Here is a 71,491-nt window from a genome sequence, read left to right as displayed (position 1 = left end):
AGCTCAATTTTAGGGACAAAAAACTAAATGTGTATGGGGACAAGAATTTGAGACAAAAAATATGGTACTAATGTAGTTGAAAAAAGCTACAGTAATTGCTTGTTTATCGCGGTTAATTGGTCCCGGCAAATTTCTTAATTATAAATTAAATATTTTCAAGATATAAAGTATAATTATAAAAAACATTCAAGTATAAAAAAACAGTGTTACCTTCTAAACATGTTTTTCAATATCTCAAGGGCCTTCGAGACTTGAAATAACACCCTTTAGTCAACTTTACACTCTTTTAATCCAGTTAAGTAATTTTGTCTAAGACTTAGCCAATCAGTCTCCTTGAGTGGCCAATACTAGGGTAGTATTGATATTTTTAGGTTCATTTAGCAATGTACATGCTTGAAAATTATTAATTTGGGGAAAAATAAAATAGTATATGCTTAAAAATAAATACAAATAAGCCGCAATATTTGAAACATGATGTAGCGAGTGACGAATATACTGTTATTTGCAGACATTGAAGTGTTCTGTCGCGCTCATTAGTGAACTTTGATACAGAAGAGTGCCAACCTTTGTTTTCATTTGTGTTTCAGTGGGCTTCAGCTGCTCTTCAATGGACTGGAGCTTTGTCAACATGGGCACTTGGGCCTGTTTCAAGACGGTGAGCTGCTTTTTAACCTGGTCTCGCTCCTTCTTCACATCCTCAAGCTCCTTGCGGGTGGTTTCATACTCCTACAAGCAGAAGGAACACTACAGTCATCAGGATTTTATTCTCTGATGGGCACCAAATTAATTTCCGCCACTTGCCACCCATGGTTTCTTTTTCTCAAGCAACTCAATCACATCCAGATGCCTCTTCTTTTCATAATAACGGTTTACATCGTGTTTATTTCGCTCGTTTCTCTGCTTTGACTTCTCCAAATAACTGTTCCTCTCCTTAATGACATTCTAAAAAAAAAAAAAAAGATGTCATTCATAACAGCAAAAATAACATGTTTACATGGTATTACAGTATATGGTTATGGATTATTTTGAACATTTTTTTTTTCATATTTAACAGCTCCATATTCACCTCTAGTTCTCGTTCTTTTGTGCGAAAGTTTTTAAGCTCACAGTGATACTCGTACATCTCCGGTGGACCCACAGACTTCTCAGTTGCTTCCAGCAACTCAATCTTAGACATTTTGGCAAATTCGCCAACTTTTTCCTTGTGAAGAAAAACCCCCAACACAATTTCAGGAGGACTTAAAAAAATATTGTCGCAAATGCTCAATGTGGCCATGACATAAGCTTACCTGTGGCAAGAACTGGCATAGGTTGCTGACTTGAATACGTAGAGCCTTGACCGCTTCTTCAACAGTTTTCTGGTTAGAATGTTTCCCATTCAGCGTCCACACGGATTGATTATTTTCCATGTTGATCTCTCGATTGATCACTACATTTCCATCACGCTTAAAACTGAATGAACAAGGCGTTAATGTGGTCACCAATACAACTGTTGTTACTAGGGCTGGGCAATATGACCTTTTTTAAATATCGCAATATTTTTAGGCTATCTCACGATACACGATATATATCTTGATATTTTGCCTTAACCTTGAATGAATACTTGATGCATATAATCACAGCAGTATGATGATTCTATGTGTCTACATTAAAACATTCTTGTTCATACTGCATTAATATATGCTCATTTTAAACTTTCATGCAGAGAGGGAAATCACAACTAAGTCATTTTAGCAAAACTGTATTTATTAAACAGTTATTAAGCAGTGGCAAGAACATTCATGTCATTTCAAAACACAACGTGCAAGATTGTCAGAGACATTTTTGAACAAGCTATGAGTGCACTTTAGTGCATGATGTCACTAAGATGACATATCAAAACAACACTAAATTAAAGTGTACTTTTTGTACAGAACGCCACTACAATGATTTGAAACAAATAAAGTGCACTTTTGTGCATGATGTCACACAAGATATTTCAATAACTGTCAAATAAAAAATGAGCTGCATAATAGGAAATCAAATCGCAATGTGGTGCGTTACTGCAGACGTTATCTCCTTATGTTGTTGACTATTTTTTTCATACGGTGTCAATGTGGAAATGGTTGCCTCTGCATTTTGTTGGTGTGGAACCGACAGGGGCGTCACTAGGCCTATTTTAGTGTGTGACGTATGTAAGAAGGTGCGCTTGCTGTCTGTGAGAAGGAGAAACAAGAAAGAGTGGGAAGACCTGTAGTGTAATGCCAGCAGCCAAAAGCAACTGCGTGAGAACGTATACTCGAATATCACGATAAAGTCATTTTCTATATCGCACAGAGACAAACCTGCGATATATCGAGTATATCGATATATCGCCCAGCCCTAGTTGTTACTCACAAATCATAATTAAACAATTGATTTGACACAGGATAACACTTGTAAACTGCTAAACACAACTTACAGTTCAATTTCAATAGATCCATTATTGCATCCATGTTTCACATAACCGCCAACCTACAGCAAAAAAGTCAACAGTGACCATGCAATAGGTCAATATTGATGGTGAAGCAGCAGCTGTGTCTTTTTACCTTTTCTCCTCTACTCAGGACAGAAGTCTTGCCTGCTAAGCCCAGACAGATGGCACACACAATGCTGGACTTTCCTGTTCCATTAGCCCCAACAATCATATTCAGGTTTGGTCCAGGACGAACTACAGCGTAGTCGTATGTCCTGTCAGAGGATAAAGTTATATATGAGACCATATTAATGCATGTGATGTTCTCAATGATGTTTCTTAGGAGCAAAATATACATATTGACTCACGAGCAACGATCGTATACATTTAAGATACATCTTCATCTATTGGCAATTAGATCCGATCCAATTTACATCCTGGTCACAATGCATCACGTCTTGTACATGCTGATAATGTCGCAATTTCAAGTGAGTTGAATGGTTAGTTAAACTATCAGTGTATTTGACAGCAGTGTGGTACATTTTGCAAATAGTGTTAGCTTGATCTAAATGCCCGTTTCTCTTGTACTACCAATAGAGTTGTTGATCGTTAGAGTTTAATTGCTGAAGTAAATGTTTTATAAGCCCATCCATGCTTGCCTTGTTGTTTTTACGTATGCGGGACTACCCACAATTTGTCGTGTGGACTAAAAATAATTAAGATTTTTGTTAAAATATACCAAAATTAAGTGTATTTGATACATTCCCCCAAAACCACAGCGATTTAAAGCTGCTCTACTAACGTGTTCGCATAGTCTGCGGTTCGATCAAAAACTGGTTACTCTTCCCATCTCTGGTGTTTTCATTCACACAGATAAAAAAAAAAAAAGGTCCTGTCAATCCCAGAGTCTAGACTATGCATTAGAGGGGACATTTTCTGTGGCTGCACCGAAATTATGGAACAATCCGCCTCCACACATTAGGTCTGCACAAATACTAGAATATTATAAAGCTCTGCTAAAAACACAGCTATTTTCACAAGCATTCTGCAAATAGCACTATGGTTTTACCTCAACAGTTTTAACAAAAAATTGCAGTCATCCTCCATCCATTTTTTACCGCTTATCCCTTTCGGGGACGCGGGGGGTGCTGGAGCCTATCTCAGCTACAATCAGGGTGCACCCTGGACAAGTCGCCACCTCATCACAGGGCAAACACAGATAGACAACATTCACACTCACATTCACACACTAGGGCCAAATTGGTGTTGCCAATCAACGTATCCCCAGGTGCATGTCTTTGGAGGTGGGAAGAAGCTGGAGTACCCGGAGGGAACCCACGCAGTCACAGGGAGAACATGCAAACTCCACATAGAAAGAGCCCAAGCCCGGGATTGAACTCAGGATCTTTGTATTGTGAGGCACATGCAATAACCCCTGTATCACCGTGCTGCTGTCATCCTGTTTATTGTGTTATTCACTGTTTTGTTGGTTTTATTGTCTTGTGTGCCAAGTGCAACACTTTGGTTGTTTAAATGCGCTGTAACAATTAAGTTTGACTTGACTTAAATAATATGTTCCGTTTTAGATGCGCTTGTGAGTTTTTTTTTTTTTATAATAATGGATTCTCTTTAAAAACCTCTGTGGATGTTGCAAAGCAGAAGTAAATTACACCTATTATCTTATCAGTAACAATTGAAACAGAGTTTGCTTTTCATTGTAGATATCAAGCATCGATGGAAACTACTGTTTTATTAAGTGCACAAATAGTAAGCAATTGTCTTATCACGCAATACAATTTACGTTTATGAAGTGCGCATGCGCATTTTAACTGCACCTCGTTCGCATAGTCACCAGAGGGCTAACATGTTTGTTACCGTGGATAAAGGCATTTTAACCAGCACAAGTCAATCTTTTGTGATATACCTGCCAGCAGAATAGTTGACTTCCCAAATTTCAATAAAAGTGACAGCACTTATCTTTCACTTTCAAGTTGAACCGTTTGTTAACAGCAACTTACAGGAAGTTTTTCATGGCGATGCGAAGTATCGCGCCCTCAACAAAACAGCCGTCTGGTCCCTCGTCACTTGTCTGGCTGCCTGAACAGACCAGACTTTGTGAGGTTTTCCGAGCATGGCTCAGTCTCTGTTTTGTCCTCATATCTGTCATTGTGTTGATGGCGGGAACCAGACGACCACAACACCCAGACCCTCATGCGCTTTCCTCCTTTCGTGCCAGCGCGCTCAGCTAGTCGCAGCTGAAAGGTGATTGGTCCGTGAGAGTCACGTGTATACACAAGGTGACGTCATTTGCAAGACTTGCGTATAGTATCGCGATACTTTGCCTCCTATACATTTTGTAGTATGCAATTTCATAAACTCTTCGAAATAATTAGTGACCTTTATTAAACCAGGAAATAGACCGGTTAGGATTTATAATAAAGGGGTCCCGGCCAGGATAGCAGCACAAATAAATTCAAACAATCACCCCCGTCTGTCTTCCTCTTCCATAAACTTTTTTTATTTTTATCTATTTATTTTTTATTTTATAAACCTTTATTTATAAATTGCAACATTTAAAAACAGTTGAGAAATAATAATCAAAATAAGTACAAAACAGCACCAGGGGGTTGTAAACTCAAAGTAACTAAAATTCCTCTCCCATAAACTGGACACAGGGAACTGCTCCTCTCATTCAATAACTTCATACCTTACAATTTTAACAGTGTTTTTCAACCACTGTGGCACTCCACTAGTGTCTGGTGTGCCGTGGGAAATTATGCAACTTCACCTAATTGGTCCAAAAAATATTTTTGTGCAAATCCATGATTATAATCTGCAAATAATGTGCTGTTACTTGGTGTCTTTGCTGTGTAGAGCTCGACAGGGTAACCATGTAATACTCCATATCAGTAGGTGGCAGCAGGTAGTTAATTACTTTGTAAAAGTCGGAATGTGTCGGGTGAGACATGGATGGTTTGTTGTGATCCCAATATGCAGACCACAGCGGAAGGCAGCGTGGAGGTAAAAACGTATGTAATGCTTAAACCAAAAATGAACAAAAGGAAAAGGCAATGAAGCATAGGGATGGCCATGCAAAACAAAAGTAAAACTGAACTGGCTACAAAGTAAACGGAAACAGAATGCTGGACGACAGCAAAAACTTACGGCGCCCACAAAGTACATCCGAACATGACATGAAGATCAACAATGTCCACACACAGAAGGGTCGCAACAACTGAAATTGCTAACACGAAGCAGGTGTGGGGAATAGCGCTAAAAAAACAAACATAAAACTGCTACAGGAAAACACCAACAAAATAGGAAGGGCCACCAAAATAACAGCGCAAGACAAAAACTAAAGCGCTACACAGGAAAACACCAACAATCACAAAATAAGGCACAACGACCTGGTGGAGTTTCATTTTTTTACGTTTTCTGCTGGTGGCGTTCCTCCAGGACCTTTTTATGAAAAATAACTTTCCTTGCCTCAAAAAAGATTGAAAAACACTGCCTTACAATCATGTTAAATCAACCTCACCTTACATGTGGCAGTGTTTGTAGTTGTTTCCTGTCACATTTATTTTAAATGTCTCTCTATACTAGATATTTTTTGCACGGTTATATTGTTACATTATATTGTAATCACATCGTGGAGAGAGGAAAAACGTCATTATAATGCTCTGTGTCTCTTGGAGACATGGTCCATCCATCCATCCATTTTCTACCGCTTGTCCCTTTTGGGGTCGCTGGAGCCTATCTAAGCTGCATTCGGGCGGTATACACCCTGGACAAGTCGGAAACAGGGCCAACACAGACAGACAACAGTCACACTCACACACTAGGGCCAATTTAGTGTTGCCAATCAACCTATCCCCAGGTGCAAGTCTTTGACGGTCGGAGGAAGCCGGAGTACTCGGAGGGAAAATGCAAACTCCACACAGAAAGATCCTGAACTGAACTCAGGACTACTCAGGAACTTTGTATTGTGAGGCAGATGCACTGACCCCTGTTGCACCGTGCTGCCTGGACACATGGTGAATACACAAAACTCTCAAGTTGTACCCAGGAATTGAATGACTATTTTTATGAGTGATTTCTTCCTTTACAATAACCTTATTTATTCAAACATTTTTAGACCGCTTACTTCCTCGTTTTAATTCACTTAAAAGTGCTGAATCACTTTGTTCTTCCTATTAGCATTCCAATCCGGGAGGCGGCGCTAGATAGATAGATAGATAGATAGATAGATAGATAGATAGATAGATAGATAGATAGATAGATAGATAGATAGATAGATAGATAGATAGATAGATAGATAGATAGATAGATAGATAGATGGATAGATAGATAGATAGATAGATAGATAGATGGATAGATAGATAGATAGATAGTACTTTATTGATTCCTTCAGGAGAGTTCCTTCAGGAAAATTAAAATTCCAGCAGCAGTGTACAGAGTTGAGATCAATTTAAATAAAAGTAAAAAGTAAATAATGGGGGTTTAAATGGAAACAAAATCGAGAAATATTACAATAAGAATAAAAACTAAAAAGCAACAATGGGAATAAAAATATAACGGTAAAATAAGAATATAACAAGACAAAGTAGGCAGTAGTGACCATGTTATGAAAACGTATTGCACTGTTATTGTTTTGCATCCCCTGTCATCCTAGTACCCCCCGCCCCAGTGAGGAGTTGTACAGTCTAATGGCGTGTGGGACAAAGGAGTTTTTGAGTCTATTAGTCCTGCACTTGGGATGAAGCCACATGATGATAAAACAACCGAAGATGAGGAGCGCACGCATTGTCGCAATGTTTGTCCGTAACTGAAATGGGTTTTTAAAATCAAACTCAAAAGAGATCCATGGTATATAAAACCTAACTAAAGTGCGACTTTAAATATGTGTGAAAAAATATCAAACTCTAAACTTTTAAAATCCAACTAAAGTGTGACTTTAAATATGTGTTTTCGCAGTTATGTCACTTACTTTAAAATCGTCAATTAATGTTGTAAGCACAATACCAATGGCACGCAATTTGCAAAATGCGCAACCGAACTTGAAATAGGCCACCCGGCCTGAATCCACACTTGGTAGTAGTTTAGTCAGTAGTTAGTCGTGGATGTACACTGTATAGTGATGAACCCAATAAACATTTGATTTGATTTGACATAAGGAATAAGCGGTAGAAACTGGATGGATGGATGGATTAAATTTGCGCGCCATTGGTATTGTGCTTACAACAAAGCGAATGGCTCTGCTCCCTGTTGAGTAGAAATGAACAATACACCTTCAATTGTTTGATATGTTGCAGGAATGGTTTAATCATAGGGTTCAACACTAAATGTCGGTGAAACATCACCCTGGGCTAGCTCATGGCAATATCCAATTGGGTATTTGTTGTAAGCACAATACCAATGGCGCGCAATTTGCAAAATGCGCAACCGCATTTTGCAAATTTAATGTCAAATCAAATCAAATGTTTATTGGATTCATCACTATACAGTGTACATCCACGACCGAACTACTCCCAAGTGTGGATTCAGGCCGGGTGGCCTATTTCAAGTTCCAGGTAACCCTACATTATTATATTTTATAAATAGTAAACCAAGTTGTGGTAGTAGTTTAGTCAGTAGTTCTGTCGTGGATGTACACTGTATAGTGATGAATCCAATAAACATTTGATTTGATTTGATTTGACATCAAATTTGCAAAATGCGGTTGCGCATTTTACAAATAGCGCGCCATTGGTATTGTGCTTACAACAAATACTCATTTGGATATTGCTATGAGCTAGCCCAGGGTGATGTTTCACCGACATTTAGCGTTGAACCCTATGATTAAACCATTCCTGCAACATATCAAACAATTGAAGGTGGTCTGTTCATTTCTACTCAATAGGGAGTAAAGCCCTTCACTTTGTTGTAAGCACAATACCAATGGTGCGCAATTTGCAAAATGTGCAACCGCACATTATTATATTTTATAAATAGCAAACCGAATTGTGGTAGTAGTTTAGTCAGTAGTTTAGTCGTGGGTGTACACTATATAGTGATGAATCCAATAAACATTTGATTCGATTTGACATCAAATTTGCAAAATGTGGTTGCGCATTTTGCAAATTGCGCGTCATTGGTATTGTGCTTACAACAATAACCAATTGAATATTGCCATGAGCGAGCCCAGGGTGATGTTTCACCGACATTTAGTGTTGAACCCTATGATTAAACCATTCCTGCAACATATCAAACAATTGAAGGTGTATTGTTCATTTCTACTCAACAGGGAGCAGAGCCCTTCACTTTGTTGTAAGCACAATACCAATGGCGCGCATTTTGCAAATTAAATTCAAATCAAATGTTTATTGGATTCATCACTATACAGTGTACATCTACCACTAAACTACTGACTAAACTACTACCAAGTGTGGATTCAGGCCGGGTGGCCTATTTTAAGTTCCAGGTAATCCTACATTATTACATTTTATAAATAGTAAAACAAGTTGTGGTAGTAGTTTAGTCAGTAGTTCAGTCGTGGATGTACACTGTATAGTAATGAATCCAATAAACATTTGATTTGATTTGACATGAAATTTGCAAAATGCAGTTGCGCATTTTGCAAATTGCGCGCCATTGGTATTGTGCTTACAACAAATACCCAATTGGATATGGCTGCTAGACTTTTGACAAGAACAAGAAAGTTTGATCACATTACGCCTGTACTGGCTCACCTGCACTGGCTTCCTGTGCACTTAAGATGTGACTTTAAGGTTTTACTACTTACGTATAAAATACTACACGGTCTAGCTCCATCTTATCTTGCCGATTGTATTGTACCATATGTCCCGGCAAGAAATCTGCGTTCAAAGGACTCCGGCTTATTAGTGATTCCCAAAGCCCAAAAAAAGTCTGCGGGCTATAGAGCATTTTCCGTTCGGGCTCCAGTACTCTGGAATGCCCTCCCGGTAACAGTTCGCGATGCCACCTCAGTAGAAGCATTTAAGTCTCACCTTAAAACTCATTTGTATACTCTAGCCTTTAAATAGACTCCCTTTTTAGACCAGTTGATCTGCCGTTTCTTTTCTTTTTCTTCTATGTCCCACTCTCCCGTGTGGAGGGGGTCCGGTCCGATCCGGTGGCCATGTACTGCTCGCCTGTGTATCGGCTGGGGACATCTCTGCGCTGCTGGTCCGCCTACGCTTGGGATGGTTTCCTGCTGGCTCCGCTGTGAACGGGACTCTCGCTGCTGTGTCTTGGATCCTCTTTGGACTGGACTCTCGCGACTGTGTTGTATCCATTGTGGATTGAACTTTCACAGTATCCTGTTAGATCCGCTCGACATCCATTGCTTTCCTCCTCTCTAAGGTTCTCATAGTCATCATTGTCACCGACGTCCCACTGGGTCATTATTGTCACCAATGTCCCACTGGGTGTGAGTTTTCCTTGCCCTTATGTGGGCCTACCGAGGATGTCGTGGTGGTTTGTGCAGCCCTTTGAGACACTAGTGATTTAGGGCTATATAAGTAAACATTGATTGATTGATTGATTGATATTGCTATGAGCTAGCCCAGGGTGATGTTTCACCGACATTTAGTGTTGAACCCTATGATTAAACCATTCCTGCAACATATCAAACAATTGAAGGTGTATTGTTCATTTCTACTCAACAGAGAGCAGAGCCCTTCACTTCGTTGTAAGCACAATACCAATGGCGCGCAATTTGCAAAACGCGCAACTGCATTTTGCAAATTTCATGTCAAATCAAATCAAATGTTTATTGGATTCATCACTATACAGTGTACATCCACCACTAAACTACTGACTAAACTACTACCGTGTGGATTCAGGCCGGGTGGCCTATTTCAAGTTCCAGGTAACCTTACATTATTATATTTTATAAATAGTAAACCAAGTTGTGTTAGTAGTTTAGTCAGCAGTTCTGTTGTGGATGTACACTGTATAGTGATGAATCCAATAAACATTTGATTTGATTTGACATTAAATTTGCAAAATGCGGTTGCGCATTTTGCAAATAGCGCGCCATTGGTATTGTGCTTACAACAGTTATACCCAATTGGATATTGCTATGAGCTAGCCCAGGGTGATGTTTCACCGACATTTAGTATTGAACCCTATGATTAAACCATTCCTGCAACATATCAAACAATTGAAGGTGTATTGTTGATTTCTACTCAACAGAGAGCAGAGCCCTTCACTTTGTTGTAAGCACAATACCAATGGCGCGCAATTTGCAAAATGTGCAACCGCATTTTGCAAATCTAATATCAAACCAAATCTAATGTTTATTGGATTCATCACTATACAGTGTACATCCACGACTAAACTACTACAAAGCGTCGATTCAGGCCGGGTGGCCTATTTCAAGTTCCGGGTAACCCTACATTATTATATTTTATAAATAGTAAACCAAGTTGTGGTAGTAGTTTAGTCAGTAATTCTGTCGTGGAAGTACACTGTATAGTGATGAATTCAATAAACATTTGATTTGATATTAAATTTGTTGCGCATTTTGCGAATTTCGCGCCATTGGTATTGTGCTTACAACAGCTTTAGCCAAGGACTAGCTTAGCTTCCCCCGGTATAGCCGCTCCTCTTTTGTTGCGGTCAGATCAGAATCGCTTCTTTACTCATTGTCCATTGTGATATTTGGAAATAATCCATACACACTCCGAACTAGTATATCTGATCGATTCATCACTTCTAACCACAACTTTACAGCGTGGAGGCCACGATGGTTTCATTCGTGCATTGCCGCACATTGCCACGGAGGCTAGCGAGCCTTTCTTATATCATTTCTGGTCACAGTCTAGCCGAAACTACGACCAGATCAAATAAGATCAGTGTGTAGGTTTTTTTTGGGGGGGTAAAAGAACACGCACTCCGCATTCACACAACACTCACTCGCGCTTTCCAATGCAGTCAAGAACACGCACACAACACTCGTACATCAGCCTTTCATTCTGTGGCCAACAGAGGCTTGCGGGTTGGAATATAAACTTCAAGCTGCGTTGCATTCTGGGAAAGCGCCACAAGCAGTTGGTAAAGGTCAGTAAAGTGCTGCCCTCTTGTGACAGAACAGTGTTATGCCATTACATCACGACTGGGTCTGTGACCATGGAGATATGTAAACAACAGTCCGGACTAGGCGCTTAATGGCTAAAATAACGGAGTCAGGTATGTCCGAATGCTTCCCACAATGCAAATAACCGAGACGGCGTGGCTCGGTTGGGAGAGTGGCCGTGCCAGCAACCTGAGGGTTCCTGGTTCGATCCCCACAGTCCATCAACCTCGTCATGACCGTTGTGTCCTTGAGCAAGACACATCTCTCTAGCTCCTGATGGGTCGTGGTTAGGGCCTTGCATGGCAGCTCCCGCCTTCAGTGTGTGAATGTGTAAATAATCGTAAATAATTCAATGTATATACTATGATGATTAACCTGTGTGATGACTGTATTATGCTGATAGTATGTATTTGTACGATGAATTGATTAACGTGGACCCCGACTTAAACAAGTTGAAAAACTTATTCGGGTGTTACCATATAGTGGTCAATTGTACGGAATATGTACTGAACTGTGCAATCTACTAATAAAAGTATCAATCAATCAATCAATCAATCAAGTGTGAATGGGTGAATGTGGAAATAGCGTCAAAGCACTTTGAGTACCTTGAAGGTAGAAAAGTGCTATATTTACCATTTAACCTGCTAAAACTTACGTAGGCAAACTTACATAGGCAAACTCAAAGCACAGGAAGGGATGCTGTATTTGGAGAAAATATGTTTATTGAGGGAGTGAAACCCCCCAAATTCTGCCTTTATTTTCCTTTCCTGACTTTAGGGGTTTCTTTGCCCAAGCTGAGAAGTTACAAAAGTTCGAAGGCCTACTACGAGATGGTGTGGGGATGGCTGACAGAGTGACTGTGCCAGCTCATCAATGACGTGTGCTTGGTGAAAGCCAAGGTATGCTCATCGTTATTAGGTTACCCAAGCAAGCTCCAATCAAGATATACATAATTTAAACATGCTTTGTGTGTGTTGTTGTTACAAGTGGAAGTGACCGAAGTACCCATCTTTTGTTCAGGTACTTCCAGAGACATGCACACACGCTGCTGAGTTGTTCTTTCTCTTCGAAGCCACAGCCAAGTCGAGGGACTTCAAAACATATTGGCAATGTCGAAGGTGGGCTATGACCATCTGTACTGCAACATTGAAATAGCTGCTAATAAAGTCAGCTCCTTTAAAGTCATCTAAAGACCACAATCAAATAGTGAAGCTGCTGCATCACTGTACAGTGGAGTTATAAAATTGATTAAGCAAACCATATCATACAAAATAATAGTTATTTTCCCAATTCCAAGCTGTCAAAGGTGCTGCTATAACAATAGGCATTGAAATAGCAGCTGAGTTAAAGGCCTACTGAAATGAGATTTTCTTATTTAAACGGGGATAGCAGGTCCATGCTATGTGTCATACTTGATCATTTCGCGATATCGCCATAGTTTTGCTGAAAGGATTTAGTAGAGAAAATCGACGATAAATTTTCAACTTTTGGTCGCTCTTAAAAAAGCCCCGCCTTTCCCGGAAGTAGTGCGCGTGACGTCACAGATTGTCGGACTCCACATCCACCCATTGATTACAATCATGGACAAGAGCAGCGCGAGCGATTCTGACTGAGAAAGTGACAGTTTCCCCATTAATTAGAGCGAGGATGAAAGATTTGTGTTTGAGGATATTTATAGCGACCAACTAGAAAAATAAAAATAAAAAAACGACAGCTCCGGGCGACGGCAGTGTGAGCGTTTCAGATGTAATTAGACATGTACTAGGATAATTCTGGAAGATCCCTTATCTGCTTATTGTTTTAATAGTGTTTTAGTGAGATTTTAAAGACTGTAAAGTAAAGATTGTAAAGACATACCTCGAGGTCGGATGGCTGCGTTGAACACACTGTGTCTCAGAGAGACGCCAAGGAGCCAAGCTCACAGCTGCTGCAGAACGACGAATAATCCACGGATGTCTTCGGTAAGATATATATCCCAATTTCCCCATCCAAAAACATGCTGGTTGACGTAGAGAAAACATGTTCGCTTGACCGCTCTGCTTTCACAACAAACAAAGAAACGCCGGCTGGGTTTTAGTGCTAAAGACAGCTGGAATCCACCGCTTTCCACCAACAGCATTGTTCTTTATAGTCTCCATTATTAAATGAACAAATTGCCAAAGATTCAGCAACACAGATGTCCAAAATACTGTAAAATTATGCGGTTAAAGCAGACGACTTTTAGCTGTGTGTGTGCGCAGCGCTAATATTTCATCACAGTCCGTGACGTCACGCGTATACGTCATCATTCCGCGACATTTTCAACAAAAAACTCCCGGGAAATTTAAAATTGCAATTTAGTAAACTAAAAAGGCCGTATTGGCATGTGTTGCAATGTTAATATTTCATCATTGATGTATAAACTATCGGACTGCGTGGTCTGTAGTAGTGGGTTTCAGTAGGCCTTTAACATGCATGTTAAATTTAATGCTCTGCAGTTTTAGTATTGACAGCTCAACAACCCTATAGATTTTTAGGGTAGGTTATATACCCTAAGATCTACACGGTGGACGTGGTTAGTATGTATGCGGAAAAGTGGTTGACTAATGGCCCTCACGGTGTGAGTTTTCTCTGGGTAATCCAGCCTTTTCCCAGATCCCCAAAACATACTAGTTTAATTGAAAACTCTAAACTTTACAAATGTGTAAATGTGAGTGTAAATGTTGTTTATTTGTGTCCTGTGATGACTAAGGACCAGAACAGGGTGTACCTCGCCTCTCATCATGTTCATTGTCAGGTCTGGAAAAAGCTGATTGAAAACACAATAATCTAGTGTAGAATAAAGCAAATCTGTCCATATTTGGAAAAGTTATATTCAGATTCACATTTGACAGCAGTAATGATCAATTAGAACAAACTTGTATTTATTGAGGGCCACCTCGCAATATGAATTGGAAAAAGCCTTTTGGATGAGGGGTGAAACGTGTTCGACAAGCAAGTGGAGTCCATTTGCCTTGATTCACCAGTTACCGATTAGATTTTCAATGTCCAGGGCCCCCGGTGACCCCAAAGGGAATACGCGGTAGGAAATGGATGGATGGATGGATTCATTGTGTCTTGAAGCAAGGGCTACCAAGTTCTACTTTATCTAATCGAAGCAATTGTGGCAAAATCTGGTGCACTACTTGGGTGCAACTAACATAGGCACTGTTGATTCAGTCTCAACTAGTTTGTGGCCTGAATAAGACACAAATAGTAAAAAAACTATGCAAACCTTAAGACAGTGGTTCTCAAATGGGGGTACGCGTACCCCTGGGGGTACTTGAAGGTATGCCAAGGAGTATGTGAGATTTTTTTTTTAATATTCTAAAAACAGCAACGATTCAAAAAACCTTTATAAATATATTTATTGAATAATACTTCAACAAAATATTAATGTAAGTTCATAAACTGTGAAAAGAAATGCAACAATGCAATATTCAGTGTTGACAGCTAGATTTTTTTGTGGACATGTTCCATAAATATTGATGTTAAAGATTTCTTTTTTTGTGAAGAAATGTTTAGAATTAAGTTCATGAATCCAGATGGATCTCTATTACAATCCCCAAAGAGGGCACTTTAAGTTGATGAATACTTGTATGTGTAGAAATCTTTATTTATAATTGAATCACTTGGGTTTTTTTTCAACAAGTTTTAAGTTATTTTTATATCTTTTGTTCCAAATAGTTCAAGAAAGACCACTACAAATGAACAATATTTTGCACTGTTATACAATTTAATAAATCAGAAACTGATGACATAGTGCTGTATTTTACTTCTTTATCTCTTTTTTTTTCAACCAAAAAGGGCTTTGCTCTGATTAGGGGGTACTTGAATAAAAAAAAAATGTTCACAGGGGGTACATCACTGAAAAAAGTTTGAGAACCACTGCCTTAAGACATATAAATAAACAATTCAAGCAGTGAAATCAAATGTTTCCTAAACACATAGCACACATATATTAAGTTTACATTAAATACAAATTTTGGGGTATTTTTAAAAATGACATCAAAGCAATATTATTACATGGTCCATGAAGGAGCGCAAGGAACATGTCATTTAATGAGTGACAGGGTGCTTATTATGAAATGATTACTCAAAACATATTCCTAGCCCCTTCCAGCTCTGTCACTGATAAGAATGTAATGGATAATTTCCCTAGTCATCCATCCATCCATTTTCTGCGCTTATTCCCTTTGGGGTCGCGGGGAGCGCTGGTGCCTATCTCAGCTACAATCGGACGGAAGGCGGAGTACACCCTGGAAAAGTCACCCCTCATCGCAGTTCCCTAGTCATCTTAAATGTCTTTAGTGGCACTAACAGTGCCACGAGGATGGTTAACAGTCCTACTGGGGCCGATCCCGGTCAAAGCTGCCAGTGATTGGTCAGGAAGATATGCAAAGGTGTTAAGTTTGTTATTATGAATACAAATATATACATATATATACATATATATATATATATATATATATATATATATATATATAATTTCATTTTAGTACAAAACATTCATCGAATTAAATTAAAGTTTATTTAAAAAGTAGTAAAATCAAATTTAATAATAAAAACATAAATATTATATTCATTTAAAACCAATGTGAACATTTACAAAAAAATAAATATACAACAGGAACTTTAAAAAGTGTGTTTGTTTTTTAATAAAATATTTAAGATACATTAAAAAAGACTGCTTTTTAAATAATAAAATAAAATACTGCTTAGGGCCCTAAAGCCGAAGAGCTAACCACAAGTAGGACACTTTCACTTTTTCAGTATGAATGTAAAAAAAGTATTACATTTTAATACCCTTTTCGTGGAATTTAATGATAATATGTGAAAATCGATAATGACAGGACATTTATTTATGCTCAAATAGCCTTTTTGTGCTTTAGGTTGTGTTTGTCAGTACATCACTGTACAGTGTATACAGTGACATGCTGTATTAAAGTATACTGTATATGGAATACGATGCCTACAGGTTCCCTGAGTGCTCCGGCATTCTTAATGGACTCTATAGCTGTATAGTGTGCTGCTATATTGGATTTAAGCTGCATTTGTGTCCATGGCAATCAACTAATCTATCGTCCAGCTCTCCGTGGGAGTGGTGAGGTAATTTTGAATGGCGTAATAAGATTTGAGTGTCTACTACCACCGAGGTGAGGTGACACATCTGAGTCCTACGTCAGCAACAACATGCTTGATTCAACGCGCGAGGAAGAATCAGACAGCAAAGACATGAAGTGAGGAAGTGGAATAATCCATGTTTTTTCTACAATGGAATGAAATAAAGAAGCGAGTGGACCTTAAGAGACAAGACCCCCCTCTGTATCATGGAGGAATCAAATGTAAGCAAAGTGAGTTGTAGCTTTTACTCTAGATGTTCACCTGTAGGCAACACAGTGTTTATCTTCAGGTAGTCTATTCCGGACACTCATGTTTACCTTCTATAAGAGATATACGGGAAGTGTCTAGCACACAATTAAATTTTCACCATATTGCTTTGTCACCTTAGGTTGCTTTATAAAGAACTATACCAAGATTGATTGAATGCACTTTCACTCATATAAAAAAATCACTCCATGACCCTAGTGGCTGGCCAACAGAGATAACTCTTACATAACTCTTGTTTTCCATGCAACCAGCAGAGCTAACACTATCACATATAATGTGATAGTCCCTCCAATCACACATTATACAGTGCATTTAGAAAGTGTTCACAGCGCTTGACTTTTTTCACATGTTGTCATGTTACAGCCTTATTCCAAAATGGAATAAAGTAATTTTTGTCCTCAAATGTCTACACTATATACCTCATAATGACAATGTGAAAAGTTTTTTTTAATTATTACAATTTTTTAAATCAGCAAATGTATTAAAAATAAAAATATAAAAAAATACATGTATTGTATATAAGTATTGGCAGTTGTTGCTAAATAACTTTTTGATGCACCTTTGGTGGCAATAACAGCCTCAAGTCTTTTTGAATATGATTGCCACAAGCTTGGCACACCTATCTTTGGGCAGTTTTGCCCATTCCTTTTTGCAGCACTTCTCAAGTTCCATCACGTTGGATTGGAAGTGTTGCTTTTTTATCCAGGATGTCTCTGGACATTGCTGTATTCATCTTTCCCTCTATCCTGACTAGCCTTACAGTTCCTGTAAAACATCCCTACAGCATGATGCTGCCACCACCATGCTTCACTGTAGGTATGGTATTGGCCTGGTAATGATAGGTGCCTGGTTTCCTCCAAACTTGATTCCTGGCATTCACATCAAAGAGTTCGATCTTTCTCTCAGCAGACAAAATATTTTTGTTTCTCTTGGTCTGAGAGTCTTGCAGATGCATTTTGATAAACCTTTTACAATGCTTTTGTCTGACCACTCTACCATACAGGCCTGATCGGTGGATTGCGAGAGATGCCTGGCATTCATATCAAAGAGTTCAATCTTTCTTTCATCAGACAAAATATTTTTGTTTCTCTAGGCCTGAGAGTCTTGCAGATGCATTTTGACAAACCTTTTACAATGCTTTTGTCTGGCCACTATACCATACAGGCCTGATCAGTGGATTGCGAGAGATGGTCAGAGATAGGGCTAGAGATGGTCCTTCTGGAAGGTTCTCCTCTCTCCACAGAATAATGCTGTATGGTCACTCTGACAGAAAAATCATCAGGTTCTTTCTCACCTCCCTGATTAGACTAAGATTAATGCAGCAATGTACAGACACATACTGGATGAAAACCAACACTTCCCATCCAACCTGATGGAGCGCTGAGGTGCTGCAATGAGGAATAGGTGAAACTGCCCAAAGATAATTGTGCTAAGCTTATGGAAATGTATTCAAAAATACCTGAGGCTGTAATTGCTGCCTAAGGTGCATCAACAAAGTATTGAGCAAAGGTTGTGAATCTTTAATACATTTTCCAAATTTAAAAAAACAACCTCACATGGTAATTATGGAGTATTGTGTGTAGAATTTCAAGGACATAAATGAAGTTTTTTCACTTTGTAATAAGGCTGCAACGTAACAAAATGTGGAAAAAGTAAAGGGCTGGGGACACTTTCCGTATACAATGTAGGTAAAAAAAAAAGCATACCGTATTCAATCAAATGTTTTTCACTTCACCGTGTGGAAAAAAGATCCTACTAATGTATATTCTGTTTTTGTGTGTTTCTTCTTCACTGTGATTAATAACAGAAAACAGGATATGGACATCACAAAAAAGGTACCTGTTGCTATGAATAAATATATCCTATAAAGTAGCAATTAAATATAATCTATTTTGCATGATATTTAACCATACATGTTGAACATGTTTGGATGAGAAATTGGTGTTTGAGTTGTGGATGACAAATATAATATTTTTACTGTGTTCAGTTATACATCTTATACATTCTTACATAATTAAAGGTGGAAGATATTAAGGGTGCTGAAAAAAGCGATTCACATCCAAACAACGATTCTTCTTTATTTCGATCCTAAATGAGCCATCATTTTCAAGAATTTAATTAGTAAAACATTTTCTGTGTGAATCTATTTTTTAAATATTCTTTTTTCTCCAATCTGATCATTTGTTATCTTTTGTAACGTCTTATAAAAATGTTATATTATAATTTATATACCAAATAATATATTTTGAGAACTGTGTTGAATTGAGAATCATCCCCCCCAAGAATCAGAATCAAAATCTTAAGTTGTTGTAAGATTCATATCCCTAAAAGATACATTCCTTTCACATTGCACACGCTATTTACTTAGATATGACATGATGGTTGCATCAGCTCTGTGCTGCTTTAAGATCTGTTATGTCCTTTGTGTTATTTGTTTTCCCTCTTGTTATCGGAACAAAATTGTGCCGCGGATGGCCACTTAGTTGCTGCGTATTTCTTTGTTTTTTGCATTGAACAAGTACATTCCTTGTATGTTAAACATACTTGGCCAATAAATCTGTTTCTGATATGCTTGCCAAGTTTTATACCTGCATTGCTTATTAGTATTACATTTTTTATTCAATACATTTTCTTACTTTCATCACATAAACAGCCATTGTGACACATTCCCTAGTCTTTTCTCTTCAATTAGAAAATGATAACACTTTAACACAGGAAGAGGACAAACTTTAACAGGCAAAATGTAAGCAAACTACCGGTAAATGTTGTATCAACAACGTGTAAAAAGATATAGTGAAACAACAATCAGTTATATGGTTAGATTTGATAAATTCTGCTTCTCTCTACTCCTTTTTGGACATGTAGAATTGTGTGAGTGTAGTAATGTGATGCCTATCTTCACGTGTTGTTTATTGTTGGTTAAGTAACTTCTCATCCAGTTTAAGACCAACCCTCTGATGCCATAACGTTCTAATTTTTTGACTAGTTTTGTTCAATATTTTGTTGGAAAGTTGGACACTTTTCTGCGTGAATTACCTGAAAATAAAACATTCCGCATGTATACATATATTTTATTTTACTTAGTAAAAAATATATTTTCTGGTTGATCAAAATAACTTGATATCAATGTGTAGGAAAGGGGCAAAAATGTGTTAGACAGAAGCATGATATATATGCATTATATACTATGTATATATTTATATATATATATATATATATATATATATATATATATATATATATATATATATATATATATATATATATATATATATATATATATATATATATATATATGTATATGGGTATATATATGTGTATGTGTATGTATATATATACATATATATATATATATATATATATATATATATATATATATATATATATATATATATATATACATATATATGTGTGTGTGTGTGTATATCACCTTTGAGTTTCTATGTATTTAACAGTATATCTTTTTTACTGATTATATCTAAAGTTTTATGTTTTTGCAGCGTTTCATTTGGGTGTACAGTGTATTATTGCAGAGATTACATTCCAGATCACCTTGTAGTAGGTGAATTTCCGCAAAATAGGGATGTTATTTTTTTAATGATTTTTTAAAAACATTATATGCATCTAAAGTCTTTAAAAGCCCTTCACTGTCAAAGTTAGTTGGTGACTAACCTCAAAATGCAGAGATGGAGGCAGGCATGGAGTGAGAAAACATGATTTAATATAAATACTAAAACAAGAACAAACAAAAGGGTACTAACACAAAGCGCGCACGAGGCGGATAACAGTCAAAGAGAGCTAGCATGGGAGCTAGAAAACAAAAAAGGAGACTTAGAATGGAAGCTAGCAAAAACAAAAAGGGGTCAAGCGTGGAAGCTAGCGGGTAGCGAGCAGGAAAACAGAAGTCGTACTTGTAAAATGAAAGAACAAACTGGAATCAGGGAACAAAAATCAGTAAGCTACAAACATCAAACGAATATAGCTTACCGCTACGCTGCAAAGACATGACAAGGTACGACACGGCAGGAACGATAATACAAGACAAGCGCGACAGGAAGTGACATCGACAAATCAATAATCCAGCACTGACTTGAAGACAAAGCAGGTACAAATAGGAGTGGGCTGATTGACACCAGGTGTGGCCAGGTGCCAATCAGCCGCAGCTGAGGGGAAACAAAGCACTCAGGGAGACAAACAGGAAGATGAATCAAAAAAAGAGTTCTGGCAGGAACTAAGTAAAGGAAATACTAAACACACAGAGAAAAAACTAAAACACAAACAAACTGTCAGTGGCAAGCCTGGCAGTAGCCCCCACCCCCCTCCCATAACGGATACCAGACGTTTTACGAACCCCCCCATCCCCTAAAAAAAACCAGTCCAAAGTCAAGGGAGGTTGGAGGGAGGACAAGGCGGTGGGCCGCCAGGCCAAGTGTCCCCGCATCCAGTGGGGAAGAGTCCAGTGACGACGGCGAATGGAACGCAGCTGCAATTTGCGAGGCGGTCGCCCATGAAACGACCACCTCTGTGGCCGACAAAAGTATGGTGGCGCTCTCAGCTGGCCCACCGGACAGGATGGTGGTAGCGCCCCCTGCTGCTGGCCCACCGAACAGGATGGTGGCGCCCCCTGCTGCTGGCCCACCGGAGAGAATGATGGTGGAGTCTGCTGGCCCACCGGAGTGCGTGGTGGAGTCTGCTGGCTAACCGGAGTGCGTGGTGGCACCGTATGTTGCAGACCCACCGAAGATGATGGCGCCTTAGGTTGCAGACCAACCAAAGGTGATGGCGCCGTAGATTTCAGACCCACCGGAGGTGATGGTGGCGTTTGTGGGCCCACCGGAGATGATGGTGGCATCTGCCGGCCCACCGGAGATGATGGTGGCATCTGCCGGCCCACCGGAGATGATGGTGGCGTCTGCCGGCCTACCAAAGATAATGGTGCCGTCTGTTGCAGACCAACTGGGACGCGAAATAGCTGTCCCTCCCCATCTGCACAGCTACTCCTTGCTCCCCCCTCAAGGGACGGATCCAAGACGTCCCCCGAGAAGCCAACATAGGACAGGGATGGGTGGGAGAGATTGCAAAATCATGCAAAGTGTTTCCTCGATTTGTCCATTAATTCTAAAACTTTGTTTAGCCTCTCCGACATAGACAACTCTGCGGGGTTCGAATTTGGCTGAATTTTTCGGTCAAAGTTAGTTGGTGATGAACCCCAAGATGCAGAGATGGATGCAGGCATGGAGCGAGAAAACATGATTTATAATAAATACTAAAACAAGAACAAACAAAAGGGTACTAACACAAAGCGCGCACGAGCCGGGTAACAAACTGAGAGAGCTAGCATGGGAGCTAGAAAACAAAAAGGAGACTTAGCATGGAAGCTAGCAAAAACAAAAAGGGGCCTTCCGTGGAAGCTAGCGGGTAGCGAGCAGAAAAACAGAAGTCGTACTTGTAAAATGAAAGAACAAACTGGAAGCAGGGAACACAAATCAGTAAGCTACAAACATCAAACGAATATAGCTTACCGCTACGCTGCAAAGACACGACAAGGTACGACACGACAGGAGCGATAATATATGACAAGGGCGACAAGAAGTGACATCGACAAATCAATAATCCAGCACTGACTGGAAGACAAAGCAGGTATAAATAAGAGGGGGCTGATTGAACCAGGTGTGGCCAGGTGCCAATCAGCCGCAGCTGAGGGGAAACAAAGGACTCAGGGAGACAAACAGGAAGCTGAACCAAAATAAGAGTGCTGACAGGAACTAAAGAAAAGAAATACTAAACACACAGAGGAAAAACTAAAACACAAACAAACTGTCAGTGGCAAGCCTGACATTCACACTGATTTCACACACATTTATAAACACTTTTTACGCCCCTAAAACACTCCATGCACACTCCAATCTATATCATTTTAACATGAAAACTTAAATTGGTACTCAAACCTTAATGTACTCAAAAATGTGACACTTTTGTCTTTGGCTTTCCCAGACACCTCGTTGGGCCATCCACAGACACTCAGTCAATCCACATTGTACAGCAGCAATGATCAGCCCAGAAAACTGAACAGTTTTTCAGCGGAGACGCCCACTTACCAGAACCTGCACCGGGAGCTGCTTCTTAGTCATAAAAGGTGATTAAACACCAAACACCGTTAAAGTCCTGTTTGTGTTTGTTCTGAGCTGTGGGACTCTGGCTATGACTCACCTGACCAGGGGCCTGATTCTGGAGGAGAAGCCTGAATTGAAGCGAGTGCTGGAGCAACGGCGACTGGAGCTGCACAAGGAGCAGGAGATGGCTCAACAGCAGCCGTCGGACCTGGAGACGGAGCTCCGCAAGAGGCAGCAGAAGCTAAAAGAGGTCAGACAATATACACAATATTCCTTTAAAGAGCCACTGTAATAACCATAAAGTGCCATAAAGGTATCTGAGTAGTAGTACACGCCACACATGCAACAATCATACATCTTTCATAGTTCTTTTTATTGATTTCACATTCATATTAATAAAAAAATTCAAACCCTCTTCATCCCCTACCCCTGCTGTCACTCAAAACAAAAACAAAAAACAAACAAAAGTAAGAGTACGTACAAAAGTACCCAGAGTAAGACAAATAAATAAATAAGTAAATAAATCAATCAATACAAGGCACTTGAGACAAAGTAGTTGAAAGCTAAAACACAGTGTAGAAGCAGCATGACAAGGCCTGAAATATCGACAGTCATATTCAGATACGTGTCGAGGGCTATTCCTGCACTTGTGTAAAGGATTGGTCAAAAAAATCAAAAAAGGTCTCCACACTTTGAAAAACTTGTTTTCAAAGCCCTGTAATGTATACGGTATCTTATTTTCTCGAGCTTCAGGTTTGCTAGCACGTCCCTTATCCAGTCGGAGACTGAGGGTGGGACAGCCTCCTTCCACTTCAACAATATCAGGCGGCGTGCGAGGAGGGTGGTAAAAGCCACTATTTTTTGATGACCCCCTACAGGTAGCTCCCTCCCTTCAGGAATGATTCCAAATACGGAAATTAAAGGGTTTGGATCTATTTGATCTGTTCAGACCGTAGAGAGTGCTTCAAAGATACATTTCCAATACCGCTTTAGCTTCTGAGAAAGCCAAAACATGTGTATTAGTGTTGCGTTATTTAATTTACATATATCACATAATGGGTTAATTTGGGAAAATATTTTAACTAATTTTGCTTTTGAGAAATGCAACCCGTGTATCACTTTAAATTGGAACAGTGAGTGTCGTGCGCACATTGAGGATGAGTGAACCCTTTTCTCAATTTTAGCCCAGGTTACGTCATCTATTGATGTTTGGAGGTCTTGTCCCATACTGTTCTGCAACAGTCATACTTCTATGCCAGGGGTAGGGAACCTATGGCTCTAGAGCCAGATGTGGCTCTTTTGATGACTGCGTCTGGCTCTCGGATAAATCTGAGCTGACATTGCTTAACACGATAAGTAATGAATAATTCCAATTGTAATCACAGTGTTAAAAATAATGTTCAAAATATAAAACGTTCTCATGCATTTTTAATCCATCCATCTGTTTTCTACCGCACCTGTTTAAGAAGTTGCGTTAATGGTAGGAAAGTATTTATCTACTATTGGTTAGTGTGGGGCTTGCCCTCCTCGGGGATCTTCAGACCACCAAGCACCAACATGAGAGCCTGTTTAAGGGTTACAAAATTATTGTATTTATTTTTCACTAAGTCTCTCAGTTGCTTTCCAGCAATTGTCTTTTTGTCTTTCGTCCTCGCTTGTGCTTTGGCTCCAGCTCCAACCCCGTCTCTCCTCCTGGCTGCTGCTTATAACCGAGCAGCAGGTGTTTAGATAACAAGGCCCAGATGGGCCATCTACGCACCTGTTGCTGATTTCGAGGCTGATCCTGGCAACACTTCGCTTCCATGCAGGCCCGCAGGCCACGCCCCCCTCCACAGTTAGCTTCAGAATAACAATGTTATTACTAAAAATATTATATGGCTCTTACAGAAATACATTTTAAAATATTTGGCTTCTTGGCTCTCTCAGCCAAAAAGGTTCTCGACCCCTGTTCTATGCAGTGGAACCTCGATTTACGAATTGCATCACAAACATTTTACTTACGAACCCCAGACAGAACAAAAATATGTTTCGATGTACAAAACTTGTCTCAGCGTAAGAACGTTTCATCCACCTATTATGTGCCTCACAGCACAGCCATTTTGTGTCCAGCAGCACATCTATTGTAGGTGGGCCGATCAATCTTTATTGCTTATTGTCTGCAGTGTTGCAGATGTTAGCTACTGTGCTACATTGTGTGCTTTTTAAGTCTTTTTTTTAGTCTTTTTGCAATTTTTTTGTTAAGAGTCTAAAGACAGCAATGTACAAGCAATGTGAGGTTCAAAACATTCAGGGAGTATCCACAGCATTGTCGCCACTGCCCCCTCACATTTACCCCTTTCCCTTCCACTGCACCCAACTTTACCAACAAGGTGAAGTGGATTTTATTTTTTGTTCCGAATCATCCAGCGACTTGGCTGTTCAAGTTAAAACATTTTGGGATTTGAAACTGTGAGTGCTCCACAGGCCCAGTGACAGTGTGTGTGTGTGTGTGTGTGTGTGTGTGTGTGTGTGTGTGTGTGTGTGTGTGTGTGTGTGTGTGTGTGTGTGTGTGTGTGTGTGTGTGTGTGAGTGTGTGTGTGTGTGTGTGTGTGTGTGTGTGTGTGTGTGTGTGTGTGTGTGTGTGTGTGTGTGTGTGTGTGTGTGTGTGTGTGTGTGCGTGCGTGTGTGTGTGTGTGTGTCGGCATTGCAACGGAACATGAGGACAATTCAGCTAGTTGTTGTTGTATTGCTTTGTTATATAATAGAATATTAATCCATCGCTGCCTTGTTATGTTTGTTTAATATACAGTGCCAAATATCACTTTATATTGTGTTCAAAGTGTACAAAGGTTAACTAAAATGTGGACTGTTGTTGTGGCTGCAACCAATTATTCATGTTTACATTTTTTCTAATGGAGAAATTTCCGTCAATATACAAATATTTCTATTTACAAACCCCGTTCAAGAACCTATTCAGTTAGACCTTAGAGGAGTCAATGTATAGCTTGTATAACAGTGTATTAGATTTACTATACAAATGAAAAAAGGGCAAGACACGCCCTTCATTGTCAAAATAGCTGGCAACACAAGTAAATAGCAAAATAAATGTTTTGCCTCCGCTACAGTCAAGCATGGTGGTGCATGAGTGCCGCCAGCACTGGAGAGTTGCGGTTCATTGAGGGACATAGAATCTGTTTGATAATAAAAGCAAAGCACAAAGCATAGAAAAAAAATTAACAGCGCTATTTTAACAAGAGATGTCCGATAATATCGGCCTCCCGATATTATCGACTGAAAAATGCTTTAAAATGTAATATCAGAAACTATCTGTATCGGTATCAAAAAGTAAAAATAATGACTTTTTAAAGCGCCGCTGTACGGAGCGGTACATATCCGGTAAAACCTTTACATAGGGGGAAGTACAGAACAGATGCGTCTCCCAGTCAGCACCCCCTCCCCTCTCCCCTCTCCCACACACGACACAGAAGTGGACGACTGCAGCATGAGAGGTTTACTGGCGACGCTTGATGACTTCATCAAACGGCCGCGAGCGCGGCATAACAACAACAAGAGTGTGTTGTTGCTGGTGCTGTAAACGTGGCTAACAAGCGAGCTTGCCTGGTGACTGACTAACGACACCATCTCTGTGGTTTGTAGGGGTGTAACGGTACGCAAAAATTTCTTTTCGGTACGTACTTCGGTTTAGAGATCACGGTTCGGTTCATTTTCGGTACAGTATGAAAACAACAAAATATAAGTTTTTGAGTTATTTATTTACCAAATTTGTAAACGATGGCATAACACAGGGTCTATTGCCAAGGTTAATGTGGTCAACATATATAAAATAAAAACTAAATAAGATAAGGCTCAGAATGGTTTCTTAACAAAACCTTTCTACATATAAAGTGCTTTTTTTGATTGACTGATTGATTGAGACTTGTATTAGTAGATTGCACAGTACAGTACAATTGACCACTGAATGCAAACTGCCCAATAAGTTTTTCAACTTGTTTAAGTCAGAGTCCCCTCCCAGCCTGGCTAACTTGGCTGCTATAAAAAACATTTGTTATTGCTTAAGCCCTGCCTGACTCGCCGAGGAGAGGCTGCTTGAATGCGGTGGTGACGCTTCAAAGGGGTTAGCATGTTTGACAAGTTGGCAGAAGCATACCCTACTGCTGCTGAACAATGTCGGCAAACCTCCGTCCTCCGTTGTTGTATCACACAGCCAAAGTGTTCCCAAACGGGCAGGAGGGTCTTCTAGCTCTGGCTTTTACATGTTGTCCTAGCCCGGTCGCTGCTATCCTGCCTCGCTCTGCATTGTGAGCTACCTAATATGTCCGTGTGGAAACTCGTTAGATCCGAACCGAACCGAAACCCCTGCACCGAAACGGTTCAATAGAAATATTTGTACCGTTACACCCCTAATGGTTTGGGATTATTTAAAACCGTCTCTGATGGATAAAAAAACTGGCAATTTGCAATGACTGCAAAAAGTTGGTTATGCGAGGAGGAACCAAGACGTTTTCCTTTAATATGAGCAATTAGATCTCCCACCTCTTCAAGAATCATAAGGAGATACACGATGAATACAAGCGGAAGATGGATGTGAGCCCAGTTTATAATTCCCTGTTATACAGTATACTAGGCAGTCTTGCACTAAATGAGGACTATGTTATTGTTTACTGTATTACTGTAGTATACTCTGGATTGAAGCTGTGTGCCTTCATTGTTTTTGTAGCTGTTGTTTTGAGGCTTGTTTAAAAAAATAAAAAAATAATACACTTTGTGACTTCAATAATGAATATGCCAGTGCCATGTCGGCACTTTTTTCCACAACTTGAGTTCAAGTTGTTCTCTTATTTTGGAAAACCTTGTTACATTGTTTAATGCATCCAGTGGGGCATCACAACAAAATTAGGCATAATAATGTGTTAATTCCATGACTTTATATATCGGTATCGGTTGATATCGGAATCGGTAATTAAGAGTTGGACAATATCGGAATATCGAATATCGGCAAAAATCCATTACCGGACATCTCTAATTTTAACCAATATACTGATTGATGGCAATATTTTGTCTTGGCAGTATGAGCAGGAGGAGATCAGGCAAAAAGAGAGCGAGCAGAAGATACCAGAGTTTGTTCGCGTGAAGGACAACCTGAGACGCACACAGATGTCCGAGCAGTGAGGGCCAGAACAACCTGCAACAACCTTCTCCCTGCATGTGTCACACCCATCTTTACATGTCATTGTGTTTGTTTGTTAAAGTGTGTTCAAGGAATCACCCGCACCAGAAAACACATTCTAGCGTTATTCACTCTTCTGTTTGTGTTTATTATGGAGATCAGGTAAAGTTATCGCAACATTGAAGGTTTTTTTTTTAAATGTATTTTTTACTGTCATGATGTTATTTATTGTTTTAATCATCTGTTTTTTTTTTCTTTTGTTCAGTGGCAGAGCCCTGCCTGTCCTGTGAGACATTTCCAGGATGTTTTGTGTCAGCGTGTCTGAACCAAACAATGCACATCCCTCAGTGTTACAAATTGAATTGTTTCTGTCTGGACTTTTGGTTTGTTTTACGTGTCCCAGAGTGCAGTGGAAATAAAGCTCACAGTTTGCAGAGACTCGCATCATGTTTTATTGGACACTATTCAAAGCGCCTGGGTATTGATTTGCATGCAGCTCTTCTCCCCTGAGGACTCGCGCCTCTTTCACATGGATATGACTCTTTGTTTAATTAGCTGATCTTTTCATTCCTTCACGGAATGAGAGTGAGAAAGAAGGCCATCTGGAGGAGGCTTTTCAGGATATACAGAATGGGAAAGATACCCAAGAGTCCAGTTAAGGCACTGGATCCATTTTGGGAAAATCAAGCAAAATGTATGAGGGTTTGATTTTACACAACCTGAGTGTCTTTGGTAAAACACAAACATGCCAGCATTGACCAAATTGTGTGCGTACTGAGAGACTTGAATCAAAACAGGGAGTGCAAAATGTGTACCTGTAGAGCAGCAAAGTGTGTGATGTATTTTGAGGTTAACACCAGTTAGTTATGGCTCAGAAATGTAAAACCAAAAAACTTAAAAGAGACTTGCTAAGCAGAAGCAAGTTTTATTTACCTTGGGGTACCAGTGATGTTTCGATCGATACTGAAATATCAGATCATTATGCTTATTTCGATTCTCAAATTAAAATGTCAATATTTTTGATACTTAGTTCAGGGGTGTCCAAACTATTTCCTCCAAGTGCAGCATACTGAAATGTCCAAAGGATGCGTGGACCATATTGATATTTTTCATTACATACCGATTTTTGGGGCGGGGGTTTCCCAACATTTTTACTGTTGTTTTTTCCTCTGTAACAATAGAATAAAAACATTAATAATACAATTTTGTAACTGCATGACTAAATAACAAAATTTCTGCCCGTACATTATACAGTATATGTACAGGCAGTTGTACTGTATATTCATGTTCAGTTGCATATTTAACACGGTTTATTATTGATGTGAGAATTGTTTTAATTAATTAATTCATACATTAGTATTTTTGTATCTTTTCAATTAAGTAACTAACTAAACTTTGATCATGGTTTCAGTACATTTTGAGATATGTTATCATTTTAAATACACAACTTTTTAAATTTTAGCAGATACAATTAGTACATTTGCACGAAGTATCGATATCGGATCAGTATCGTCAAGACCAGCTTGAATTTTACTCGGTATTGGAACGGGAAGAAAATCAGTGGTATCGCACATCACTAAGTGATACCTGTTTTTGTGTATTTGGTATCTGCATAAGTCCCAATTTTTTTTAATCAAACCAAGGAGTCATTGAGGACATATTTATAAAACAATTTTACCTTCCTTCATATTTCCGCCAGACGAGTTGTTTGAAATTTGCCCCATTTTATGATGTTTTTCCCCATTGTTGACAACAGCGGATATCTCTATATTAAGTTGAAAGTCCATTAATTCCAGCAATTCAACTACATATGTGAAACTAATATGTGTTATGAACTCATTACATACAGCATATGATTATGCTTTGAAGTTTTTGAAAACCAAACATTTTTTGAAGTTTTTAATTTGAGGTTTTCATACGTTGTAAGCGCCCTGCAATGAGATGGCGACTTGTCCAGGGTGTACACCGCCTTCCCCCCGATTGTAGCTGAGATAGGCACCAGCGCCCCCCGCGACCCCAAAGGAAATAAGCGGTAGAAAATGGATGGATGGATGGATAAGTTGTAAGCCGTAATCATCAAAAGAAGTCTTGAAATATCTTGAGTTGCATGTTATGAGCCTATACGTCATAGATGAGTTTCTTCTTGTAAATTTAATTGCTGGTATAAGCAAAACCTTTGCACGTCTGCACGATATACACATTTTCTTAGTTTCAGATGAATGGTAATTTTTTTATCCAGAGAGCTTTGCGTGAGTCCACCATTGTAGTACGACCTTGTAATCAATACATTTCTTCTTTTTCTCTATCCGCTTGATGTGGGGCAGACTGGCTCATACATTCACATGCATTGTCCGCTGTTGCCAATTTCTAATACATAGTAGTGTATAGTTATAACTTCTATCTGTACGTAGACTCCATATGAACTGCTAAAACTACAACATGGCTGGCAGGAAGAAGACACAGTCAAAGTGGAGGCAAGTAAATAAAACCGCACACAAAATGGCGCATCCTGAAGACACAATCAGAAAGCGGCTCGAAGATTGTCTGTTAAATAAAATTTATTCAAAATATTGACCAAAGTGTGACGACCGGGTGGGATCGTGATGCGGGGTTGTTTGTTCTCCCAGGAATGCAGACGGGCTTCGGACACAGCGTGCGGGTAGGAAATTATTTATTTAAGAAACAATTCATACGGGAACAAACAAAAACGTGCTCATAGCACGGAAGGCAAAAACCGAAGGGGGCTAGCGTCAGAGGTAGCCAGCAAAAGAGCCTAGCGTGGAAGCTAGCAGGAATCAAAAATATCGTAGTCTGTTGCATAAAGCAAATTAGGAAGCCAGACTGAGCAAGGCCAGGGCATAGACTAAATAGCCCTCTGATTAGTGCCCGGACAACAGGTGAGCGTCCCAAACACTAACCAGAGGCAGGTGACTGCAATCTGCCGTCATGGCAACTAAAACAAACAAAATCAAGAGGTGCTGAAAACACAGGTGAATAGACAACATAAACAGACTATCATCCGGGCAGGGAATCATAACACAAAGAACCACCACTACATGTTATTTAGATATTATGACCCCTTTTAAAATGATTATAGAAACTAGAAAATGTGATTTATTATGGTTTACCAAAACAATTTAATTTTTTCTAACACTTGAAAAAGTATATTAAAGAATGTATTTTCCAATAATTAATTAAATTTGTTCATAGTTTTTTTCAGTACCAAACACTTGTTAACGCAGGAGTCAGTGATTTTTTGCCTGGACCACAAAGCCCACTACAGGAGCTTAACTGGTTCTCTGACAGAGCGCTTAACTCAAAACACTTGCATCTCAAATCAACGTCCCCCATTGAAATTAATTCAAATCAATTTAATTAGCAAATTTCAACAAGCCTTTTAATAAGAAAAACTAACTTTTAGAAAACAATATAATGACTATAAACAATACAATAGGATGTACTAGTAGCAAATACAGTAGTTTTATGAAGTGTTGTAATAATAATAACCTAATAACAACCTGCTCAGGGGCCTTGTGGTTAGTGTCCCCCCAGAGATCTAGTGTGTGTGACAATCATTGGCACTTTGACTTTTAACTTTAATGTGCAGCATTTACCTTTATGCGACCTCCTTCCAGCTGCTTCTCTGTCAAACACATTATCAGCAGCTTCTCCATATTTTCATGGATAAATGCCCGCCGTTCAGACACTATTTTACCGCCCCTTGACTGGCATTAGATGTATTCTGCTTCAGTGCTGTGCAGACGAACAGTGATACGCTCAAACGGCTTTGTCAAGTCGGCGACACACTCGGTCATGTTTTTAATGATTTTTTTCCTTTAATTTAATGAATATCTTCCACTTCTTCTCAGCACTGTCCTTTAGACACACTTTCTTCCTTTCCATGGTTGGAAAAACCGCCCTGAGATCGGTAGGTCGTAAGTTCAAACCCCGGCCGAGTCATACCAAGGATTATAAAAATGGGACCCATGCTGCTTGGCACTCAGCATCAAGGGTTGGAATTGGAGGCTAAATCACCAAAATAATACCCAGGCGCAGCCACTGCTGCTGCTCACTGCTCTACTGAGGGTGATGGGTCAAATGCAGAGTATTATCTCACCACACCTAGTGTGTGTGTGACTATCATTGGTACTTTAACTTTTATCTTAGAACTCTCTTATGCTGACCACATGAATAAAAGACAATGATACATCCTATTCTTTTCACTATTTGTGTACAAACTAGTTGTTTTCATCCTCTGTTGCTGCATGTCTTCTCCAAGCTAGCTAGCAAAGCACGGCTTTAACAACAATTAGCGCGTTGCTGAGTCACGTTCTATGGATGAAGAGTGTCTGTTGTTAGCAGCGGACGAGCAAACCATTTGAACACAGCCAGGGGGAGATTACTTCTACTAAATCCATTACCGCCACCATTTAAAGCGATATACTACGGGTAATAATGTGTTTTGGTTTTAGAATAAATTCTTAAAAACAGTTCAATCCAAACCTTATGGGAGGTTCAGGTAAAAAAAATAATTTGATAAGAATAGGGATAATGTATCCCCTTGAGGGAGTGAGTTGGAGTCGACTAGAACAGATGTCCTAAACCGCTCCAACTCTCACATTTGACAAGAGAAAGTCACACTCACATAGGCTGCTGATGTGCCAGCCATGAGCTTGTAAAAGAAGAAGATCACACACAAACTGTGAGTAAATTAAGTTTACATTTACTTGTTGAAACTTGATAAATGTGTTGGCTGAACACCAGCATCCTTGTAAGTAGTGTTGTGTGAGTATAGAAACTTCATGCATGTACAATATTTGAGTTCACTCATTTTTAGAGACGGTTTTCTAACACAAAACTGCTTGTTTTTTTAACACTAAGGAAAGTATATTTCATGTGGTTTGAATGGGATGAAAAAATCATGCTTACAGGTAAATACTTGAAATGCTTGATTATTGATAATTAGAGACACTAATGAATATTTATTTTTGTTCATTAGTTTACGTATCTAAATCTAAGTTGCCGCGTTGCAATCACTTTGTTCTTATAAAAATACAAGAAAGAAATGTAAAGAAAAACATGTTGAAATATAATAAATAATAAGACATTTTGTTAAAAGTTGGGAGGGGGGTTGAAACCCTTAAGTTTATATTTGTACTTTGTTTTGCTTAATCTACTTAAGAACGATTATATAATCAGAATTTATACATATATACATTTTAGAATACCGTATTTCCTTGAATTGCCGCCGGGGCGCTAATTAATTTAAAACCTCTTCTTACTCCTGCGCTTACCAAAGACATGCGGTAAAAGTAAGCATGCGCTAATTATCTTAAAACCTCTTCTCACTCCGGCACTTACCAAAGGCATGCAGTGAAAATTTTTGAGTGTGATGTAAGCTTGGACCTTAAATCCTACTGAATAGCTCCTAATCTTCTTCTCTTTATGCAATTTCAAATTATCGGTATTGAAATCAGCCTCCTCCATTTTGAAAATGATGACAGGGGAAGTGTCACTTGTGACGTCATGAGTTTGGCCCGGCGGTAATACTTAGCATGCTTTAATTATTTTGCGAAGCGAGTTTGATCTGACAGTAATTCAAGGCAGGCGCATACTATATGCCCTGCGGCAATTCAAGGAAGTACGGTATATGTATATATACATACACACACACACACACATTTACATATATATATATATATATATAAATATATATATATATATATATATATATATATATATATATATATATGGTTTCCCATTTTATTTTTCAAAATGTTGTCCATTTTATTTTTATAAAATCCCCTGACGAAAACAGGCCTATACATATATACATATATATATATATATATATATTTATATATATATATGTATATGTATATGAATATATGTGTATATATATGTATATGAATATATGTGTATATATATGTATATGTATATGAATATATGTGTATATATATGTATATGAATATATATATATATATGTATACATATATGTGTATATATATGTATACATATATGTATATATGTATATATATGTATACATATATATATATGTATATATACATACTGTACATATATTTATACATACATATATGTGTTTATATATGTATATATACATATATACATACATATGTGTGTGTGTGTGTGTGTGTGGTTTCACAAAAAAAGATTGTCTAACACAAATGCATTGCATTGTTTGCTATATTAAAAAACAATTACATCCAAACAGCAGAGAATATTATGTATGGTGTGCCCATTAGTCAATAAAGAATATAAAAAGTATTTTTTGTGTGTCAATATGAGACATGTATTATACAGTGGGATAACAACAGGACGTGAGATGTTTGCAGTGCAATAAACTTCCCACTTCACATGTTGACACACTTGGGGTGATATAGTGGCGCTAAAGACAACACGTGTGTGTGCGTGTGCGTGTGTATGTGTGTCTGCACTATGGTGGTGAGGGACACGCCAATTCAATCTGATCCACATGCGTTCAGCACTTTTTTAGGGTAACAAAGAAAGTGCAACTACATCCTGCAGGGATGACTCCCCGATCATTCCAAGGGCTGAGAAATGATGACTCCAAGTGATGAGGTGTCATCATCCGCAGGCTGTCCTCTATCTGAGAACAATGGAGCATCTCTTCTTCTCCTTGTGGTTTGTGTTTACGCTGGGCCGGACAGAGCTGCTATGTCTGTTCAGCATATGGCTTGCTGCTCTCGGCTTATTGTTGTTACCTCTTGCATTGTCTCTGCTGCAAAACGAGCTCCCTTGCATGACTAGGCCGAATGTCAAAAAGAAAGAAGCGGCATAAGCGTCGTTGCGTTTGGTTTTGTTTCATGTGTGTGGCTTCCATCCACTGCCAGGACGTGGAAACAAAAAACTTCCCCAAATTGATACTTTTTTTTTCTTCCCATAGTGCAGCTCTGCTTAATTCTGGAATAACGCATGCTGAAAAGTCATTTGGTTTCTTCCACCGCATCAGCATTCCGTGGGCAATTTTAATTATAGCTTTCAGCCAAGATTCCAGGCCTCCCTCGCTCTTTCCTTGGTGAGGTGAGGCCGGTCCCCCTTGGTAATTCCAGGGCCGACCGCAGTGGTATAACAAGCCCGGCTGTGGCGGCATTCCAAGGGGATCGCAGCTCCCAAGGCTCATGGGATAGGGGAATCTGGGAGACAGAGACTCCCCGAGCATAATCTCTCGCCATAAACACTGACTTCCGTGCATGTTACAGTGTCACGGTCGGTTGGGCAGCAAGGATGGGTGGGACGCTCATCATAATTTCTCAGCACGGGGAAAAAAGTAGGGCATCAATCATAAAGGTAGGTTAATACAGCCAAGAAAAACTATCCTCTAATTTCTCTTATTTGTCTCATGTGCTTTTTATTACTAACAACAATCAATCTATGGCAGTGATTCTCAAACTCTGGTAGGGGTACGCGGGCTCCATTGAGTAAGCCAAAAATTGACTCAATTAAACTTTGTAATGTAATTTTTTCTGTTCAGTGTCCAGTTTTACTAGATTCAAACACTGTTCAAACTGTGTGTAATGTTACAGTGGCCAATACAATAAATACACTTCCATCCATCCATCCATTTTCTACCGCTTATTCCCTTTCGGAGTCGCGGGGGGCGCTGGCGCCTGTCTCAGCTACAATCGGGCGGAAGGCGGGGTACACCCTGGACAAGTCGCCACCTCATCGCAGGGCCAACACAGATAGACAGACAACATTCACACTCACATTCACACACTAGGGCCAATTTAGTGTCGCCAATCAACCTATCCCCAGGTGCATGTCTTTGGAAGTGGGAGGAAGCCGGAGTACCCAGAGGGAACCCACGCATTCACGGGGAGAACATGCAAACTCCACACAGAAAGATCCCGAGCCTGGATTTGAACCCAGGACTGCAGGACCTTCGTATTGTGAGGCAGACGCACTAACCCCTCTGCCACCGTGAAGCTGTTAAATAAAAACCCTGCCTTGTTTTTAACGAATACCTAGGGCTACTATTGTACGGCAGTTTAATGTTAGTCATGATGGTGGCCAAGTATTTTCTGAGGTGGTACTTGGTGAACAAAGTTTGAGGACCACTAATCTATGGCATTCTCAAACCGTGCAGAGGCTTCATCTAGTGGTACGCCAAAGAATCAGTTACCGGTAATGGAATATTGTAACGACGAGACTCGAGCCGTTTTCAAAGGTCTATCATCCTTCAATGAAAGTCGTTACAATTCGACTACCGTCATTTTTATCACTCAACGCGCGTGCTAACCAAATGTTGTCCACATTCTCCGCTTACGTCCACCCCTTCCCAGTGTTCCAGCTAGTCAACACAGTCAACACACAAGAATTGGAGCTATGCAGAGCATGCTTTAATTTTTTGTAATTTTTTTTTTTTTTGTGCATTTAGTATGGATTTTTTGTCTTGTTTTTAATGACTACTTAGGCCTACTACGTAACTGTATTTGAATGTTGGTCTTTATGGTGGTATGTGGAGAGCCAAGTGCATTTTGAGGAGGTACTTGGTGAAAAAAGTTTGAGAACCACTTAGCTATGGGATTCATTATGAAACCATACCCTTTTTTTATCAAATCAATGAATCCAACTTTATTTTTCCAGTGCAAAACTTCCTCAGAGTGACCAGAAGAAAAATAAAGAAAAGGACTTCAGTTAAAAGGAAAATTAATCCATTTTTGTTGTTTTTGTATTCTACCATATAGCTTCAATGCATATTTAAGGGAAATAGTATAAATAAATAAAAATTTCTGCTTGCCATAACCTTCCTTCTTTTCAGAAACTATGTTTGTGTATTTAAAGTTCCGGGCCCTGGTCTGGTTTTGATTTTTTTTTTTTATCAGTAACACTAATTAACCAATAAATTGAAGCAACGGTTTATAAATCAAAGCTTTTTTCTGGTCGAATTGTTCATTGCACCCCTAGTTTTTTACGGCCATCGCTAACATTCACAAAGTTTGGTTTTGTTCACTTAAATTCAATATGATTTTGTTGCGGATTCATAGCAGAAGGCTTATAACGTGCAGTTGTCCCTCACCACATCGCGCTCCAAAATTGCAGCTTCCCAACATTGTATTCTACAATTTTTTTGGTCAGCTTTTTAAGCATAAAAGTGGCTAAATAAACTAAAACTATCAATACTACAGTAGTATTGGCCACTAGGGTAGACAAAACCAAATAGAGTGCGCTGTTCAGTATCGTGGCCACTGATTGGCTGAGCCTTAGGCAGCATTAACTATATTGGATTAAAGCAGTGTAAAGGTAAGGGCTCTCATTATGTTAAAAACATTTACCGGTAGTAAACAGGACTATTCGAGGTAACGCCTCTGTCATTTTCTCTCAGAAAATCCCCAAATAGTCTGATGGCATTCACTACCTTGTTAGCTAGAACAGTGGTCCCCAACCTTTTTGTATCCGCGGACCGGTCAACGCTTAATAATTTGTCCCGGGGCCCGGGTGCGGGGTGATGGGTGTCCTTTTTTTTTTTTTTTCTTTGTCATGACGTTTTTGTCATGAAAAAGGGAGGTTTTTGTGGTTGGTTCACTAATTGTAAGTGTATATTGTGTTTTTTATGTTGATTTAATAAAAAAAAAATTTAAAAAAAGTTTTTGTTTTTTTTAATAAAAATTAATTAAAAATTCTTCTGCGGCCCGGTACCGGGCCACGGCCCGGTGGTTGGAGACCACTGAGCTAGAAGACTTATTGTGCTTAACTGGAAGGCTGCAGAGCAGGTATATTATTTATTTCCTTATATTGGAGAAAATTAGGCTGATATTGAATGGTTGTTCTGTAAAATGTCAAGACGTTTGCGTTGCTTTCTTAAAATATGTGAAGAAGACTGATTTCCAGTGTGGCCCCGATTGTGACGTGGTTGAATTGTGGATGATTGATGAGCCTTTTGTTTGCTTTTGTGTTTTGCTGCACCATGTTGGGGACATTTGGAGATGCAGTTGTCTGTGGCTTTATATCCATATTTGCCTGTACTTATTTGCTGATATTTATTTATTTATTGGGTTGGGGAATTGATGTGTATTCATAGGCGCCGACCTACATTTCTGCCAGTGGGCACTTGGTGTGTGTATTAACAAAAAAGAAAACGTTCAGCGAAGTTAATATCCCATATGACTTGTGGCATTATTATTTTGTAAAACGGATTGAACTCGCCTCAAAACTAACAACAAAAAGATTGATTTATCAAAAATTATTTTAAAGATTGATAGTTGCCATCATTTCCACATGGGTGCTTGGGCCCTGAAGCACCCACGGGATCGGCGCCTATGTCTGTATTGTATTGTATTTCTGTTAACTTTATGTCAGACATTTTAAACAATTGTTTTAAAAACAGGTAGTAAACCATTTTTATGCTCTAGCTAGGCAAATATTTGATTTGTAATTGATAAATCCTACTTTACAGGACTTCATTTATCGCGGTAATGTCCGGAACACATCAGCAGCAACAGTCGAGGGACGACTGTAACATATTTTCATGAACTAATTTAATGTAAAAGAAAGGATGAGGGGGAACTTTACTTTTTTTATTTTTACCGTATTTTTCGGACTATAAGTCGCTCCGGAATATACGTCGCACCGGCCGAAAAAGCATAATAAAGAAGGAAAAAAACATATATACGTCACACTATAATGTAAGTCGCATTTTTGGGGGAAATTTATTTGATAAAATCCAACACCAAGAATAGACATTTGAAAGGCAATTTAAAATAAATAAAGAATCCTGAACAACAGGCTGAATAAGTGTACGTTATATGACGCATAAATAACCAACGGAAAAGGTGCCTGGTAAGTTAACGTAACATATTATGGTAAGAGTCATTCAAATAACTATAAACAAAAAATATGTCACTCCTAATTAGGGATGTCCCGATCCAGGTTTTTGCACTTCCGATCCGATACCGATACTGGCCTATCCGAGCATGTATTAAAGTTTAAAGTTATTTAGCCTACTTAGTTGTCAGATTCATGCTGGAAATGATTTTAGTACTCTTGATAACAACTAGCCAGCTGAATTCGGTGAGTTTGAATAATACACAATAGTTGGTATTCAAGTATAAACACAAAATATCAAAAATTATACATGACAAACAGAAATGGCATCATTAAACAGTAAAAAAGTGAACAATATAAAGTGCAAATAATGCTGTAATCATTATTTAAAAAAGCAAAACCCACAAACAACCTGAGTGGGATAAAATGTCTATAACTTAGCATCAATACTTACTCTTGAACAAATGTAAACTTAAAAAAAAAATATATATATATAGATATATATATATATCTACACACTCCCTTCAATTGTTTGCCCCAGTCAGGGGGGGCAAATGGGGAGATTCTTTCCAACAAAGACGAGCACTTCAAGATGCTCAGGTGTCAGCCTGCTCCTGTGTTCATCAAGGATGAGTGCTAAAAAGCCTCTCACTCGCAAGAGTCATTAAAATGTCTTACAACTTTACCACCACGCTTGACTTGATTGTGGCATGTTTTGCACTCCACCTCTTCATCTTTTTCGTTTTGTAGGGTAAAGTAATCCCACACAGCTGACATTTTTACTGTAACTTTTAATTCACACGGCCGTCTGAACGGTTAGAACACAGACTTGTGGATGTTTTGATGGTGTGCTGAAAAATGCGGAACGGAGTATAGGGAGCAGCAGAAGAGTGGAATGTATTATTTAAATCGGTGCGTTGTAAAACACGGACCGGAGTTTTTTTAAAAACTGGATCTGGATCTGCATTTTCCTATGCCATTTTTTGGCAAATATCGGCAGCCGATCCGATCCAAATATCGGACAACCCTACTCCTAATCAATAAATCCGATGAAATCTTCTTCCTCGATGTCGCTTCTAAACAACTCTGCCAACTCCAAAGGTATGCGCCGCTTCCTCTTGTCGTTTTCTGCTGCATACTTCACTACGTCCAACTTGTAATCTGCAGTACATGATTTCCTTTTCGGTTCAATTTTTGTTCAGCCCTTCTCAGTTTTTTTAAGTTACCGCCAACAATGAAATAGTCCATTTTAATGGCTACGGCAGTAGCATATAGCATATAACAGTTAGCATTCCATGACCCACAATGCACTTCTGCCATGACCTTCCCTCGCCGCATTCTTACTGGTTGATGTGTATGTGACGATTGCTGACATTTTCTTCGTCTCTTCCGCGAATGAGATAAGTATTATTATTTGATATTTTACGGTAATGTGTTAATAATTTCACACATAAATCGCTCCGGAGTATATGTCGCACCCCCTGCCAAACTATGAAAAAAACGGCGACTTATAGTCCGAAAAATATGGTACTTCCTTTTTTTGTTTGCAGTTAAATATGCTCTGGCATCACACTGTTTGCATATGCACAAAGAGGTTTTCGTAGTCACGATTAGGGATTACTTGGCGGAATCAGCTTTTTGCGACTTGCGTGGAAAGGACAGAGAGGCGGCAGAAGCGGCAATGAAAAGAGTTCCAAATATTTAGGGTTTCTATCAAGGAAAGAAAGAAGGATTCTTTCCAACTAGCAGCAAACATTTTGGCGACGCTGTAGTTGCTGCATCAACCCAACACCCAACATGTTTTGCAAGTGGGTAAGTCCCACATTAGTTTTCTGGATTTCCGATAGTTACGTCTGCCCGCTGCCTCAAACAAGCTGAGTTGTCAGCAGATACGACGCCCTCAGCAGGATATGGAAGCCTCTCGGTGGATGCCTGGCCTTTTGTTGCAGTGTTTTTTTACTGACTCGGGCTGCCTTTGCCTCATTGTGGCACCGGCTGCTACTGTGTCCACATGAGTTGCTGTGCTGAATGGGTCAGGTTGTATAGGATTCACATTAATATCCTATTTTATCCTTCCTGATCCCCAGGGGGGGAAAAGGCCTGATACTCATCTGCACGCCCACTGGAGAGGAAGCCTATTCCTGTTTTCATGTCCCAAATGTTTACTTCCTGTTTTGTTATCACAAGAGACATCCTCTAATTATGTTGGTTCTTTTAATGCCATGCCTTGTGATCTGCAGGCTTTGCAAGCATGTGAAAAGCAGAATGAATGGATTGACCTAAAAAAGAGCGGGGAATAAAAGCTGCCTTTATGTTGTCAGAGGGCCCTCAATTTGTTGTTTTGTTTATCGGTTGTTTGTAGTAAAGCCACAAAAGAAAGGACGAGCGGGCACCTAAACACAAATTGTGCTTGCCTGCAAGTAAGTGCAAGGTGTCGCAGGAGTCAGCAGGGACCTTGTGATGTGATGCTGTGTGGACAAGCCCCGCATTGAGACATTCTTCCACTTCAAAGCCCCAGAGGGTTGTGTGGACACCGGTTGAAAAGGAGGCTGAGGGAGGGGCGCACTGGGAGAACAGGTGCAGTCTATGAGGGGTAGGGGGGGAGGGCGGGGTCATTCTTGCCGCCATCTGCTTTCTTTTTCGGGGTCTTTAAACACCCCTGTGACACCGCGCATGGCGACACGCTCCCTTGTCCCGGGCCGGGCTCCGTCGCCATGGCATCGCCATTCGGAGTAACCCCCGCACATGTGCCGAGTCACCCGTGGGGGTCTGCCTCTTTTGTGATGGGAGAAAGAAGAAGGAGGCGGCTTGGGGCGGGGGGTAATAAGTGTGTGAAAAGACACTCTCCACTCACTTTTGTTAAGGAGAGCAGCAGGGCGGCATGAACGAAGCCACATGGTGTGGGAGAAAAACAACACAGCAGCAGCAGCAGCACTTATTAATCTTCCAATTATCTCATTCCAGCAGATATTTCCATACAAGACAAGATGACAGCCATCGAGAGCAAAGAAGAGATCAGTGACACTGACAGCGGGATTATCCTGCACTCTGGTAAGAACACTCCTGCTAATCACAACAATACGCACACTTGTTTCTCATCAGAAGGGTTTCTCGACTCCTTTTTCCATGCAAGGCTCTCCAGGATTTTGCTATTTCTTTTTGTGATTGCCATGGCCTACAATGCCTGAATTTGCGACTGCTTTTTCAGAAAGTTGCGGCAAAAGTTGCAATCTTTTTTGGCTTATTTTTTTCAAAAATATTAAGGGTCTGATTTACTAAGATCCAAAACCAACACGCTTGGGATGGGAATTTATAATTTTTCCAGTTCCGATTCCGCTTAACGATTCGGTTCCGTAACGGTTCTCTCATCGATTCTTATTTAGAGAAAAAAGGGTAGATTAGCATCAGTTTTGTTTAGTTTAGAGGTAACATGACCTTACAAAACTTACAGTGAGGCCTCAAGAGACACATACGTAGTATAGAAGAAAAGTAATACATTTTTTTGGAAATAAAAATAATAAATTGATATTCATTTGTAGAATTTAATTATGTGCAACTTACACAAGAATGTAACATTTAGTAACATGTGATAACTTATTACACTCAACGTGAGATATGTAAATTTTTAATTGGTTCTGATTTTTGATGATCATGGCTTACAGTGTATAAGAACTTTGAATTGAAAATCTCCAAAAATGTAAGGTTTCATGAACGGTAAGCTGTGATGATCAAAATTATAACAAAAAATGCTTGCCATATCTCACTTTGCATGTAATAAGTTAATATCACAGGTTAGTTCGTACATATTTTAATTTTCCTCAGGGAACTCTCCTGAAGGAATCAATAAAGTACTATCTATCTATCTAGTATCACATTTGCAGTTAATTGCTGACTTGAATGGACTTGTACACCATATTCTAATTTTATGAGTTTCACCTGTATGATATAATGACTGAGAGAAAATGTGTTTGCAGGAAAACATGCAACTTTTCCCTGACTACAATTGAACATTTGCCGACTGAAAACGCAAACTTTAAAACTTAGTCGCTGCTGTGTGACATTCGTCAAGCGGAGACGTGAACCGGGGCTGCTTGCCAAGGAGCCAGTCAGAATCCGTCTCTCGTCATGCTTATCTAAATGAGAAGGCATTCATTTCAATTTAACAAAAATTAACGCTAACATGATGGGAGGCGTTAGTTAGTACCTGTTGTGTTCAGATGACGTGTCAGCATTACTACTGCTGGGATGAGATCGGAGCGGTTCAAAACGCGACTTTCATTTATAATTATTGCATGCTGTGTGTTTAAATGTTTCAGCATATTGCTTGTATGTCCTCTTCTTGATGAACTGGCAGCCTTACAGTTATTACAAGTAAATGTAGTCAACTGAAGAGCGTTTGTTGCGCCCGAAATTCGCCATTTTGTGATTTGAAATCACTACGCATGATGTCATACCCACACGGAACAATCGGTAAGAGAAACGTTTGAATAACTGGCAAGCGATTCCAAGGAATTTGTACACTGGGAACCGGTTCTGAACATCCATCCCATCCATCCATTTCCTACCACTTATTCCCTTGTGGGGTTGCGGGGGGCGCTGGCGCCTATCTCAGCTACAATCGAGCGGAAGGTTAGGTACACCCTAGACAAGTCGCCACCTCATCGCAGGGCCAACACAGATAGACAGACAACATTCACACTCACATTCACACACTAGGGCCAATTTAGTGTAGCCAATCAACCTATCCCCAGGTGCATGTCTTTGGAAGTGGGAGGAAGCCGGAGTACCCGGAGGGAACCCACGCATTCACGGGGAGAACATGCAAACTCCACACAGAAAGATCCCGAGCCTGGGATTGAACCCAAGACTGCAGGACCTTCGTATTGTGAGGCAGACGCACTAACCCTTCTTTCACCGTGAAGCCGGTTCTGAACAACAACCGTTTTTCAATTCATCCCTCCCACGCGCTAAACAGTGTGTGCAATCCATAAAATAGCGTGGACTATTAGTGAGCGTGTTGCGAAGGAATCGACTATAATGGCATGTTCTCTTGATAACTGGAACAGCCTGCCTTATTTTAAATGAAGTTTTTGTGTTTACTACACAGCTTTCACCATCACCATCATTCACTGCGCATTCATATTATCATGCTTGTACCTGCAGAAGACATGTTTCACTTTTTATGGGCATTTTAGAAGCACTCCAGTGCATCCACAATGAAACCCACTTTTTTTGTGTGTGCTGCAGATGCGCTCATTGGAGACAGGCTGCACTTTACTGTGCTCAAAACACAAAAACATGTGTACTTCAACAAGTTTTTTTTTAATATAGAGATATATGAATAGTATATATTCCAAATGAAAAAGTGAACGCTATTAAAAAAAAAAAAAATCCAGCAGACACCAAAATGCAGCAATTGATTTTGTTTTAATCAGCCCCCTAACTCAGTGGTTCTCAACCTTCTTTCAGTGATGTACCCCCTGTGAACATTTTTTTAATTTCAAGTACCCCCTAATCAGAGCAAAGCATTTTTGGTTTAAAAAAGAGATAAGGAAGTAAAATACAGCACTATGTCATTAGTTTCTGATCTGTTAAATTGTATAACAGTGCAAAATATTGCTCATTTGTAGTGGTCCACAAAAAATGTAGCTGTCAACACTTGAGTATTGCATTGTTGTATTTGTTTTTCACAGTTTATGAACTTACAGTCATATTTTGTTGAAGTATTATTCAATAAATATATTTATAAAGGATTTTTAAATTGTTGCTATTTTTAGAATATGATTTTTTTTTTTTAATCTCAAGTACCCCCAGGGGTACGCGCACCTCCATTTGAGAACCACTGCCCTAACTTACCCAGCATGCAGCTGTAACACTATAAAAGGACGTTGCTGAATAGACAATATGCACAATATTTTCTATTTATGAAAGACTATGCAGATATATTGACACACATACACTGCAAAAAGTCAGTGTTCAAAAACAAGAAAAAAAGACAAAAATTAAGGGTATTTTACTTGAACTAAGCAAAATGATCTGCCAATAGAACAAGAAAATTTGGCTTGTCAGGACTGTCAAAAACAAGTAAAATTAGCTAACCTCAATGAACCCAAAAATACTTTAGAATAAGTATATTCTCACTAATAACATGTGTACTTTTCTTGGTAGAAAAAAGATTAGACATTTTTGCTCAATATGTCGATATATTTGCTCAAAATATTCTTAAATTAAGAAAATGCTAATGCCATTATCTTGACATAATGATATGCGCTCGGCATCATGATTTTTTTTCATGCTTGAAGTAAGAAATTATTACTTTATATAAGTAGTTTCATAATTGTGAGTGTTGATGACACAGCTTTGCAACAGTGGATATTCTAGTTTCAAGCATGTTTTACTCAATATAGGTCATATCATCTCAGCAACAAGCTGTAATCTCTTACTGAGATCATTTAGGACCAAAACTCTTAAAACAAGTAAAACACTCTGCTTAGTGAGAAGAATTACCTTATCAGACATAAAATAAGCTAATATCACCCTTATTTGAGATATTTAATCATACTTAGATTTCAGTTTTTGCAGTGTAGGACAGAGGAATCTCTGTTCCCCGTCTGAAGCGCAAGGACCAATCTCTCTCAGTGCGCAAAAAAATCCTACAAAAACCTTAACATTATTTCGGACCAGCATATTTTACACAAAATAGATCAGCTACCCACTTTTGGTTCTTAACCTACACCAGCTGAGATTCGACTGCTCTGGACCACAAACTCGTCGACAGTGAATCAACAGTGCATCTGCTGGTTGCAGCCAAGTTGTGCACTCAGTTGCTTCAACACAATAAACAATTTCTTAACATTGGATTAATCAATTAAAATATCATCCATATCAGTTAAGACTAAGTATGGAATCTATTCATCTTAACCTTGTTTTACACTTAAATGTCTGATTTTGCCTTTCGAGGTCCCACTGTACATTTACTGTCCTAGATAGTAAGATGTTCATCCATCCAACAGGTTCAGACAGCCCCACATCGCCTGTCAAGGACCTGACCACGCACACCAGAGCCCTCAAACTGAAGCACCAGTCTCTGGAGGAGCGTCTGGAGCTCTGCCTGCTGGAGCTGAGAAAGCTGTGCATCAGAGAAGCTGTGAGTAACCCGTCAATGGTTACAAGCATGTATGTTCCATTTTGAAATGTGCTAAGCAGTGTTTCTTCCACAGGAGCTGACTGGTCAACTGCCCTCAGACTATCCTCTCATGCCTGATGAGAAGCCACCTCAGGTCCGGAGGAGGATCGGAGCTTCGTTCAAGCTGGACGAAGGTCTGATCTATTTGGAGAACGAGGTACAGAACACAATTTAGGCAGGCAAATACGAAAAAAATGTATCACCCGCTAAGACTTACGGCGTCTCCGTTGAAGGATTCCGAACTACAAGAGCTGGAAACCGAGCTTGCTCTTCAGCGGCAGATTTACGAGGCGGCCCGCAGGCTCTCCCTGGAGGGCAACCTCAGCAAGCCCCAGAAAAAAAGTCGGGTGCAGCAGTGCAAGAGGGAGGAAAAAAAAGTGAAGGATCTGCAGGAGGCTGTGTTCCAGCACAGGATCAAGAGTGAGTGCAGCTCTCCATGCGTCAGCAACTCAACATGTAAAAGGAATGGTAAGTAACACTGCTGCCCCCCTCAGACCAAACGTATGTACTGCACAGGGTCATTTATTTGCGTTTTTGTATGCAACAGATTTGAATATGTCCGATGACAGCTCCCTCTCTGACGTGGTGGCCCTGGATGATGGTGAGAGGAGACTTTTTTTTTGTCTTACATGCACATTATTGTGTTCAAATGCCCTTACAGATTGATTGATTGCTTGAAACTTTTATTAGTATATTGCACAGTTCAGTACATATTCTGTACAATTGACCACTAAATGGTAACACCCGAATAAGTTTTTCAACTTGTTTAAGTCAGGGTCCACGTAATTTAATTGATGGTGGATACAATAATAATGGGACATGAGGCAGTATGCACAAAAAGTTTAACGGTAAATAGACCGTTTTGTAAAACTAAATAAAGAGGCCATTACACAGACTTATTTGATTTTGTGCTTTTGTAGACATGGACTCCCTCGGGCCCATCTCCACTCCAGTGTCCATTACAGACCCACCTTCTAAGAACCTGGAGTCATCCATTTTGGAATATGAACGCTCTCCCATTCAGAACTCTCCTTGGAAGGAGTCCAGTCTGGACCAGCCTTACCAGAAAAATCTTAAACCTCTGTCTGTTGGCGGCAGCGGCTCCAGGTGACATAATATATGTGTTTTTCAATATTTATTTGAATTTCTATATAGTAATATAGGGCTTCACGGTGGCAGATGGGTTAGTGCGTCTGCCTCACAATACGAAGGTCCTGCAGTCCTGGGTTCAAATCCAGGCTCGGGATCTTTCTGTGTGGAGTTTGCATGTTCTCCCCGTGAATGCGTGGGTTCCCTCCGGGTACTCCGGCTTCCTCCCACTTCCAAAGACATGCACCTGGGAATAGGTTGATTGGCAACACTAAATTGGCCCTAGTGTGTGAATGTGAGTGTGAATGTTGTCTGTCTATCTGTGTTGGCCCTGCGATGAGGTGGCGACTTGTCCAGGGTGTACCCCGCCTTCCGCCCGATTGTAGCTGAGATAGGCGCCAGCGCCCCCCGCGACCCCAAAAGGGAATAAGCGGTAGAAAATGGATGGATATAGTAATATATATTATTTGACCGTCTCATATTTATTTGTGAAAAAAGACGGAAACACTTATTCCATGATTTGCTACTGTAGTGTAGTGCAGTATAGAAAATGGATGAATGAATAATGCCATATAATATTAATTATACTTCTCCCTATTTACATGTTTAAATGTCTGCTGTTTCAATATTATTTTAACATTTCTAGGCTGACATTAGAATCACTCTGCTTCTGTATGGTGCAGACTCGCCGTGATACACTAAAACGGCTTCATTAAGTCGACTAAACACTTCGTCAAGTTTTGATGATTTCTTTCTTTAATTCAATGAATATCATCTCCTTTGACCGTTGCCATTGCATCCAGTTTTTAATCCTTTGGTACGTGAAGATCTTTACTGTGGGTGGCAGGCCTGTGGGAAAGATAAAAACCGATCAAAGCTACAATTTCACGACAAATATAGCGACCCCGTAAGGGACAAGCGGTATTCTGTTCTGTTAAACCACAAATAGTAATCTCAGTGATCTGGTGGTGTTCCTGTTATGTTTTTGAAAAATGTAACTTTGAGCAAGTCGCTAACAGCCCCTTTAAGTATCAATATGTATTTTTAGAACTGTTTTTATTATTAATTATTTATTATCAGAGATGGGCACCAAATGTAGTAATTTTATAGGCACCGACAAAATTCTGTCTGTACTATCGATTCACGTAAAATCAAACAGTGCCATAGTTCGCCATTTGTGTTGCTCTCGACGCCACGTTCGGTTGCAGACTCAAACACTTGGCGAGGAAACAATCATTCAGGGCAGAGTCAGCCAAACTGCCTCTAGGTAACGTTACCATTGTGTATGCCGATAAAGCAAGCATGCCTGATAGAAAACACTGGAATGTTTCCAAAATGCGCAAGCTCGATGCTAATTTACATTGGATTTACCATATAGATAGAATAGAATAGAAAGTACTTTATTGATCCCTGGGGGAAATTCAGCACCACAGTTTGCTCACAATAAATTATAATAGTAATAATATAATATATATAAAATATTATATATATAATATATGAATAATATAAATATATTCTACATTTAAGTGCAGTCAAGGAACATATTATCAAGTCTGATGGTTTTTTCGTAATGTGTCCCCTTTAAGAGAAAGTTTGTATACTTTGTTTATATCCTATTTTAACACTGTTGCAATAGTGATTTTTTTTTTTTAATTATCACATGAGGAATACACGAGGGTTAGTGACAAGGTGTTTCCAAGCGTTTGTCCATATGTTTTATACGTCCTTGTCTAATGTAATTTTGTTTCCAGTAGTCCAGCAGGAACTCGGGTCTCGGCAGACACCAACAGAATTCCTCTCTCTCAGTTCATCAAGAACTCAGCCCTTCGTCACCAGCACTCCACCAGCGCCCCGTCCACCCCAGAGCTGCACGTGCGCCGTCAGTACTCTCAATCCTTCAGGTGCACAAATCACACAAAATATGCGCTAGATATAAATAATGTGCAAAATTATTTATGCGAGTGCGTCTTCCCAGGCTTCCTAAGAGTAAGCCTGCCACGGACAAGGAGCGCCTGGGACTGGAGAACCTCAAAGGGCCAAGCCGTCTGCCCCTGCGACGCTGCGCAGCCGACTTTATTGTGCTGTCTCCGGAGTCCTCTCCCATGCGGCCGTACCAGTCCAGTTCTGAGGACAGCAGCTCCGAGCACTCGTCTTCGTCCTACCTGAGCTCGCCAGGCAGGGAGGGATCCACGGAGATCCCCAAGCTTTGCCCTCCGCCTTATGGCTTCCACTTTGGAGCGCCCAAAAAAGTGCTGCCGTGCGACTTACCCAAAAACAACAGCAACCAGCCTCAGCTCAGGGCTTGTACCCCGCTTTCACCTCAAGACCTGGGCAAGCGTTTTGTGTCCTCTCCACCTGTCACGCGCAGCATCCCGCAGCAAAGACCCTGGCAGGAGCAGGTGTCAACACCCAAACTGCCGCCTCCTTACACCAGTGTGGTGCGAACGCCCTCGCTGAAGGAGTACCCCAACCACGCCATCCGTGCCATGCCCAGGGAGGTGGTGTCAGAGGAGCTCAAGTCCTGGCACCAACGTAGTCAGAACCCGAACTTGGTGGAGCAGCAGAGCCCTATGGGGGTCAAGAGCCCCACTTCACCACACATGCCGCCATTCCATCAGGTTAGTACACAAATTATATTATCGATGAGCTGTATTATTTATTAGTGGCAAAAAAGGTATTTAAAAAAACCTATATAAATACCAAGTTCATGGTTTTCTAGTGCACAGTACCATACCATACCATGAATGTAGTCATTATTTTGTTTATTTATTCGGATTGTATGTTTGCATGTTTTGTTATTACATCACTGTATTATTTTGAATAACTGAGGTTTATATGAAACATTTAATTACATAATATCAGTAATACTATTAATATTGAATCATGTATTTTCACATAAATAGTGACACTTAACCCTCAGGGACAAAAGCTGACTTTTTTTTGTCCTTTCAGTACCTCTCTACTGTATTCTTGGCCACAACTTGTTGTATTACTCCTTTTTGCATGATATTTTTTGAGAGAGTTCAAATGTTAAAATGTTTATTTCCAGGACACAAGCAGTGATTTGTTTAGGGTGGAAGCAAAAAAAAAGAGAAAGCAAGTAAAACATAAACATGAATCTAAAAAATGTCTATGCCAAATTAAATAATTTACAATTTTTGTTGTTTTGACCATTTTCATTTAGTCCATTATTTTTTTTTAAAAAACAAGTACTGAATAAGAATTGTTGCAGTAAAACAATTAACATTTGTATTTAGTACATCATTTAAAAAATTAAATGAAATTGTTTTATCACAAATCCACATACACACTCACAGAACCCTCTGAGGGGTGTTTTTTTTATTTTATTTAGTGCGTACTTTTTAAAATTAAGTACTAAGGAACATTTTTAATGGTTTTATTTTAGCATAAAAATATTTGAGAATAATACTTTTTTCTACCTTTTTTTGCTCAAATTTCCCAGTAAACTTCAGCTCTGAACAAAAATATCAAACACTTAATATTAATTTACTATTTTTTTTAACTTGTGGAAAGGCCTTTTAAACAATTAATGTCACATTATTCAATGATTATAATTATCCATAAACCTGTGACAATATCTGATCAAGAGGTCTTCAGAAAACTCCAAATGTAAAAGATACATTTTGTTTAGGAATGAATAAATATGAATACAAAATATGTTGACACCAAAATACAAATAATTTATTTAAACCCATAATTTTGAAAATTAAGAACTTTTACGTCCTGTTTAAGCTTAAACATAATTGGAATCGAATGTCCTTAGAGGGTTAACATTGAAAAAAAATTGAAAAATATATATGTATATATTAAATACAGTTCATCTTAACATGTAACACACACTTTGCAACTTAATGACGATATCTAGTACTACTGGAAAGTAGCAATAATTTATTAGAGGTGAGGTGTTTTTGATACATAGAAAATGCATTTCTATATTTCTATGATACAGTAATGCATTTGTAATGCATAATGCCCTTCTAATTTAATTTAGAAATGCTTAGCGAAACATTAGAACAGTGGTTCTCAACATTTTTTCAGTTTCGTACCTACCCCCGTGAACATTTTTTTTAATTCAAGTACCCCCTATTCAGAGCAAAGCAGTTTTGGTTGAAAAAAATATTTAGGAAACATGTCCACAAAAAAAGTAGCTGTCAACACTAAATATTGCATTTCTTTTCACAGTTTATGAACTTACATTCATATTTTGTTGAATTATTATTCAATAAATATATTTATAAAGGATTTTTGAATTGTTGCTATTTTTAGAATATTTAAAAAAAGAAAATCTCATGTACCCCCAGGGGTACGCGTACCCCCATTTGAGAAACACTGCATTAGAAGACCATCTCCAGTTACCACCTCGCCTCTCATAAATGCTTGTTGCTGCATTTTAAGAAAATGGGCATTAAAGCATGCGTTTTAATGTAATTGCACTAGATCAACGTCTTCTGTTGTGTTCTTGCAGGGTTCTGGTAATCTGGTCCTCCAGAGAGCTGCAGATGGAACCCCAGTCCAGTGGTTTGTGGCAGAGGATGCAGAAATTGTGAGCCAGGTGTAGCCATGACTCCATAGCGTGTTTATTAGATCTATGCTACCACTTTCTTTATTGTCTATCATTTAGGCTGTAATTATTCAAGTACTTGGACTCTCTATGAGAATGATACGTCGATGCAGACAATGCGGACCTACAGTACGGTAGATACCTCACCCTTTTTATCATATAATTTAAAACTTAACGTAAGGCTACATGCCAATATTATTTATTTAAAATGTTTTTATTCTGAGTAGATCCTTTTTTATAGAAATAAAAAAAATGTGAGGTGAATCGATGCAATTAGAAGGAGGTGTCACATCGTTTGATGGAAAACACACATTTTGCACAATGATTGCTTCTCCATTCCTAATATAATTTTAATATTTATCCACTATTTAAAGAGTATTGCTCTAAACATCAAGACTACTAAATGTGTTGCTTTTTCTACTACATAGTTCAGATTTGAACAATTCATGAATGAATCATGAACTATTCTTCCTTGATGCCTTTAAGAGTGACTTGATGACTGTTTCCACTGCAGAATGTTACCAACTAACCAGGTGATTGTATTGTTTTCTATATTTATAGTAAATAATGTGCAAATTAACATTGCATTGTGAGGTTTTTATTCAATTGAGAACATTAAAACCAAAGCTTTTTTTACATTAAAAGGTTTAATACTTTGCCACCAAAACCTCCTGGACTAGGGTTGTCCTGATACCAATATATTTGGTACCGGTACCAAAATTTGATACTTCTCCAAATAAAGGGAACTTTGAAAAATGTCAATATTGGCTTTATTTTATCAGAAAATCTTACAATACATAAAACATATGTTTCCTATTGCACTCAAAGAAAAATAATATAAGGTTAAAATACGAATTAAAAAAGGCAGTAAACACATTGGGCTTTTCCATATTACATATGGCCTACTATAGTCAAGGATTAGGTTAGAATAGAACATAAAATGTTACTGACAATATATTTAATTATTCATGATTTATGGTTGCCATTCCTGGTCTGTGCTTTAAGAAAAATACAATTATTTGTAAGTACTAAGAACAAAACTATGGATAAAAGTACACAGATAAGCCATGTAGCAGGTAAAACACACATTTGTTACAGATAAAACACAAATTGTAGCAATTAGCATTAGTTAACGCTAGATGGGCGGTCCTAATTCTGCTAATATTTGGCATCAAGCCAATCAGCTGTGTCAGCGTCTACTATCTACATGTGCACAACAAAGAAGCTGGTGACGTCACAGAGCGAGTAAAGAGAGAGAGAGGGAGCGCGTGCATTGCGCATGAATCGGCGGCCTCGAATTCTGACCGGAAAGCGGAGCTTAGCAGACCCATTGGTGGGTAAAGCGAAGTTTACCCCAGATGAAAACATCCGCCCTGAAAGAAATGTCTGCCCTGTGCTCCTCGACTACGGTCTGCACCGGAGCTAAACAGCAGGACAGGTTTAACAACTACATTATTACCTGTTACTTTTTATAACTCCTTGCATACTTGCCAACCCTTGTGGATTTTCCGGGAGACTCCCGAAATTCAGCGCCTCTCTCGAAAACCTCCCGGGACAAATTTTCTCCCGAAATTTAGGCGGAGCTGGAGGCCACACCCCCTCCAGCTCCAATGCGAACCTGAGTGACGTGTCGACAGCCTGTTTTCACGTCCGCTTTCCCACAATATAAATAGCGTGCCTGCCCAATGACGTTATAACTGTAGAATGATCGAGGGCAAGTTCTTGGTTTCTTATGTGGGTTTACTGTTAGGCAGTTTCATTAACGTCCTCCCGGCACGGTAACAACACACAACAACAGCAGTCACGTTTTCGTCCACCGTGAAGCAGTTCGTCTGCCGTAAACAGCAATGTTGTGACACTCTTAAACAGGACAATACTGCCATCTACTGTACTTGCTTATGTGACAATAACATCTACGGCTTTTAGAGAGTGCAGTGCACAACTGCGCACACAACAAGGAGACGAAGCAGAAGAACGAGGAAGATACAGCCATGGCGCCGAGTAAGATGAAGAAATACGCTTGTAAGTACCAGGCCGCAGCAGCGATTGGACCTGGATAGCCTCCGGGAAGATGTAGTGGACTACCAAGTGCTTGGCACTGAAGATCTTCCTCAGGAAGCAAAGATTGACCGGATTTGGGCCATGCTAGGGAGAGATGGAAGATTCCAGACTCTAGTGCATTTGATGAAAGCACTTTTGTGCGTGCCACACAGCAATGCATCATCAGAGAGGGTGTTCAGCATGGTTAAAAGAAAATAGTGACAGAGAATAGAACAAGGCTGGACAATTCAACCCTTAACTCAACAATGAGTAAATGAGTGTTATGTGTGTATATGTGTAAATAAATGAACACTAAAATTCAGGTATTTCTCTTATTTATATATACATATATATATATATATATAAAGAGAGAGAGAGAGATAGAATTCACTAAAAGTCAAGTATATATGAAACACTTGACTTGGTGAATTCTAGCTGTAAATATACTCCTCCCCTCTTACCACGCCCCCGCCTCACCACCTCCCGAATTCGGAGGTCTCAAGGTTGGCAAGTATGACTCCTTGTGCAGATCTGAATGTTTGTTATGTAAATGTTGACCTAAGTTTGAAGCAAGGGTGGTAATACTAATTGTCACATTGCGAGGCATATTTTAAAGTAACACTGGCAGCCCTGTTTAATGCTTCACTTTTATTGTTAGTTTTGAAGCCCAAATACCTCAATTTTGCGCTTTGCGCACACTCTTTTTCTAACCAACACAATTGTCGGTTTTGCCACTCTACCACTCCACGATGTTATTGCTTGTATGTACTTTGTGTGTGTGTTTTGACACACTCAACATCATGCATCTGTAGTCACCACCGCACAGCAGCATTCGGTACCGGTACCTTTCAAAGGTAGTATAGTACCGATTTCAATTATTTTAGTATGGCGGTACTTTATCAGTACCTGTATACCGTACAACCCTATCCCAGACTCACTCATAGTTTCTTTCGGAGGATCACAGCATCCAGATTCGGATGTCAAGGCTGGGGTGCATCATCGTGAAACATCCACAGGACGGAAATCCAGGTTATGACAGAGAGAAGCACACAGACGCAGAAAAGAAGCCAGCGACAATGATGAAACCAGCATCGCCTCCACGGTGATACATTGCTGAGGAGGACAAATACACATTGTCATACTTTTTGAAGAAAGAAGGAATTGTCAAACCAAAAAAGAAAAAACTGCTTACGTGTTGACAGAGATTCGCCGGTGGATGTTTGCCCTTTTTTTCTCCTTGTCAGTTTTTTTCTTCGATAAAGACGCTTTGCTTTTGTTCCTGTGTCTTGTCGTGTCCAAGGTGCTCCTGAAATAAGTTGGCAGATTTCAACGCAACATTACAGTAAGCACACCTGCACGTTCAAAATCCGATCCCGGACAAGCGATGTATCTAAAAAATGTTTACAAAGAAAGTGTCTGTACTTGGATTGACGCAGTCAGAGACCGTCAGGTTTTACCACATGGAGTTGTTGTTTTTTTTAACATTTAATTACTGTGCCTTCATTAGTGAATTAGTGAATCCTGCTCAGGAATGACATCATACCCGCCCAGCGAGTTCAGTTCAAAACTTGGGAGATTTTTGCAGCAAATTCCTTAAACTACTAGAATGGAATTTGAACACATTGGCCAATCCTTGCCTTGACATTTTAACATCGCAAACATAGAACACCGGGGCCCAAACATGTGATTGACATAACTGAGGCGTCCCTGTACGCATCCCTTTAAGTCCTCTCTCTTTTAGCACTTACAATATATTTTCGTAACTAAGGTGTTGCTGTCGCTTGTTTATGTCAGATGCATCTACAACTTCTTTAGTTATGCCAGTAGTGTTCCTCAAGGTTCTATTTTAGGTCCCAACTTTTTTGTCATGTGGGCTTTTTTTTTAACTAGTGTCCCTTAAGCTTGGTTGAAAAAAACTTTTTGAAATCTCACTTAGAGAATAAGATGTAGCAGAAATTAACTGCGACTTAGCGACTTGCCGCTGTATTTAGTGAGTAGAGGTAAAGTTAAAAAAAAGTTATAGTGAGTAGAAGTAAAGTTAAAAAAAAAGTTAAAGTACCACTGATAGTCAAACACAAACTAGATGTGGTGAAATTACTCTCTGCATTGTTCCACCCCCTGGGAGGTGAGGGGAGCAGTGAGGGGCAGCGGTGGCCACACTCTGAAATCTTTTGGGGATTTAACCCCCAATTCCAATCTTTGATGCAGTGATGGGGACGGTGTGGCGCAGTGGAAGAGTGGCCGTGTGCAACCCGTGGGTCCCTGGTTCAATCCCCACCTAGTACCAACCTCGCCACGTCCGTTGTGTCCTTGAGCAAGACACTTCACCCTTGCTCCTGATGGGTGCTGGTTAGCGCCTTGCACGGCAGCTCCCTCCATCAGTGTGTGAATGTGTGTGTGAATGGGTAAATGTGGAAGTAGTGTCAAAGCGCTTTGAGTACCTTGAAGGTAGAAAAGCGCTATACAAGTACAACCCATTTATTATTTATTTATTTATCATGCCAAAGATTGATTGGTTGAGACTTTGATTAGTAGATTGCACAGTAGAGTACATATTCCATACAATTGACCACTAAATGGTAACACCCGAATAAGTTTTTAACTTGTTTAAGTTGGGGTCCACATTAATCATCCATCCATCCATCCATCCATCATCTTCCGCTTATCCGAGGTCGGGTCGCGGGGGCAACAGCCTAAGCAGGGAAACCCAGACTTCCCTCTCCCCAGCCACTTCGTCTAGCTCTTCCCGGGGGATCCCGAGGCGTTCCCAGGCCAGCCGGGAGACATAGTCTTCCCAACGTGTCCTGGGTCTTCCCCGTGGCCTCCTACCGGTTGGACGTGCCCTAAACACCTCCCTAGGGAGGCGTTCGGGTGGCATCCTGACCAGATGCCCGAACCACCTCATCTGGCTCCTCTCGATGTGAAGGAGCAGCGGCTTTACTTTGAGTTCTTCCCGGATGGCAGAGCTTCTCACCCTATCTCTAAGGGAGAGCCCCGCCACACGGCGGAGGAAACTCATTTCGGCCGCTTGTACCCGTGATCTTATCCTTTCGGTCATGACCCAAAGCTAATGACCATAGGTGAGGATGGGAACGTAGATCGACCGGTAAATTGAGAGCTTTGCCTTCCGGCTCAGCTCCTTCTTCACCACAACGGACCGGTACAACGTCCGCATTACTGAAGACGCCGCACCGATCCGCCTGTCGATCTCACGATCAACTCTTCCCTCACTCGTGAACAAGACTCCTAGATACTTGAACTCCTCCACTTGGGGCAGGGTCTCCCCCCCCACATTAATCAATTAATGGTAAAAAAAAAAAAAAAAAAAAAAAGGAAGGTAATGGGTCCCATTTTTATAGTCTCACCATCATGAACTCACCATCTCAGGGTGGACACTCTAACCACAAGGCCACTGAGTTGGTAAGAGGTACATATTAGAAGTGAAAGACAGGTGTGAGTTGCATCATAAATTTCTTTGGTAATTAAATATAATTGATCACAAAAGTATTCACCTCCACAAAATCCGCCATCACAAGCCCAGGGAGTGTGCATTGCCACAGTGCTCAGAAAACAGCTGAAAGACACTCTTTCATCATTCGGCAACATATTGAACACAACTAGTCTGCTTCTTTTACCAGGAAGGCAAAGTGTGGTATCTGTAATCATGGAAATTCCTAGGTACTGTATCGATTAGTGAAATTCTGGCATTGTGACAACCCGACTAGTGAAATAATTAAACACACCTATTCAGTGGCCTAGTGGTTAGAGTGTCCACCCTGAGAGCGGTAGGTTGTGAGTTCAAACCCCGGCCGAGTCATACCAAAGACTATAAAAAATGGGACCCATTACCTCCCTGCTTGGCAGTCAGCATCAAGGGTTGGAATTGGGGGTTAAATCACCATAAATGATTTCCGGGCGCGACACCGCTGCTGCCCACTGCTCCCCTCACCTCCCAGGGGGTGAACAAGGGGATGGGTTGAATGCAGAGGATACATTTCACCACACCTAGTGTGTGTGTGACAATTGTAGTGGAATTTCTGACTTTTATACCATATTTTGTGTCTGTTGAAATCCTAAAAGAAAATCTGTCAAAAAGCTTTAAGAGGTCTGCTCTTTTCTGTTTTTCTATTCAGAACCAAGGGATCATATGTGGGGGGAAGTTCAGTTTGTGGTCGTTCTGACATTCTAAGAAATGCTATGACTGTTTGTTATGACTAAGAGATCCACGATTGTTTGGAGCCAGCAGTTGCAAAACAACTAGACCTTGACACATGAGGAAAACATATAAAAAGCGAGTGGACCAATATTTGATAGGATTCGCTTGATTTCGATCATCCACGTCTCTCCGGAAGGACGATGTCTGTTTGCATGGGCAATTTAATCCAACCTGTACTTTTTGATATTGGGTAAATACAACTTTCGTACTAAAACCACTTTGTTTGTAGTTTAAGCTTCAGACAGTCCATTGGTACTTTAACTCAACATTGTTAAATAGGGGTGTAAATTGCTAGGAATGTATCATTAGAGTCACACCTGTGATGGGACTATTTATTCCAATACCTGTTGTCGTGTGCCTTTGTGCCGGCTGCTGGTTTGGGTGGGACAGAGCATTCTGGGATGGGAGTAGACGTGGGGTGGGGAAGCGCATCTGACGGAACCATAGCAGCGACGTGGGACACATTTTCATCTGGATCATGCGTCCTGGAAATGAGGAAAAAGATGAAAGGAGAAATGAGTGGAGGAAGTGGACAACAAGCACATGGTCATGTCACCTGTCCTCCACTGGAGAGTTGTCCTCCTTGGTCACGGCGCTGCAGTTGGACTCAGAGCTCAGGGTAGGAGACGGGCAGGCAGGGGAGGACTTCCTGCTTGTCTTGTCTTCTCCATGAGAGGCTCGCTTCTTGGACTCTCTCTTTCCCTTCTTCTGGACAGGCTACCATGAAAAAAAAAAAACACATCTACTTAACCACTTTATTAGGTACACTAATTAAGATGAGACTTAGTGAGCCTGTATATATTATGGAAGTGGTTCTCAAATGGGGGTACACGTACCCCTGGGGGTACTTGAAGGTATCCCGAACATTTTTTTAATTCAAGTACCCCCTAATCAGAGCAAAGCATTTTTGGTTGGAAAAAAGTGATAAAGAAGGAAAATACAGCACAATGTCATCAGTTTCTGATTTATTAAATTGTATAACGGTGCAAAATATTGCTCATTTGTAGTGGTCTTTCTTGAACTATTTGGGAAAAAAGATATAAAAATAACAAAAAACTTGTTGAAAAATAAACAAGTGATTCAATTATGAATAAAAATTTCTACACAGTTTAGCCTTTTCCATATTGTACAAAACGGAAATGACTAGATAATAAGATATTATAAGATATGATTGTGTTGGCTTTGTCACCAATAAGACAAAGCTGAAATATCAATGTTTTCTATAAAAGCTTAGTGCAGTGATACTCAAACGGTGGTAGGCGTATAACTCGTGGGACGACAAAGATGTGATTCATTATGTATGTACGTTGTTTTATTTTCCAATATTCAAACACAGTGTGACTGTTCAAACGCTGTGTAATGTTACAGTGGCCAAATATATTGAATAAGCCTGTTGAATACAATTTATGCATTGTTTTCTATATTTAATCACATTTTTTTGTTGTTGTTTTACTTTTGTAGCTGTTTGCATCAGCTCTGCTCTTTTAATGTATTTAATGTCCTTTGCGTTCTTTAATGTTTCCTTCTTACACACATGCTTATGTGTGCTTGGCCTCAGTTTGGACCCCTTCTCCAGGGGCCCAGGGTTAGACTAAAAACATTTTCTGTCTCATCCCCTCTGTTTACTTGTTTCTCACCTTTTTAGTAAGGGGCACCAGAAGTTGGCGATCCTGTTCTGTCTCCCTGTAATGTTTGCCTGCTCTTGAATGGGATTGTGCTGAAAATCTTAATAACGTGGACCCCGACTTAAACAAGTTGAAAAACTTATTCGGGTGTTACCATTTAATGGTCAATTGTACGGAATATGTACAGAACTGTGCAATCTACTAATAAAAGTTTAAATCAATCAAACCCTCGGGGATTAATAAAGTTTTTCTGATTCTGATTCTGAAATACTCAGGCCTACTGCGCTACTGTATTTTAATGTTGGTCATCATGGTTGGTACTTGGAGAGCCAAGTGTTTTCTGAAGCGGTACTTAGTGAAATAAGTTTTAGAACCACATGCTTAGTATAGACTTAGACTTCCTTTTTAATGTCATTCAAATTTGAACTCTACAGTACAGTATGTACACTGCAAAAACTAAAATCTAAGATTAAATACCTCAAATAAGGGTGATATTATAATTTGTCTGATAAAATAAATGTTCTCACTAAGCAGATTTTATGTTAGTGTTTTACTTGTTTTAAGGGTTTTGGTCCTAAATGATCTCGGTAAGTTATTACAGCTTGATGCTGAGATTTTATGACCTTTATTGAGTAAAACATGCTTGAAACTAGAATATCAACTGTTGCAAAGCTGTGTCATCAACACTCATAAGTATTAAACTGTTTTTTCAAAGTAATCATTTCTTACTTCAAGCATGAAAAGAAAATCATGATGCCGAGCGCTTATCATTATGTCAAGTTAATGGCACTAGCATTTATTTGATTTAGGAATATTTTTCAACATATTGTGCAAAAAGTTCTCTTTTTTTCTATCAAGAAAAATACACTTGTTATTAGTTAGAATATACTTATTTTAAGGTATTTTGGGTTCATTGAGGTTAGCTAATTTTACTTGTTTTGGAAATTCTTGCAAGACAAGCCGAATTTTCTTGTTCTATTGGCAGATCATTTTGCTTAGTTCAAGTAAAATACCCCAAATGTTGGTCTTTTTTTAATTTATTTTTTGAACACTGACTTTTTGCAGTGTATGTGTATCAATATATCTGCATAGTCTTTCATAAATAGAAAATATTGTGCATGTTGTCTATTCAGCAACATCCTTTTATAATGTTACAGCTGCATGCTGGGTAAGTTAAGGGGCAGATTAAAACAAAATCAATTGCTGCTTTTTTGATGTTGGCTGGCTTTTTTTTTAATATAGCGTTCACTTTTTCATTTAGAAAATATAATAATAATATATCTCCTATATCTAAAAAAAAACTTCTTGAAGTACGCATTTTTTGGTATCTTGAGCACAGTAAGTGCAGCTTGTCTCGTGCAGCACACACAAAAAATTTGGGTTTTATTGTGTATAAAACTGCTTTTTTAAAGTAATAATTTCTTATTTCAAGCATAAAAAAAAAATCATGACTTTGGGACATTTGTGTCGCATAATTAAACAGATGACAGCCAAAAGGACTTTTCTGTTTTATTTTCAACAAAACAATAGAAAATACATACTCATATAGGAATACACTTGATTTTAGTGAGAATATACTTATTTTGAGGTATTTTTGGGTTCATTGAGGTTATCTAATTTTACTTGTTTTGGAAAGTCTTGACAAGCCACATTTTCTTGTTCTATTGGCAGATAATTTTGCTTAGTTCAAATAAAATACCCCTAATTTTTGTTGTATTTAATTCTTGTTTTTAAACACTGAGTGTTATCAGTGTACTGTATCCTACATTGAATTGGATTCCGCACATAGTGAAGTTGCGGCCCTTCTGTGTAGAGTCGGGACACCCTATAGTCTAAGTAAAGAGTGATTACTCACCAGGATTTCACTTGGAATTAACGACATACTGACTCTGCGGCGACTGCCGTTCTAGCAAAGAGAAAGGTTTGAATTTGACAGACGTCAGCGAGCGAGCGCCAACATGCTTTATGATTAAAATGTACTTTTATACCTGCTGAAAGCTTTTCTTCCAGCCATCACAGTCATCTGGATCTATAGGGCAGGGGGTGACCAGGGGTCAAGTCAAACATTGTAGACAAACATGCTGATAAAAGTTACAAAGTCACCTAAAGGTGCGCCTGGTTCCACGGTGCTTCTGCAGGAATTCTGCAGCAGGATCATCTTCTTGGCCTCGTCCAGCTCCGCCTCGTGTCGGTCCAGCCGCCTCCTCACATTGTCCACGTGAGCCACCATCAGCTCCACTGCACGACTTACACGCGCCTCCTGTTGGACACAAGGAGAGGACGCGTGAGTCCAAAACGCTGCAATATACGGATGAAAACCAAATTACTCCTGCAAATTTTAAATGGATGGATAGACGTTGGAAAGAAATACAAACAATGCTATCTGCTGGATCTGGAAATCATTGCATGATGTTTACGAGTACAGCACAATAGTGGTGTGGGTTATGCCATTATTTTTTAGCCATTGTTGGGTTGCCAAAAAATATCTTCTTATTTCTCAGCTGTGGTCCTTATGGGCTGCAGCATTACTCCCTTGTAATACACTTTTCCACCACTGGTGGCAGTCATGACAATATCCATCCATCCATCCATTTCCTACCGCTTATTCCCTTTTGGGATCACGGGGGACGCTGGTGCCTATCTCAGCTACAATCGGGTGGAAGGCGGTGTACACCCTGGACAAGTCGCTACCTCATCGCAGGGCCAACACAGATAGACAGACAACATTCACACTCACATTCACACACTAGGGCCAATTTAGTGTAGCCAATCAACCTATCCCCAGGTGCATGTCTTTGGAGGTGGGAGGAAGCCGGAGCACCCGGAGAGAACCCACGCGTTCACGGGGAGGACATGCAAACTCCACACAGAAAGATCCCGAGCCCGGGATTGAACCCAGAACTACTTAGGATTGACAAAATCCAACAAACAGAATAAGTTTGAAGCTGAAGTAATAGCAGTGTCCCAATTTAGGGTCTACATCCTTCAAAGGGCCAATTTGAAGGCTGCTTACGTCACAACGCTGCGCCAAGGCTGTCCCACTTCATTGAAATTCGAAAGCTCCTCCAAAGAGGTTCCGTAGCCTCCAAAGCAGAACCTCCAGCTTCTTCCCTCAGGCCGTAAGACTCTTGAACGCATCATAATAATCTCCTCAATTCCCCCCAAAAATTGGATTAACTTGCTGGAATATAAAGACAATATAAAAACCCCCGTTTCCATATGAGTTGGGAAATTGTGTTAGATGTAAATATAAACGGAATACAATGATTTGCAAATCATTTTCAACCCATATTCAGTTGAATATGCTACAAAGACAACATATTTGTTGTTCAAACTGATAAACATTTTTTTTTTTTCCAAATAATCATTAACTTTAGAATTTGATGCCAGCAACACGTGCCAAAGAAGTTGGGAAAGGTGGCAATAAATACTAATAAAGTTGAGAAATGCTCATCAAACACTTATTTGGATCATCCCACAGGTGTGCAGGCTAATTAGGAACAGGTGGGTGCCATGATTGTGTATAAAAGCAGTTTCCGTGAAATGCTCAGTAATTCACAAACAAGGATGGAGTGAGGGTCACCACTTTGTAAGCAAATTGTCAAACAGTTTTAGAATAACATTTCTCAACGAGCTATTGCAAGGAATTTAGGGATTTTGCCATATACGGTCTGTAAAATCATCAAAAGGTTCAGAGAATCTGGAGAAATCACTGCACGTAAGCGATGATATTACGGACTTTTAATCCCTCAGGCGGTACGGCATCAAAAACTGACATCAGTGTGTAAAGGATATCACCACTTGGGCTCAGGAACACTTCATAAAACCACTGACAGTAACTACAGTTGGTTGCTACATCTGTAAGTGCAAGTTAAAACTCTACTGTGCAAAGCAAAACCCATTTATCAACAACACCAAGGAACGCCGCTGTCTTCACTGGGCCCGAGCTCATCTAAGATGGACTGATGCAAAGTGGAAAAGTGTTCTGTGGTCTGACGAGTCCACATTTCAAATTATATTTGTAAACTGTGGACGTGGTGTCCTCCGGAACAAAGAGGAAAATAACCATCCGGATTGTTATAGGCGCAAAGTTCAAAAGCCAGCATCTGTGATGGTATGGGGGTGTATTAGTGCCCAAGGCATGGGTAACTTACACATCTGTGAAGGCACCATTAATGCTGAATGGTTCATACAGGTTTTGCAGCAACATATGTGGTCATCCAAGCAACGTTATCATGGATGCCCCTGCTTATTTCAGCAAGACAATGCCAAGCCACGTGTTGCAACAGCGTGGCTTCGTAGTAAAAGAGTGCGGGTACTTTCCTGGCCCGCCTGCAGTCCAGACCTGTCTCCCATTGAAAATATGTGGCGCCTTATGAAGCGTAAAATATGACAGCGGAGACCCCGGACTGTTGAACGACTAAAGCTCTTCAAAAAACAAGAATGAGAAAGAATTCCACTTTCAGAGCTTCAACAAATAGTTTGCTCAATTCCCAAAACGTTTATTGAGTGTTTTTAAAACAAAAGGAGATGTAACACAGTGGTTAACATGCTCTTTCCTAACTACTTTGGAACGTGTTGCAGCCAAGAAATTCTAAGTTAATTATTATTTGCAAAAAAAAAAAAAGTTTATGAGTTCGATCATCAAATATGTTTTCTTTGTAGTGCATTCAACTGAATATGAATCATTCTATTCCGTTTATATTTAGTGGTCAATTGTACGGAATATGTACTGTACTGTGCAATCTACTAATAAAAGTTTCAATCAAAACTCAATCAATCAATCAATCAACCTAAGCCTTGATAATAATCTTTGTGATTAACACATGCTTTCACATTATTTGACAAGGTTGTAAAAATGGAAGTAGGTTGGATCAAATGATTTAATATGTTTAAAATCAAGAGTATTTCAGTGTTAATATTTAAGTGGGCTCTGAGCCCCTCCCTCGTGGAAAAGTTGGGCCGCAAGCTCAAAAACTTCCATCCATCCATTTTCTACCGCTTATTCCCTTTCGGGGTCGCGGGGGGCGCTGGCGCCTATCTCAGCTACAATCGGGCGGAAGGTGGGGTACACCCTGGACAAGTCGCCACTTATAAAATAATAAATCATTCAATTGATACATTTATATATTAAAATATTTTAAATAATAGTACAACAATTATTTCATGACACATGCATACAAAAGAATGAGTTATATATTGTGTTAATTGTGACGGCCAACAACAGACCAGGTGTGCGTACCTGGTGCACAGCTCCGAGCACCTCAGCCGTGTTGGAGATGCGTTCCACGGTTCCAGCCAGGATGTCCAGGGACAACTCTAACCTCTGCAAGATTTTACTGCGCCTACTGTCCAGACACAATCCCTTAAGTGCCTATGAAAGCACAGCCGCATGTTATAGTTTCGTGTTTCTGTCCACAAGCTAATAATGGTGCATGGGGTGCACCTCCAGGGTCTCTCGGCCTCGGGACAACTCCAGCTGGATGTTGTCCTCAGCCAGGTTGCGGGCGTGCTCCTCCGCCTGCAGTCTCTGCTTCAGGGTGTACTGGTCACAGCTGAAGGCCATAGCAATCTGAGAGAAGGAGTTCTGTGGTGGGGGAGTACAGGATATCACTCACAGTAATACATCTTTTTAAAACTCAGTGTTATCATCCTTTTGTGTATTGTTTCATCAAAACCTCTCAACTAGGGTTTTGAAGTAAGTCCTGAAAAAAGCAGAGCTCTCCTGTTATATGGATGATTTTTGTCTAAAGTAGTGATTCTCAAACTGTGGTACGCCAAATAATGTACACACAGTGTTACTGTTCAAACTGTGTGTAATGTTATAGTGGCAGAAAATATTAAATAAACTTCTGAAATAAAACCTCTGCCTTGTTTTTAATGATTATGTAGACCTACTAAGCTAGTTGGTCACTGTGGTGGTACTTGGAAAGCCAAGTGTTCTCTTAGGTGGTTTTTGGCGGAAAAAAGTTTGAGAACTACTGGTCTTGGCTTTTTGCAGTGGATTCTTTAAAACAGCGGAGCGTTCTTATCATATAGATCAGGGGTCCCAAAAATCTGGCCCGCAGAAAGTCCTAAAATTTTGGTGCGTTTTTTTGTTTTTTGTTTATTAAATCTGTCTTTTCTAATCCATTTTTTACCGCTTGTTACTCTCGGTGTCTCCTAGCCGCTCAGGCAATTCATATTGTCTAAAAATGCATTTTCATATCGAAAACGTGACATCATTGCGCTCGGAATATATGTATATGTATATGTATATGGAGATATATATATATATATATATATATATATATATATATATATATATATATATATATATACATATATATATATGTGTGTGTGTTTGTGTGTATATATGTATTGTATATATATATATATATATATATATATATATATATATATATATATATATAGTGAATTATATTTGTGAAGTGAATTATATTTTATATAGCGCTTTTTCTCTAGTGACTCAAAGCGCTTTACATAGTGAAACCCAATATCTAAGTTACATTCAAACCAGTGTGGGTGGCACTGGAAGCAGGTGGGTAAAATGTCTTGCCCAAAGACACAACGGCAGTGACTAGGATGGCGGAAGCGGGAATCGAACCTGCAACCTCGCACAATGTAAACGTAAATGATTCGATTCGTATTCGAATCGATTTTTTCCCACAACCCTAATATATATATATATATATATATACACACATACATATAAGTATATATATACATACATATATATATATGTATATATATACACACATACATATATATATATGTACACACATATGTATGTATATATATTATATATATATATATATATATATATATATATATATATATATATATTAGGGTTGTGGGGAAAAATCGATTCGAATACGAATCGAATCGTTTACGTTGTGCGATTCAGAATCGATTCTCATTATTTTTAAATCGATTTTTATTTTTATTTTATTTTTTATTAATCAATCCAAACCACTACACAATAATACCATAACAATGCAATCCAATTCCAAAACCAAACCTGACCCAGCAACACTCAGAACTGCAATAAACAGAGCAATTGAGAGGAGACACAAACACAACACAGAACAAACCAAAAGTAATGAAACAAAAATGAATATTATCAACAACAGTATCAATATTAATTATAACTTCAGCATAGCAGTGATTAAAAATCCCTCATTGACATTATCATTAGACATTTATACAAATAATAAAAAAGAACAATAGTGTCACAGTGGCTTACACTTGCATCGCATCTCATATTTTTGGTTCGTTTAATGATTCAAACAAATTTACATTATTGCAATCAGTTGATAAAACATTGTCCTTTACAATTATACAAGCTTTTCTTTAAAAAAAATCTACTACTCTGCTGGCATGTCAGCAGACTGGGGTAGATCCTGCTGAAATCGTATGTATTGAACGAATACAGAATCGTTTTGAATCGGAAAAATATCGTTTTTGAATCGAGAATCGAATCGAATAAAAAAAAAATCGATATATTTTACGAATCGTGACCTCAAGAATCGATATTGAATCGAATCGTGGGACACCCAAAGATTCACAGCCTAATATATATATATATATATATATATATATATATATATATATATATATATATATATATATATATATATATATATATATGTATATAAACTTCCAGGGGAAGTTTTTTTTTAAACCAATGCGGCCCTCGAGTCAAAAGTTTGGGAACCCCTGATATAGAAGACCTTTGGCTAACTTTCTTTTTCAGTAGGTCCTTAAAAACAGCAGAGAATTTGGTCACAAAGAAGACCTTTGACTTGAGTTTTTTTAGTAAGTCCTTAAAAACAGCCGAGTGTTCATCATGTCATACAAAATATCTCTGAATAGTGTTTTTGCAACAGATACTTAAAAACAGCTGTGCATCTTTGTGTAGTGTTTTAAAGTAGATCCCTAAATATCGCAAAGTACTCCGGTCGAATAAAGTGACTCGATTTTGCAGTAGGTCTTTAAAAACTGCAGTGTAAAAGCTCTGTAAAAAGTATTTCTCAAATAGGTCCCTAAAAACAACAGCACGCTCCTGTCATATAAATGTGAAATACATTTATATAGCGCTTTTCTCTAGTGACTCAAAGCGCTTTACATAGTACAGTGTTACTGTTCAAACTGTGTGTAATGTCACAGTGACCAAATATATTTCTAATACACTTGTTAAATAAAACCTCAACCTTGTTTTTAATGAATACTCAGGCCTACTGCGCTATTGTATTAGGGGTTAGTGCATGTGCCTCACAATACGAAGGTCCTGAGTAGTCTCGGGTTCAATCCCGGGTCGGGATCTTTCTGTGTGGAGTTTGCATGTTCTCCCCGTGAATGCGTGGGTTCCCTCCGGGTACTCCGGCTTCCTCCCACTTCAAAAGACATGCGCCTGGGGATAGGTTGATTGGTAACACTAAATTGGCCCTAGTGTGTGAATGTGAGTGTGAATGTTGTCTGTCTATCTGTGTTGGCCCTGTGATGAGGTAGCGACTTGTCCAGGGTCTACCCCGCCTTCCGCCGAATGCAGCTGAGATAGGCGCCAGCACCCCCCGTGACCCCGAACGGGACAAGCAGTAGAAAATGGATGAATGGAAAGCCAAGTTTTTGAGACCCCCTTAAACACACAAAAGGAATATAGCCTTGCATTATATTGTAGAGATGCAGAGTGGGGATCGAACCTGGAACCCTCAGGTTGCTGGAATAGAGTACAGTGTTTCATTTTCCTATATTCAAACACAGTGTTACTGTTCAAACTGTGTGTTACGTCACAAAGGCCAAATATTTTAAATACACTTGTTAAATAAAACCTCGGCCTTGTTTTTAATGAATACTCAGGCCTACTGCGCTACTGTATTTTAATGTCGGAGAGCCAAGTTTTTTGACATACTGAAAAGGAATATAGCCTTGCATTATAGCTAAAGTCGTGGCCGGTGAGAGTATGTGCAAATATGATGGGAGTGCAGTAAGAAAAAAAAACAAGACTTACCTCCAAGTCAGTCTCTGACATCTCCCCACTGTTGGATTGCAGGAGAATGGAAGTCAATAAAAAGTTATTTTCCACACTTTTTGTTTTGTGGATGTCAGAGTTCACCTGTTAAAGCCGACTCTTTCTATGATGGACAACTCGTTCCATTTAGGAGTGGGTGGCTCCTCCTGACTGCTTTCTGTAACAAGAACACAACACAGAGTACAGTTGGTCACATCAACTTTCTGCCCGAGAATAAAACTTACCCTCGTCGCTGTCGTCACTGTCAAAGATGGTCACCTCATCCCGGCCATTGGTCTCTCCATCTGGCTGAGAGAGAGAGAAAGTTATCCTGTGACATGAATCCTGGAGCTCAGTCATGGTGGATGTTAAACTCACCTCAGGATGCATAGCTGCGCGGGAAGAAGGTTCCTAACTGCTTGACATGTGAAAATGCACACAGAGAGCCTTTCCTCAGAGGTCACTCACAGGTATGTCACGGTTGCGTTTCAACATGCTCTGCCGCTGCCTTCTTGCAGGACTGAGAATAGATAATCCTATTAAGAGATCCACAGTCAAAGCAGAACAGGACAGGCGCCCCAAGAGGCTCATGGGTAACGTTGTGAGTCATAAACTTGCTGTGTTTGTCCACTGTACACAATACTCCCAAGCTTTAAATACACTCATTGAATGTAAAAGTCAACTTGACAAATATTTGTTTGAACTCCACTTTTCTACATTGTTTGATCAATGGCAGAATATACTATATACAAAAAAATAACATATTATATCAGTATGTATTGTATATACTGCAAATATAATATGTAAATATTACAGATATTTTATATATTTTATTGCTACTACAGTACATTTTTAGTCTACTTTATACCTGCATTATCCTTTCCATCCTTACACTTTGTTACTGGAACAATTTCCCCTGTGGATCAATAAAGTTTGTCTAATCTAATCTAATACAGTGGGGCAAAATAGTATTTAGTCAGCCACCGATTGTGCAAGTTCTCCCACTTAAAATTATGACAGAGGTCAATAATTTTCATCATAGGTACACTTCAACTGTGAGAGACAGAATATGAAAAAAAATCCAGGAATCCACATTGTAGGAATTTTAAAGAATTTTTTTGTAAATTATGGTGGAAAATAAGTATTTGGTCAACCATTCAAAGCTCTCACTGATGTAAGGAGGCTTTGGCTCAAAATCTCACGATACATGGCCCCATTCATTCTTTCCTTTACACGGATCAATCGTCCTGTCCCCTTAGCAGAAAAACAGCCCCAAAGCATGATGTTTCCACCCCCATGCTTCACAGTAGGTGTGGTGTTCCTGGGATGCAACTCAGTATTGTTCTTCCTCCAAACACGACTAGTTAAATTTATACCAAAATGGATACATGGATGATACAGCAGAGGATTGGGAGAATGTCATGTGGTCAGATGAAACCAAAATAGAACTTTTTCGTATTAACTTTGGTACAACCCCCCAACCCCCTCCCCACGACCGCAAATGGAATGGGTTTACTTGAATACACTTTAAAATGTTCACGTGTGTATATATATTCATATGCATGCATATATGCATTTGTATGGATATATATACATAGATACATCTCTCATCTCTTTTTTTTTACTATTTATATTACCATATTGTATATGCACCTTAGGAGGATCTGCTCCAATTTTGTTGTTCTTTGAACCTGTTCATTGCAATAATGACAATAAAACTGTATTGTATTCTATTCATATTTATAGATGCCACTGTCAAAGCCAAATCGCTTTTTAGCTTTTGTTTTGTTATTGAGCCCATGGAGCATGTTTGGTTAATGAAGTCCTTCTCAAGTAGGGGCGCAGTGCAATGCCAGGGGGGGCGCATATGACCCAGGGTAACATCATTATCATGCAGTGTGCTTTAAACTCCGCTTTAAAAAGTTGTGCACTGCAAAAAGTGCTTATTGTAGCCATTAATCTTGAATTCATTGTCATTTATAAAAAATATATACATCCATCCATTTTCTACCGCTTATTCCCTTTGGGGTCGCGGGGGGCGCTGGTGCCTATCAGCAAAAATCGGGCGGAAGGCATATTTTTTGTTTAATATATCGTGTACCTGAGTCAATATTGATGATCAATTTGAATTCATTGAGTTCAATTTATTTTATTTTCCAGTATCAAATGGGTCAAGTCTGTCAAAAAATTGTTATAGTTTAGATAGGGATTTTATTTTTTTATTTCAGGCAAATTGATGAACTTTAAATCTTTTCTGGTAGACTCAAAAACAATGTTTAAAATTATTTGTTGTAAGATTCAATAATTATTTTTTGTTAAGAAGGATACAATGTTCTACAGAAGTGTACTTAGAACGATTGTATAGACAAATACTATTTATGGTCACGTCAGGGAGTGGGCAAAGGCCCAAAAATTTTTTTTTCTTCCTAGGGAGGATGTGACAGGAAATACGTAATTGAGAAGCACTGGGTTAACAGGAGACTTGAGAGAGGTTACAGCTCATCCGCAACACTAGAAATCAAGATGTATAGCAAATGCTTGGATAGATGAATCACATTAATCTATAAGGCCTCCAAAATGTAAGCGTCAACAAGAGCTTAATCCACAGATTTTGAGGACACGATTTATTACCATTCTAGTTTGAAAGCACTAATCAACCCAAGTGACTTGTAGTCCTTGCATATCCGTATTTTGACTTGCTCCTGATTGCATCCTTATACTGTAGTACCAAAAGT

At 39.4% G+C, this 71,491-nt stretch overlaps 4 protein-coding genes and 1 non-coding gene across 14 annotated transcripts in view; 2 read left to right on the top strand and 3 right to left on the bottom strand.

Annotated features, from left to right (window-relative positions):
• The window catches only part of smc5 (structural maintenance of chromosomes 5), a 19,836-nt gene extending 15,111 nt beyond the window's left edge, over window positions 1-4,725 (bottom strand). Inside the window, exons 1-7 of the mRNA XM_061903522.1 lie at window positions 4,453-4,725; window positions 2,568-2,709; window positions 2,441-2,493; window positions 1,290-1,452; window positions 1,067-1,201; window positions 802-942; window positions 565-726 (exon numbers count right to left, since the gene is read on the bottom strand). Of these exons, the coding sequence (XP_061759506.1) occupies window positions 565-726; window positions 802-942; window positions 1,067-1,201; window positions 1,290-1,452; window positions 2,441-2,493; window positions 2,568-2,709; window positions 4,453-4,601 (945 nt within the window). The 5' untranslated portion in view covers window positions 4,602-4,725. The remainder of the gene's footprint in view (window positions 1-564; window positions 727-801; window positions 943-1,066; window positions 1,202-1,289; window positions 1,453-2,440; window positions 2,494-2,567; window positions 2,710-4,452) is intronic.
• A 6,331-nt stretch (window positions 4,726-11,056) lies between these two features.
• LOC133555297 (small Cajal body-specific RNA 2) lies at window positions 11,057-11,423 on the bottom strand. Its single transcript, XR_009807322.1, has one exon. It is a non-coding gene; the product is annotated as a small Cajal body-specific RNA 2 (non-coding RNA).
• A 137-nt stretch (window positions 11,424-11,560) lies between these two features.
• On the top strand, window positions 11,561-28,608 carry zgc:195245 (uncharacterized protein LOC565483 homolog). Of its 3 annotated transcripts, XM_061903519.1 has the most exons (7): window positions 11,561-11,626; window positions 12,291-12,412; window positions 12,534-12,631; window positions 18,730-18,757; window positions 22,917-23,058; window positions 23,141-23,285; window positions 28,103-28,608. In XM_061903519.1, exons 3-7 carry the CDS (start codon window positions 12,623-12,625, stop codon window positions 28,202-28,204), a joined length of 426 nt encoding a protein of 141 aa, XP_061759503.1. In that variant the 5' UTR covers window positions 11,561-11,626; window positions 12,291-12,412; window positions 12,534-12,622; the 3' UTR covers window positions 28,205-28,608. The 3 variants fall into 3 exon arrangements, with proteins under 3 accessions (XP_061759503.1, XP_061759501.1, XP_061759502.1); XM_061903517.1 differs by lacking the exons at window positions 11,561-11,626; window positions 12,291-12,412; window positions 12,534-12,631 and adding an exon at window positions 16,634-16,885; XM_061903518.1 differs by lacking the exons at window positions 11,561-11,626; window positions 12,291-12,412; window positions 12,534-12,631 and adding an exon at window positions 16,636-16,876.
• Window positions 28,609-32,760: 4,152 nt separating this feature from the next.
• inavaa (innate immunity activator a) lies at window positions 32,761-52,627 on the top strand. Of its 5 annotated transcripts, none has more exons than XM_061903511.1 (10): window positions 32,761-32,904; window positions 41,973-42,059; window positions 46,022-46,155; window positions 46,229-46,351; window positions 46,428-46,662; window positions 46,742-46,795; window positions 47,115-47,301; window positions 49,038-49,184; window positions 49,259-49,901; window positions 51,770-52,627. In XM_061903511.1, the coding sequence occupies exons 2-10, from the start codon at window positions 41,996-41,998 to the stop codon at window positions 51,860-51,862; spliced, it is 1,680 nt and encodes a 559-aa protein (XP_061759495.1). In that variant the 5' UTR covers window positions 32,761-32,904; window positions 41,973-41,995; the 3' UTR covers window positions 51,863-52,627. The 5 variants fall into 5 exon arrangements, with proteins under 5 accessions (XP_061759495.1, XP_061759491.1, XP_061759492.1 ...); XM_061903507.1 differs by having other exon boundaries at window positions 49,035-49,184; XM_061903508.1 differs by having other exon boundaries at window positions 32,774-32,904; window positions 41,976-42,059; window positions 49,035-49,184.
• On the bottom strand, window positions 47,542-69,380 carry si:ch211-163l21.11 (inositol 1,4,5-triphosphate receptor associated 2). Of its 4 annotated transcripts, none has more exons than XM_061903514.1 (14): window positions 69,135-69,380; window positions 69,002-69,065; window positions 68,862-68,934; window positions 68,757-68,784; window positions 65,193-65,333; window positions 64,989-65,120; window positions 61,850-62,006; window positions 61,735-61,775; window positions 61,602-61,652; window positions 58,678-58,838; window positions 58,466-58,606; window positions 55,098-55,211; window positions 54,844-55,018; window positions 47,542-48,132 (listed from the first exon to the last, which is right to left on the bottom strand). In XM_061903514.1, the coding sequence occupies exons 1-13, from the start codon at window positions 69,144-69,146 to the stop codon at window positions 54,886-54,888; spliced, it is 1,248 nt and encodes a 415-aa protein (XP_061759498.1). In that variant the 5' UTR covers window positions 69,147-69,380; the 3' UTR covers window positions 47,542-48,132; window positions 54,844-54,885. The 4 variants fall into 4 exon arrangements, with proteins under 4 accessions (XP_061759498.1, XP_061759497.1, XP_061759496.1 ...); XM_061903513.1 differs by lacking the exon at window positions 47,542-48,132 and adding an exon at window positions 49,318-49,851; XM_061903512.1 differs by lacking the exon at window positions 47,542-48,132 and having other exon boundaries at window positions 49,318-55,018; window positions 69,135-69,368.
• Between the last annotated feature and the right edge of the window lie 2,111 nt (window positions 69,381-71,491).

This window comes from Nerophis ophidion, linkage group LG06, assembly GCF_033978795.1.
Source record: "Nerophis ophidion isolate RoL-2023_Sa linkage group LG06, RoL_Noph_v1.0, whole genome shotgun sequence".
Taxonomy (NCBI): Eukaryota; Metazoa; Chordata; class Actinopteri; order Syngnathiformes; family Syngnathidae; genus Nerophis; species Nerophis ophidion.
Note: the sequence above shows the minus strand (reverse complement) of the source record. Positions and strands in the feature narration are given on the sequence as shown.

Excerpts from the sequence above, each read along its gene's own strand:
- zgc:195245 (XM_061903517.1), top strand. The coding sequence starts at position 16,862 with ATGGAGGAATCAAATGTAAGCAAA. Across the intron at positions 16,886-18,729 it reads AGGAATCAAATGTAAGCAAA|AAAACAGGATATGGACATCA; the intron begins GTGAGTTGTAGC and ends GATTAATAACAG. Across the intron at positions 18,758-22,916 it reads ATATGGACATCACAAAAAAG|ACACCTCGTTGGGCCATCCA; the intron begins GTACCTGTTGCT and ends TGGCTTTCCCAG.
- inavaa (XM_061903507.1), top strand. The coding sequence starts at position 41,996 with ATGACAGCCATCGAGAGCAAAGAAGAGATCAGTGACACTGACAGCGGG. Across the intron at positions 42,060-46,021 it reads CGGGATTATCCTGCACTCTG|GTTCAGACAGCCCCACATCG; the intron begins GTAAGAACACTC and ends TCCATCCAACAG. Across the intron at positions 47,302-49,034 it reads GTTGGCGGCAGCGGCTCCAG|TAGTCCAGCAGGAACTCGGG; the intron begins GTGACATAATAT and ends TTTTGTTTCCAG.
- si:ch211-163l21.11 (XM_061903514.1), bottom strand. Across the intron at positions 62,007-64,988 it reads TGCTCGGAGCTGTGCACCAG|GAGGCGCGTGTAAGTCGTGC; the intron begins GTACGCACACCT and ends TGTGTCCAACAG. Across the intron at positions 55,019-55,097 it reads CGGCGAATCTCTGTCAACAC|CAATGTATCACCGTGGAGGC; the intron begins GTAAGCAGTTTT and ends TGTCCTCCTCAG.